The sequence below is a fragment of the Salvia miltiorrhiza genome, unplaced genomic scaffold, assembly GCF_028751815.1.
Source record: "Salvia miltiorrhiza cultivar Shanhuang (shh) unplaced genomic scaffold, IMPLAD_Smil_shh fragScaff_scaffold_23_2, whole genome shotgun sequence".
NCBI classification, from domain to species: domain Eukaryota; kingdom Viridiplantae; phylum Streptophyta; class Magnoliopsida; order Lamiales; family Lamiaceae; genus Salvia; species Salvia miltiorrhiza.
The window spans coordinates 107,761-177,921 of record NW_026651447.1 but is presented as its reverse complement, the minus strand read 5'-3'; the positions used below and the strand labels follow the sequence as shown (position 1 = coordinate 177,921).

Below are 70,161 nucleotides of genomic sequence, written 5' to 3'. Positions count from 1 at the left end.
AACTATCACAACAGCATCATTTTAGAAGCTTCAAACTGATACAGCATGCTGCACCAATAGCAAACAGAACAATGTAATACCATCAAAACACAAGTTCACAAAGAGCAAGTTCAATTTGTGTAAACATTGACATAAGCTTGGTCAACGAATTTATGATTGAGACTCCAATTTGCACTTACATAAAGAGTATACTAAGCATTAAATAAGCAGAGCAAGCCAATACTGAGCACAAAAACAGGGTAAGTAGCAACAATTAAGCTAGAAATGAATTGACAAGTAATTTCACATATCTTATTACCTAACGGTTGAAGTATGACAGATACGTTGTTGATGCTGATCCACCACTTGTAGGAACCTTTGTTGGTGCGGTAGCTGTGGTTGCTGTTCCCATTGTCCCTATAGACGATAACCCTGTCTGCGGATTCTGGTACGCTCCCAACCTGTAGCTCCCCGTAGCTACAGGTTGATTCTGGTAAGCTTCTTGCGAGCCGTAGCTACCCATCACTGTAGGACTTATGCTATTTATCCCATAGTTACCACTCATTCCCCCCATTGATGCACCTAATCTTGAGGCTGCTAAACCTGCTGGATTATACCCTGCTGCTAATAACGGATTACCGGCCAATCCAATCCCCGGATTCTGCGCCATCATAAACCCGCCAGCATTCAAATTTGCCCCCAAAATCCCAGTGTTCATCCCTAAAGTGTTGTAATTAACATCAGTAGCAGCAGGTTTCACATTACTGGCATTACTCTGCCTCGACGAACTGTTGGCAAAATTCTCGACAAACTTCTTGCAATGCAATTGACAATTCTCAACCACCTTAATTGGCTCCTCCATCGCCTTATTGTACCCTTTTGTTGACTTGTAAGTGATAATGGCGAATCCTTTGAATTTATTCGTAACCGGATCCATCCCTAGTGGCCCTTCTTCAATCTCCCCAAAGCTCCCGAAAAAAGCCTTGAGCTTCTCGAAGCTCACGTGGGGCGCCACATTCGCCACGTACATCTTCCTGTTATTCCCTCCCTCGGCCGCCACGGTTCCGGCAGAGCCGCGGAGGGCTGCCAGCTGGCACGAGACAGTCCTGTTCCCGATCCTCTTCTGGGGATCTTTGATAGCCTTCTTCGCGGCGGCACGCGTTTTGAACATCACGAAGGCGTACCCTTTCGCGCGCCCGGTGTTCTTGTCAGTGATTAGCTTGCTCTCTTCGATTTCGCCGAAGGGCTTGAATGCCTGGACAAGCTGCTCGGTGGTGGCGTCCCAGCCGAGCCCGAACACGAATATATTCCGGTGGGCTGGGTCGGAATTCGCCTTCTGCACTATTTTGGGGAGGAGTTTGGGATCCTTCGCCGCTGCCTCTTTTAGAATGTCTATGATTTGGGATTTTCCGAAGGGTTCCAATAATTCACGAAGGGCTTCTCGCTTTGATGCCTCGTCCTCTCCTTCTTCTTCTTCTTCTTCTCCATTTGAAGAAGATTCTTCTTCTTCTCCATCCTCAGATTCGGACTCGGACTCGGATTCCGACGCCGCTTCTGATGATGATTCTTCGGATTCTTCCTCATTGGAGGACTCTTCTTCTTTGACAACGACTTCTGCTTCCTCTTCACGAACTACTTTAGGTTTTCGCTCGTTCGTCTGCTGAGAAGAAGGGGCTTTGCGTTTCTTCGCCATTGGAGCAACTGCCAGAGCTTCAATTGCAGTTAATCTGCTTCAGTGTTTTCAGTGTTAGGGTTTTAAATTTTGAAATTTGCGCAGTTTTTGGGCCAATTGATTGAGCTGAATCGGAACACGATTTTACGACAAAAAATTGAAAGCGCTAATTTCTAATGCGTTTTATTTCTCCTGCTTTGCCTAAAAGAGTTTCCTTTATTTATTTCAGTGTTTTTAATATCATAATTCTTCTAGTTCTTGTGTTATTTATACGCTTTTATTTATGTTGTGTTTCAGACCCTTACTAATTAGTAGTACTATACATAATTAGGGCTGGGAATTTCGGGATCGGGTAATCGGGTACCCGATACCCGACCCGAAAAAATCGGGTATAGGGTACCCGATACCCGAAAAAATCGGGATCGGGTTCGGGATCGGGTATTTAAGGTATGAAAAAATCGGGTATCGGGTATACCCGAAATACCCGAATTGTTTATTAAATATATTTTAAACTATTTTCAATTCCCAAATCCCATTTTCAACACACCCAGACCCAGCCTCCCGAATTGCTCTGTTCCCATTTTCAATTCCCAAATCCCAAATCCCAATCCCAAACCCAGCCTCCCGCCCGGCCGCCCCCCACTCCCGCCCGGCCGCCCCCAGTCTCCGGCGACCCAGCGGCGCCCCTCGCCCGCCCGCCGTTCTCCTCGGCCGTCGCCAGTGGGAAGCTCGCTCCCAGTCCCACCGCGACCCTCGCCCAGTCGCTCCGCCTCCGAGCTCCGACGACAGGTGAGCGGCGCCCCTCGCCGCCCGTTGACTCAACCTAGAACACCTCTAGTTTGACTTGCAATAGAACAAGGACATTCTAGTGATGGTAAGTTGACCCAGTGTCATCTCTCAAGGAAAGTCTTAAAGGGCTTCTAGTAGTATCGTGGAAAAAGTAATAAAAGAAAGCAGTAAAGAGTTTGATTATTAATCTAGAACTGAAACTTAAAACTGAATTAAAACCAAATTGTAAAATTACTAGGCGAATTAAATTATTAACCCTAGGCAGAATTAAAACAACTTAAATAAAATCTAACTTAAGAAATTAAGTACTTGTAAATTAAAAATAAAACTAATCTAGGCATGAAACTAAAGTGCATAATTTAAATTGCATAATTAAAAAGAAAGCATAAACATGAACTAAAAACATAAACATGATTAAACGAAAATAAATTGAATTGAAATACGAAATACCGTAAATGTCTTGAACGTGTAATTGTGTCACGCAATCACAATCCAATAAATAACTAAAAACTTAACTTAATCGAAAACTAACTAAAAACAATGAATTTTCAATACTATGAAAAAGAACTATGAAAGCAATAAATTCTATTTTTCGGATGCCAAGAGATCTCAAAGATGGAGTCTCAAAATATAGCAAAAGATAGATCCTTTTACAATAGAAATGAAACCCTATTTATAGACCTAGCTCTGATGAGAATAAGCATAGCTAGATACACATGCGGCAGCGCTGGCAAGAATAAACATAGCTGGAAAGGAATGATGCTGGCAAGAATATGCGGAGCTGGAAAGAATAAACATAGCTCTGGAAAGTGAACTCCTATGATTATGCTTGGGAAAGGTAGTCAGCGTTGGCGAAATAGTGGAAAGTGGTCAGCGCTGGCAAGATGGTCACCGCTGGCAGTTTTGAGCTGAGTTGAAAATGGCCAGCGCTGACAAGAATGGGTGGAGCTGAAAAATGGTCAGCGCTGGCAAGGGTGGAGCTTAAAATGGTCAGTGCTGGCAGTTATGAGCTGAGTTGAAAATGGCCAGCGCTGACAAGAATGGGTGGAGCTGAAAATGGTCAGCGCTGGAAAGAAAGGGTGGAGCTGAAAATGGTCAGCGCTGGCAAGAATGGGCGGAGCTGGATTCGGCAGCGCTGACTGCAGTAGCGCTGACTTTGGCTGCAGTAGCGCTGACTTTGACTTTGACTGCAGTAGCGCTGACTTTGACTTTGACTGCAGTAACGCTGACTTTGACTTTGACTGCAGTAGCGCTGACTTTGACTTTGACTGCAGTAACGCTGACTTTGACTTTGGCACTTAGCTCTGTTATGTGGATGTCTGCTAAAAACACCATTTTTAGCCCAAAAATCTCCATAATTGCATTCTTCCATCTATAAACCCAAATCTCCTGCAAAGTATCAAACAAACCATAAAACGCACCAATTTCCAGAAGATTTAATTTAAAATATGCACATGCAAACCCCTAAAATTAGAACAATTAAGCATAAATCACCCGTCATCGCCCAGACCAGAGCCAATCGCCAGTGAGCGGCGACCCAGCGGCGCCCCTCGCCGCCCGTCTTCTTCTTCTTCCTCTTCTTCTTCTTCTTCTTTTTTTTTATTTTTAAATACAGATCTGTATGTGTTCGACGAATTTGGTCTGATTTGGTGTATGAATTTGGTCTGATTTGGTGTATGAATTTGGTCATCGAATTTGGTCAGCTTTTCTGTATGAATTTGGTCATCGAAATATCCGATTTGGTGTATGAATTTGGTCTGATTTGGATTTTGGTGTATGAATTTGGTCATCGAATTTCTCAGCTTTTCGACTGAATTTGCTGCTGCTGTTGTAAAAACTATCGGGTATTTCGGGTACCCGAATACCCGAATCGGATACCCGACTCGGGTATTAGGGTACCCGATTTCAGAATCGGGTTCGGGATCGGGTGTGGGTTTTGGTCAATTTTCGGGTTCGGGTACCCGATTTTTTCGGGTAGGGTACCCGAACCCGACCCGATTCCCAGCCCTATACATAATGGCTTGAACTGGATTTGAAAATTAAATTTGATTACCATCACAAGAGAAGATCGTCAAACAATAAAAACTCGTTTGGCACGATTGATTAAAGTGTATAATAATATATTTATGACGCCATAATATTTTATTTAATAAAAAATAATATTTCTTCCGTCTCGCTTCAAATGATCCAGAAAAAGATGTAAAATGGTAGTGGGTCAACCCAAAAAATAGTGTTAAATGTTCAATTTTATTTCTAAATTTAGGTTGGATCATTTGAAATAGGACAAAATAGAAATTGAGTCATCTAAAGTGGGACGAAGGGAGTACAAAATACACAATTCTATATAAATTCAAAAGTTCGATCAAATTTTACATAGTTGTGTAATTATTCATCTCCCCTCTAAGACCGTACTATTAATCTTAATTATAATAGATATTAATTTATTATTGACTAAAATGTCCTAATATAAACTAAATTGACATTATTAAATAGTTTAATTATAAGGACAGTTTAGGAATTAAAATTTTATATATAATCTTAATAATAATACCAAATAAAATATTACTCCATCCATCCACGAAAAAGAGTCGTTTAAGGGTGGACACGTATTTTAATGAAGTTCTTAAAGTTGTTGTAATTAGAATACATATACAATTTGTAGGGATAGTGTTAGTACAATAAAGAAGAATAGAGGTACATTATTAGTCAAAATTTGCAATAAAAGTATAATTTAAATTTTTGTTATTGTTATTATTATTATTTTTCCTTTTTTTGTAGAAAAAAAAGAATAATTAGAACTCTTTTTCATGGGCGGATGGAGCATATTTTACAGATATTTTAATGCATCCTACCAAACATGATATTAATAAGGTATATGGTAAAAAAAATCAATCAAACATATCACACCTTATCACATATCATGTATCCAACGAGCTCTAAATACAATCAATCTACTAACGTGCACCAAACATTAAGCACTTGTTGTATCCATGTTTAGAAATTGACTAATCAGTAAAGTAAGGTAAATAATTCAATGAATAGTTACTGTATCACTAAGATTATTTTTCAAAGAAGAATAATGTAAGAGAGGGTCTTGGTTTTATCCTAAGCCCTCTCAATTAACAATTTAGGGTACCAATTACATAGATAACCCCATATATTTAGCTATCCATACTTATAAGGCCTATCAAACATGCACTAATTTTCATAATCTGTTATTACATACCGTATTACTATATATTGTATTGAATGATATCATGAAATATGATATATATTAGTAGAGTGAAACATACTCCATCTGTCCATGAAAAAACTATCAAATTATAGGCAACACAAATCTATGAATATATCTTCTAATCGATTTAAACATCAACAAAAATAGCAACAATTTTCGAGACACAAAATCTCCTGTACACTCGGGTGTACCGTAAATCAGGGTTGACCCGTACTCAGATCATGATCTGCATGCTAATCCAAATCCGCATCCTGACCCAAATCGTGTAAATGACATTATTCAGTTATACAAATGACATTGCTTATAATTGATAATATTCAATTATATAAATGACATTGTAACATTTTAAAATGTTATAGTGTCATGAATCAAATCATAGTGTCATTTACAATCTTATAGTGCCAATTACAGGAAGTGTCATTTATTTTTTTGAATAGTGTCAAATTGTCAATTATACACAGTGTCATTTACAATGTTATAGTGTCATTTATACGCAGTGTCATTTGTATAACAGAACAGTGTCAATTATATGCATTGTCATTTGTATAACCGAATAGTGTCATTTACACGATTTAAGTGAGGATGTGAATTTGAATCAGGATGCAAGTCAAGATCTGAGTACGGATCAACCCGAATATACGGTATACCCGAATGTACTCAAGACCACCTCTTTTCGAGATGGAAAATTTCAGCTATTTCTGAAATAGGGGTGTAAATTCGGGTTGCGGGTATTGTGTATACCCTCACCCGCCCCGATACCCGCAAAATCAAGGAAGAGGGTCGGGTGCGGGTATTGCTTTCCCAAAAACTGCGGGTATCGGGTACCCTCGGGGTTCCCGCGGATACCCGCATACCCGCATGTAACTTTTAATTAAATAAATAATTTTATAATTATTAATTAAATTTTAGGAAATATGAAAATAACTCTCTAAGCCCTAGTCAATTCACTACTCAAATTTTCTTCGTCACATGTTTTATGGATAATTGATGAAATAGAAAGGATATTTTAAATTTTTTTTCTAAAATGAGAGACAAAATACCTGCAGGTAAAAAGGGTACCCGCACATTGCGAGACAAGAATACCCTCCGACGGGATAAAATACCCTCTAGCGGGACAAAAAATCTCGCAAAATTAAAAAAAAATCAAGAACTTGCGAGAAATGAGGGTACCCGAATATCAGCAGCGGATATCCGCAGCATGTAGGCAGAATGGGTGAGGGTGAGCATTTCGGACGATTTTGTCCCACAAGTACCCGAATTTACACCTCTAAATCTGAAACATATAGCAATTTCTGAGCGGACCAATTTCGCAGTCTCGTTTTCTAATAGAGAAACGTAGAAGCACATAGAAACAACAAATTTTTTTGAAAGATTTTAGCCGCAACAAAAAAAGGATACATTTAAAAAAATATATCAGACAATGCTTTGTAGCCGGCATCCTAATTTTTTAATTAAATAGAATTTTTATTAAAGAGGAAAATAGAAAAAGACGGCGGAACCAAACCCTTGAGACTAAGGGCCGAGCCTCATTAAAACCTCAACAAGAGGAAAATGAGTACTCGTTTAAGAAAAGGTGCCTAAGAAGCTGAGTTGGAAAATTTTCAGAAGCTCCGGCCGAACCATCGCCCCTAAAAAATTCCGGCTCCCAAAAGCACAGAAAATGAACAAAACAACAGAAAAGAAAAGAAGAGGACGGGTACATGGCCGGAAAGACGGCGTCGCCGTGACCCCTCGAAACCTCAGAACAAACAAAACCGAGGGCCAAGATGAACCGCTCCACCCAAGCGCAAGCCAAACCACAACCAAAACTCATCAATAACGTAAACGAACGTGGCTGTGAGAAGCCATGTCAAGACCTACCGCCGTCTTGATAGCCTCAATCGCATGGAGCCACCAACCATTTGGCACCACATCGCTTGCCATAATATCCGCCGGCTTATTGCCCTCCCTGTAAATATGAGTGACCTGCAAGTTGAAATCTCTAAGCAAACCCAAGGTTTTCTTCCAAGCAGCCACGAAGCGCCACGGAACCAAATTATCCCGTCGTCCAAAAAGATTCACAATATAAGTAGAATCTGATTCCACCCATAAAAACCTCCAGTTCCGCTCATGCGCAATTTGAATCGCGAGAATGACCGCAAGAAGCTCTGCTTCAAAGGCAAACCCTTTGCCGCCATCTTGATGAAAACACCCACGGACACAACCATGATTATCCCGAAAAACCCCGCCAGCAGCGATCTTCCCCGGAGCTCCCAAAGCAGAGCCATCAGTGTTGACCTTAATCCACTGTAGAATCGGAGGCCACCAATGCACATTCACAAAAATAGGAGGCGGCGAGACTCTAGAGGCCACCCCAATCCTCCTAATAATCAAATAATCCGACCAACTGTTATTCATACAACCCAACTTGCTGAAGTTAGCTTCAACTTCTTTAAAATCAATCCTAATGTGTTGAAGCAAACGCTGCCTGCTAAAAACCTTCCCTTTGAACACACACTCGTTTCTTTGATGCCAAATTGCCCAAAGAAGATAAATAATACCAGCCTTCTAGTACGTCAGAACTTGGGAGCTAGGCTTATGATTCCACGCTGCAACTAAGAAACTATGGATATCAACATGTTCACCATTAAAATTAAACCAGTTTAGGAATTCCTCCCAAACATGTCTAAGCTCGCTGCATTGCCAGAAAAGATGATCGATAGACTCCCCACTCCTATAGCAAAAACAGCAAAAATTAGGCATAATCAGTCCTTGCTTGATGATGCAATCAAAAGTAGGTAAACGTTTATGAATCAGCCTCCAACAAAGCAACGAACGTCGCACCGGGATGAAATTTTCCCAAATCCAAGAACCCCACTTAACAGAAGGAAACCCATGACATCGTTTTGAGAAAGCTGCGGCAGCAGAGACCGTACCATGCACAGAACTCTTCCAAAACCTATTATCCGAACCTTCCCCGACAGGAAGAAGCAGGATATCACAAACGATTTCTGGGAAGACATTTAAAAAGTTTTGAGTGAAATGCCAAACCCCTTCATAAAAATAATCCGCCACTGAGCAAGTCAGCGTCTGTAAAAGAAAATCCGGGACACCACAGCGCTTCACAAGAGAGTAACCAAGCCAATCATCTTTCCAAAAATTGATCGAAGTTCCTTCACCCACATAACAATAAGCGTCATCAACTAACTCAGTGATTTCCGGCCTCAAGCCCAACCAGATCGAAGACGCCGTCGCCTTGGTGGGACGGCAAAGCGGCGTCAAATATCTACTGCGCATAATCTGATGACTGAAACTTTGCCCACCAATAATGTTCCACGCCATCTTCATCAAGTAGCTCTTGTTCATAATATCAAATGAACGAATTCCAAGACCACCCTCCTCCTTAATAGCACATACCCTCGCCCAACGAACCGGGCAGCTGGGTCTCTTGGAGACATCTCCAGTCCAGATAAAATTCCGACACTTCAAATCCAGCTCCTTAATGAGACTTCTCGGCCAGCGATAAACCATCATAGAATGCGTAATAGAACTCTGAATCACAGACTTCACCAAACAAATTCTACCAGCCATAGAAAGCTGCATGCCCTTCCATCTGGCAAACTTGAGAATAATCCGATCATGAATTGCACGCAAGAAAGAGGCTTTGACCCGCCCAGAGAAAATCGGCACGCCTAGATAATTGAACGGCAGAGATCCCTTCCTGAACTTCAAAATATTAATGATATGACGTTTCAACCTGTTAGGAGTCTTGTCCCCAAAATAAACGTGAGATTTCTCCATAGAACAGATCTGACCGGAAAGAGAGCCATAAAACTCCAAAATATGAGTGATCTTACGAGCATTCGCAGTCGTTGCACGACCAAACACCAAAATATCATCTGCATAAAGAAGCTGAGTAGGGAAAGCAGTACCTCTGGTAATTTTCATTGGAACAAGATTACCAGAATCAACACAATTCTGGAAGAGGACACTGAGCACATCTTCAGCAATTCCAAATAAAATTGGGGACAAAGGATCCCCCTGCCTGACGCCTCTAGAACACTGAAAATAACCACAAAGATTGTTGTTATAAAGAATTGAAAGTCTAGCAGAACGAAGAATAATATCAATCCATCTGATGAAAGTTTCAGAGTAGCCTCCAACTCGCAAAACCTTAAGAAGAAAATCCCAACGTAAGGTATCAAAAGCCTTTCTTATATCAATCTTACAAGCCATGTTAATCCCCCCATGAGAACGCTTGAGGCTGTTCACCCCCTCAGAACCAAGCATAATGCAGTCATGAATGGAACGACCGCTAACAAAACCAAACTGGTGCTTGGAGACCAACTCCGCCGCCACACCGCTCAGCCTCGTAGCCAAAACTTTCGAAATGATTTTGAAAAGGAAATTCGAAAGCACAATAGGCCTCAGATCAGTAACTGAATTCACCGTCTCTTTCTTCGGAATGAGAATCAAGGTATTGGAGTTGCAACCCGTCGGAAGATAGGAAGCCACAAAGAAATTCCTAACAGCCTCCCAGATATCTTGCTTAATGATACTCCAGCAAGCATGATAGAAACGACCACAAAAGCCATCCGGACCCGCAGCACTGTGTGGATCCATGTCAAAAACCGCAGCAGTAATCTCCTCCTGATCAGGAATCCTTGACAGTAAGGCATTCTGAGCCGAAGAAACCGTGTGCTCAATTACAGCCTCAATGTGCACAATATCCACCTCCGCTGTCTGATCTTCAGCAAAGAGACTAGTAAAAAACTGGACAATATGACCACCAATCTCCTCCTGATCATAAACCATCTTATTATTAATCTCAAGATGGGCAATCATATAAGATCTCTTTTTGTAACGAAGCAAGGAGTGAAAAAACGAGTTGTTCCGATCTCCATCATGCAGCCACTTGACTCTACATTTCTGACGAAGCAGACTATTCTTTCTGGATAAAGACACATTAATTTTCGCCTGAGCTAAAACCTCAGCGTCAAAAAGCGCATCCGTATATCCTTCCTGTGAAATCAGTAGCCGGCATCCTAATTGTTAAATAAAAAGAAAACTTATGATTTTCAAAAGAGAAAAAATGACTAAAAATAAAAAAAGATTTAAAAGAAACGAATAGAGAAAGAGAGAGGCTACTCACACGGCAGAGACTAATGCTCGATGGATATGGGGATCTTAAAATTGGGCATGCAAACAAGTGAATAAAGAAAGGAGGTTGCACCACACTTTCAATTTAACCGCAACTTTTATAAATCTTTCTTTTCTGTCTAAATCAAAAAAGGAGCACACTGGGACGTTGAATTGCAGAAGGGAAATGGGAGGAAGAAGACGCTACTGAAATGCAAGTAGCGACACTTGATGGGGAAGAAGAAGATGCGACTAAAATTAAGGGCCTGTTTGATATGGGTTTATAGGTAGGATAAATTAAATTAATACAGATTAGTGTGATGTTTGATATCATGTGCAGTTAATATGGTCAACTCCTACTTAATCTCACTTCTCCATGCTATTTTGTGGGAATAACCCATACTAATAATCCGCCCCTCCTCCCTTGGATAATTTTAATACTGCGAAGTTGGATAAAAATTCTGCTACCCTTCCTCACGCATATCGATGCAAATGCCCAAGTAATGGTGGACACACATGGTATTTTTAAAATTATATGAGGATAGTTTTGATATTAGATAATATAATCCAACATAATCCTATGGATATCAAACACAATATAGGATTAAGTAGCCATGATATCAAACACCCATGAAATAGTATAAATCCACACTAATCCACACTGATTTTTCAAGATAATTTTAATCCTAATCAATCCTAAACTGCAAATCAAACGGACCCTAAGAAGCGGTCGACGCTTGATGTAGAAATTCATTAAACCTTTTTTTTTTCTTAATATGGATTGGTAGATGTAATGGTCAAAAGTTGCATAGTCTATTTAAAATAAATATTTGCAGCCGAAGTGGCTAGTCCAGTCCAAAAATTAAATTAATTAAAATTAACCCACGTGCTAGGCTATCAGGGTCTCAATTAACTTATTTGACCCAATGAGATGAGTAAAACCTGATTCATATCGACAAGTTCAAACTCAGGCCCACCATGGAGTCATATAGATTCGTCAAGTCAATCCCTAGAAAGGGCGACTACTTGATAAACAAGTCAGGGAGCATTGTGTGATATCATCTCCGAGAATTTCGGAGTAGTTAGGGTTTGGACTCAAGTCGGGTGACAACCCTAGCCACCATAGGCCTACATATAAATATAATCCTACTACGTCAGACGATCCATCCATTCATTCATACTCTTAATTATCAACTCCACTTGCACACGTACTCGACATGATTCGCTAGCTCTCTTGTTCGATCAATTCGCCTCCACGCTCTCACGTTCTACTAGTCCGACCAGCCAGATCGACTACCTCAACCCTACTCTATTATTCTCTTAACACAGTAATTGGTTCCGCCCTCTCTAACGCTTTAGCCAAATTAGCCAAAGAAGGAGTTCTTTCTTGGGAATATGAGTGGCGAAGGGTTACTACGTACCTTGAATCACTATTTCCATTTTTTTTCGATTGATTGCCTTTTTTTGTTTTTGACCACAAGTTTTAAATCTTAATGCAGGGCAAGGAAATCTCGTTTTTCAATTATTATATTAGGGTCGGAGCGTAGACGAAGCGAGCAGAGCCCAGGAAACAGGGAAGCCCGTCATAAAGCAGTCGACTAGAAGTCGAAGACTGCTGGCCTGAGAGAAGGCGGCCTCTCTCGGGAAACATGGCAAAATTTCTCTTCTTTCTTTTTGCTTTTTTATTTTGTGGGTAGGTTCAGTAAGAGCAGAGGAGATCAGATACACGGAAACGAAGACCTTCGAGCACAAATATTGGACCGGGAAGAAAAAAGGGGAAAAAAGGAAAGTCTAAGTACGTATGGCACGAAAAGGAACCGCACTTGGCATTCCAGACTTTTTTGCACAAGAGTAGCAATTATCCGCCTATCCCGGGGATAGGAACAGTCAGATGAGACCTGCTATTCATCGGCGAATTACTCCACCGGGATATCAGATGTTGAATAATTGCCCGCTCTTGGTCCGTCTACGAAGGGGTAAGAAAGGAGAGCAAAGCAGACTTGCCCGATTAGTACTATCAGACTCGATGCGAAAAGGCAAGGGGTGGAAGAGTTTTTAGGATTCTTAAACCCGAAAGCATTGATTGAATGGCTTGGTCGAGGACGGCAATTAATTTTACGTTTTACTATTATTTTTACGAATACCGTCAATTATATTTTATCGTTGAACTTACTTGAGCGTCAGAGGCGCTTCCATCGACACCACCACTGATGTTTCTAGAATGGCTCTAACGTGTTTGTGGTTTAGGTTGCAAGTGCCCACCGCTCCGGACATACACGACGTCCTAATTCGTGATTGTTGGACCTATCCTCAACAGTAGACGGGCCTTATTTTTCCGTGAATTGATAATTTTGTATGAAACTTATTTCAGGGGATTTAATTTAATTTTTTAATTAAATAGTTCTTATTTATCATATAAAATAAAATAAAAAATGTGACCCGTTCATTTTCTTTTATTAATTATACAATATAATTTTTTTTTTTTGGCAATGTACAATAGAAAGTTAGAGATAGCCAAATAGGTAATTATTATAGACAAATCGACAATGAAACATCTTAGGGGGTATTATTATAGATATATAGGAGTATTATTAGAGAAAATATTCACTAAAAAATTAACTACTACAACATTAAAATAAAAATAATAACAATAACAATATCATACAAATTACCTTATTACAACATTAAACTAAATCAGATAGGAGTAATAATAATATAAAGAGTACATAACATACTACAATATCAAATTAGAAACAATAACAATAATGCATACTACAACATTAAATTGAAAATAAAATTATCTAATACTTTAGGAGTTTAGGATTCTTTCCATTATTCTTTTTATTTAATATATGGTTAAATTATTTTTAATTAATTCTATATTTTATTCTTATTTTTAAATTATTGAGAATATTTTAAAATTGATTGATATTTTTCATAATATTTTATTTTAAAAAATTACGATAAAAATAATTTTTTATTATTTTAAATTCGATCGTATATTTACTGTCACTCTTTCTCCAGCACCATAAGTTTTAGATATCGTTTTGACATATTCTAAGGTTATGAATGAATGATATTATAATATAAATGATTTAATAGGTGTTAATTATATCAATAATACCGTGTGTTCTGTACTGGTGACTACTCGAAACTTCAAGGTTAATCGTGTTTGACTTAGACTACTAAGATTGGTGATCCACTGGGAAGTTCGTCAAATCGTGTGCAATTAAAGTCAAAATACATTAGAAATACCAAAGTATTTGTGGGATACAAAGATAGATTGATAAAAAAAAAGAATTTTGAAAAAAAATATTATTATTTTTTTCTTTATTTTTAGCGACCGAAAAATTCGGCCGCTAAAAATAAAAAAATATGTCGTTAAATAATTGTTTTTTTCAATTTTCTTTTTACAACCGAAAATTCGATCGTTAAAAATAAAATTTCGGTCGTTTTAACGATCGAAAAAAACGATCGTTGGGACCCGAAACGATGATGCAAACAGCGACCACCGAAAATGGTCGTCAATACGATTAACGACCATTTCAGAGTTTTAACGATCGAAAATCCGATCGTTAGAGCCGTGTTTTCTTGTAGTGTATTTTTAAAAAACACTAAAAGTTATAATTCTGTTTTAACAATTAGTTCAGTTATAATGGTTTTAATGTGCAATATTCGAAAACATATAAGTGTGATTATATTGTCAAAGTATAAAACTCTTTTTTTCTACCGATTGGCGTCGAGCTCTTGAGTGCGGATTCTGGATGGAGTTTGGCATCGGGCGGTCGTTTGCTGGTTGGTTTTCGAAAGGTTGTATCTTCGGCGACGGCATCTCACCGGCCGTTAGGATCACCTTGTCGTCTGGTATGAGCTGTTGGGGGATTTTTACTCCCGACAACAATCTGCTCCTTGTTTCTCGTGGTATGGTTGGAAGAGGTTTTTTGGAGGAGGATGGGCCTTCAGCGACGGCGTATCACCGGCTGCTTGGTTCCTCCGCCTCTGTTGAACGTCGGCTGGAGGAGGGAATCGGCGACGGCGTATTACCGGCCGATTTTCCTTCTATGACAGCTTTCAGTGTGGCCACCTATGTCGTTAGATGGCTGGAGGAGGGAATCGGCGACGGCGTATTACCGGCCGCTTTCCCTTCTATGACAGCTTTTAGTGAGTCCACCGATGTTGATCGTTGGCTGGAGGAGGGTTTCGGCGACGGCATCTTACCGGCTGATTTCCCTTCTATGACAGCCCTCGGTTTTATTTTGTTGGTTGTTGGTTTTCGCTTACATTTGCTTTTTTTCTTGTTTTTTATTTGTGTTGAGAAGCCGGGATTATCTAGGAACGATGGTTCGGCCGGAGTTTCTGAGATTCTTCCAACTCTGCTTCTGGCACTTTTTTCTCTTAGACGAGTACTCTTTTTCCTCATACTGAGGTTTTAATGAGGCTCGGCCCTTAGTCTGCGTTTCTGTGCTTTCAAGGGTTTAGGTTCCCCTGTTTTTTCTTTTTCCTTTTTAATATAATCGTATTTTAATTTTTTTAATTGTCAAAGTATAAAAGGAAATATAACATCTAATACTTTTGTCTACTACAAAATGAACGCGTCTCTTTCTTTTTAGTCAACATGTATATATAGAAGCTACATTTTTTGGGGGGTGTATTGGTTGTGGAATTTGTTGAATTTCTATAAATTTTAAAAGTCTGGGTGTATTCGTTCAAGACTTTTAAAAGTCTGCAGAAATCTGGGTGTATTCGTTCAAGACTTTTAAAAGTCCATATAAATTTGGGTGTATTCGTTCAAGACTTTTTAAAATCCATACAAATCTAGGTGTATTCGTTATTCCATTGACTTAAAATCCGGAATGACTTTCATGGATTTCATCCAAAAAATACACACGACGAAATCCGGCCAAGAACCACGAGAATTGAAATCCATGAAGTTTTAAGCGACCGCGGCCAAGAAGCCAGTGAGAGCTGGAACTCAGCAATCGTTGAGAGTGTCCAGCGAGCGCTGGGTTGCCGCGGTCGCTGGGCCCAGGCAGCCCAGCTCACCCACGCTTTTTAAATACAGCTCTTCGGTTTTTTTTTCCTCATTCCACAAAAGCATACTCCAAAAATATACCACAGAAGCAGACTTCAAAAAGAAGACAAGTTTATGGTTCTATATTAGCTTTTAGCCAGGTATTTTTTCATAAATTTTATATCTAGATCTTCATATTATTTTAATTATGCAATTTTTCTATAGCATGAATTTTGTACCTTTATAAATTGTTAGCAACTGTATGCTGTGTTTCTATTGCATGTGAGTTGATTTCAGTTTTTTGTTGATGTTTTTTATTTTTATACTCCCGCTCATACATCCTAGCTTTAATCCATTTCATATCACCACTCATAACCACAGTAGTCATGAACTCATAACATAGAGGATCATACCAGAAAATTCAATATCTCTAGCATACTCTTTCATCCCTAGATTATTCAAATACAAAGCAACTTGCCGCTCAAGTTTCAAATCAATAACCAAGTCCCAATCCAAGTAATGCTGACAAGTAATGTAGTTCATGTTAAATTTCTTAAATATTTCTCCCTCTAGTTCGGTTTGCAAGTCAAAGGGACATTCGTACCTTTTCCTCAAAGTTGGCTCCTCTTCGCCTCTACGGACGTTGGCGTTCTTGGTTCGGACCATTATGTCGTTGAAGGTGACCGGAGAGGGTGGTGGTATGGAAGGACCGAAGTGGTGGTGATTTTTTCAATTTTGCCTGGGAGGCTTGGGAGCTGTCTGTATAGCGGCGAAAATAGAGAATGTGAGAATTAGGGCACCAGCACCCGCTGAGTATGTATATATAGGCCATATTCCCAGCGCTCGATGGAACCCAGCGGTCGCTGGGTTTCCAGCGCTCGCTGGAACTCAGCGGTCGCTAGGTTTCCAGCGGTTGCTGGGACTCCGCGGGCGCTGGGTCTATTCTAGCGGGCGCTGGTTCTCCGCGGGCGTTGGTTTCATGGAATTCAATTCCAAAATTATCCTGTAAAGTCTTCGAAAATCAGTGAAAATCGGGGTGAAATCCAACCACGAATTCTTTGAAAGTCATCTGGAATCTATGTGAATTCCATGAACTTTTTAAAGTCTGTGGAAATCCACAACGAATACACCCCCTTACACTACAAGAAAATGCGGCTCTAACGACCGAAATTTTGATCGTTAAAACTCAAAAATCGGTCGTTAATATTTTTAACGACCGATTTAACGACCGTTTTTTTCGGTCGTTGTTTGCATCGTCGCCCGAGTTTTAACGACCGTTTTATTTTATATATATATATATATATATATATATATATATCTTTGTATCCCACAAGTATTTTTAGTGTATTTTTAATGTATTTTGACCTTAATTGCATACCATTTGACGAACTTCCCAGTAGGTCACCCATTTTACTTGTGCTCTAAGTCAAGCACGCTTAACCTTGAAGTTCCTTTCGAGTAGTCACCAGTACAGAACACTCGTATTATTGATATATATAGTACCTATTAATTCATTTAAACTATAATTCAAAATAAAATATCATTAATCATTTATAACCTTATAATATGTCGAGATAATAACTAAGATTTGTGGTGCCGGCGAAACATTGAAGGTAAATATACGATCGAATTTAAAATAATAAAAAATTAATATTATCGTAATTAAAAAAAAGAAAAGAAAATATGAGTATGAAAAATAACAATTAAATATACAACAAAATCAATATTAAATCAAATAATCAATATTAATAAAATTAATATTTGAAAAATAATTTTATTATTTTAAAATAATAAAATTATTAATATTTTGAAAATAATGAATCTATTAATTTAGAAAATCTAATAAGTCTAATAATTTATTATAATATAAATCTAATAAATCTAATAATTTATTATTATTTGCAAATAATATCACATTTTTATTAATAATCAATATTATCTATTTTTATAGAATAATATTATGAAAATAACAATCATTTTTAAAATATTCTCTATAATTTAAAAATAATAATTAAATAGAAAATTAATAAAAAATAATTAAATATATATATATAATCAAAAAATAAAAATAAAAATAAATAAAAATAAAAACGAAATTTAAAAATTTTAAAAATTGAAAAATTAATATTAGCGACCGATTATTCGGTCGTTAATAAATAAATAAAATAAATAAATAAATATAAATAAAAAATAAATAAAATTAATTTTAACGATCGAAAAATTTGGTCTTTAAAAAAAATAATTAAAAAAATATTTTTTTATTTAAAAAATATTTAAAAAATTAAAAAATTAATATTAACGACCGAATAATTCGGTCGTTAAAAAAATATTTAAAAACAAATAAAAGAATATATTAACGACCGAATTTTCGGTCGTTAAAATTAAAAAAATAATTAAAATATAAAAAAATAATTTTTACGACCGAAATTTCGGTCGTTAAGAAAAATAAAATATTAAAATATTAAAAAAATAATTAACGACCGAATTTTCGGTCGTTAAAAAATAAAAAATATAATCGGTCGTGAAACGGTCGTTAAGGCCGCAAAATTAACGACCGAAAATTTCGGTCGTTAATTGCGTGTTTTCTTGTAGTGTTAGTCTTGAAATTTAATACATCATGGTTTTGGATTCTTTAGTATATTTTAATTTTGATTTTATATATAATATATTTATATATAGGGGAGGGCTAGAATAAAAACACTCTTAAGTGTATAAAATATAAATGATTTTCAGCCCTTAGATCATCAAGATCTACGGTTGATTCGTAATCCTGTTGGATGAATTCGTGGTCCTGGGTTCGAATCTCAAAGGTAGCAAAAAATTATTTTTCACAATTCGTAACCATGTTTGATGAATTCGTAACCCTGTTGGATAAAATTCGTAAATTAAAAAACGTTTATATTTATATTTGAAGAAGTGTTTTTACCGTAGCCCTCCCCTATATATATATATATATATATATATATATATATATATATATATATAGGGCCGCTCCAATGAGACCCCATAATTTTAGTGAGATCTAGGGCACGATCTGGTGCGTTTATTTCATCAATCATATGGCTGATATTGTATCTGGAGGGTGATTTTTTTTCCGCAGGGTTCGAATCCTGGAGGGAGCAGAATATTTTAAATTTTGTTAGTCATCAGTATATACTGTCTTGTTCATCAGTATATATGTCTTATTCATTACCAATTTTTTAAATTTTGTTTTTTGTCAGTATATACATCTTGTTCGTTAAATATACGTCTTGTTCATTAGTATTATATGTCTTATTCATTGTACTCATGTTACACGAAAAATAGGGGGTCTCACGCCCCTATATATATATATATATATATATATATATATATATATATATATATATATTGTATATTGTATATTCATATTTTGTCTACTTAAAAGTTCTATATATTTAATATTTATATTTATTTATTTAAAAAATTATCTAATTTTAATATTCATCGTGCATCGCATCGTTGGACGTACTATTTTTAATAAAATGTGACTGAAGTTATTAGTATAGTAAAAATCTCACTTTAAATATGAGTGAAATTATATGAACTCTACTAATATAAATAAAAGTGGCAAATTTTTCCTAAATTGACATAAAAATAAATTGTGGCAAATGTTTTACGGACGAACATACATGCATGTTGCCATCAAAGCCAAGAAAATGTTGTATTATCTCGGTGCTATTTTTGATATATATTATATCTTGGTACTTGATGCAAGATAAAATAGTAAATCCATGCATGTAGGATGTAGCTATCCACTTTAGAGATATATAATCAAATTCAATATTAGGAATACAATGAAACTTGTCCCCAACAAAAAAGCAACTCATGCTGGATCAGAGCTAACCCTAGCCCACACACATTTTGGCATCACATTCCTCATTCATGTGTGCTCATAACCACAAGAAAACGTTTCTAATAATTGTGAAAAGAAACCCACCAAACTTTGTGAAATATTATATATACCATCATATATACCTCATTTGACCCCAGCAAGGTTCAGATTCACACATCCATCTGTATGTAAAAAGAATTATGTAATTAAAATTTATTAAAAAAAATGCATGAGATGCAACTCAAAAATGAGATACAAGGTTCAAATTAAAAAACACAAGATCGACAACATTATCAAAATATATAAAAACAAAGAGATCGATACAAATCCATTCCAAAATTGAAACAAGAAGTGCTAATTAAGAATCAAATTTGAAATCTAAAATCAAAACCTTTCTTTCATTATCTTTACTGAATCCATGCCACTTACCAACAAGTTCTTAAACGCCATCTTTTTTCTACATAAAATATGGCCACATGCATATTATTTCAAATATTCCAAACAACACAAATACATAGAGCTTTTCATATATATATATCTCTCCAAGTTTTTTTCTTTCTTGCAAGCCCTATATGTTGTCCAAAGTGATAAATTTGCAAACATGACCAACGCGCGCAGTTAATTGAGCCCAAATTAATTATAGCAACTAACCCATATTCTAAGCGCAAACATGCATGAAAAAGAACACATGCTCAATAATTTCACATTCAATCAAATAAAATGAGAACCAGACATGAAATGATCAGGTGATGTGTATTATCACAGATATGAAAAATCGATAATTATTTTATAAAAGGGAAATATACCCATATATACACCTAGTGATAAGCTACTTGAGTTTAATTTGAATCGAACAATATAAGCTGCGGACATGCATGGTTGTATAATGGAGAAGCCCACATGGATTGAAGGGATTATTATTTAGAGACAAAACCAAGAGAATGGAATGGTCATTTTGAATGATTTGCAACTTTTGCTAGTGTCAATAGAAAGGTGATAAGATCATGACCATGAAATTTTTGCAATCATGTTAGAAATCATTATCTTTTAATAGACTACACTATGTTCTGCTGTCCAAGAAACAGACAGAAAGGGCTTGTAACCCTAAGTCAATATTTTAGGGTAATGGGGCCTAGCCTTGAAAATTTTCATGAAATCTCAAGCTCAAAATCATATAGATAATTACGCAATATTGTACTTTTCCCATTATTACCAATAAAATATTGTAAAATAAGATGCTGTGGGCTAGCAGCTATATGGAATACCAAATATAATATGAACTTTGATCAGAACTACCAAGATTGCATCTTATCTTTGCAATATATGATTAATGAATAAAATCAGACTGTTTGTTATTTCTTTTCCAAGAAATCACGCTTAGATTGTCAGCAATTACCCAATTGTTAATTGCTACTAATTGGTGGAAATAGAATCTCATCTTATGGTATTTACATAAGACACGTTTACACATCAAAATCAAATGTAGTGTGAGATAAAAAAAAAATAGGGCAGGTTGAATTTTTCTTGAAAAATGCAAGAATGTAAGAAAAAATTTAATGAACCGTAAGATTTGAGATCAAGAATCACACTAGGCATGTCTGGTGAAATAGAACAAGAAAATGATGACATGGCATTATATTGACCACTCAACTAACATTCATGCATAAGCTAGTACTATTATACTTATATCTTTGCTAGTTATATCTGGTTTCGCAAAACTGTTTCCCAGGAGGTCCCCAGTTTTTCATCAAATTGTACATTGAGTCATTTTGTCTAGGACCCTCTAAATATACCAACATGATTTTAATGTCAGTAGATGGCCCTTTTCTATTAATGTTTGTTTGCAATTAAGTATATTTATTGCACTAACTGTTTTCTTATCAAAAAATATATGTTCTGATCTCAGCTGAAATTAATGAGATTGTTTTTATTAAAATTATATGAAAAAATAAGACAATGATTTGAACATGAGATCTAAGAAATACGACTTAGACGAGCTAAGGGGGCGGATGCCTATATCTACTTATACACATGATTGAGCTTATAGTATTTGAGTTGAGACACACATATTTTCTCATAGTCCCTTCTCACCCTCAGTGTGTGAGATGGATCCAGCATCAATGGTCAAAAGTTTCAAGTACAGCTCCACACAGCAGCAGCAGCCCATGTTTGGTGTCTTGGAAGCTCCTCTTCATTACAGATCCTCTTCTTCCCCACACAACAACGCCACCTCTTTCCAAGATGCATCTTTCTCCTCGTACCTCAAATCCAACGATCACAAATCCCAACAAAAGATCCTTGCCGCCGTCGACGACACGGAGATAAGCATCTTCGACGCGCAGAAGTATTTCAGCGAGAATTCAGACCCCAAAGAGATGATCAAGAAGCAGCCCATGCCGCATGATACGCTCTCGTCGGTTCCCAGGCTCTCGTCGGTCTCCTCCACGGATGGATACGGCGGCCGGAATTTCAGGACCCGCTCGTTCCACGCTACGCCCACGGCGTCGTCGGAGGCCAGCTGGAACAGCCAGACCGGCCTGCTCCAGAATCCTCCTGGCGCCGTCGGAGTTTCCCTCAGGAACTTCGCCTCCGACGGCGGGAAGAGGAGGAGCTCCGCCGCCGCCAGGAAGTGGAGCTTCGGCCGGAAATGCTGCTGCACTGGTAAGAAATCCGTAGAGGTGAAGGACGCCGCCACCTCCGACTCCGAACACGGCGCCGCGAAAAGAGACGCTTACAATTACAAGTCGAAACAATCGTCTAGGAGTTGTTCGATCGCCAGCGAGATCCTGGAAATCAACCAGCAGAAGAGCTTCCCGTCGCCCGATCCGGCGCCACGGCAGCAGCGGATCTCCGCCTCCGGCCGCGCCTTCGTGGACGGCTTCTCCTTCCCGGTGCTGAACAATGCGGGCAAGCCCGCGCTGAAAGCGATCATCACGAAGCCCATCATGAATCCTCTGGAAGAACCGGCTCGCGATTCGCTGGAGGTTTTCCAGCCGGTCCGCGAGGCGGTCCGGTTCAACCCGGGGAGTCCGCCGGCGCGCGTGGACGACGACGCCGTGAGCGACGCCAGCTCGGACCTCTTCGAGATCGAGAGCTTCTCGACGCAGACGACATCCTACCCGATGTACCGGCGGAGGGACTCGCTGGACGAGGCCCCGGCGTTCAACGCGAGGAGGTTTCAGTGCGCGAGGAGGAGCGTGGACGAGCCGCCGACGCCGAGCGTGGCCGGGACAGAATGCTACGCGCCGAGCGAGGTGAGCATCGACTGGAGCGTGACGACGGCGGAGGGGTTCGACAGGGCGAGCGTGTCGAACTTCTCGGTGTCGGCGTCGGAGATCGGGAGGGCGGCGTTCCTGCGGGAGCGGATGCAGGAGGAGGGCGGCGGGAGGAAGAAGGGGAACGGACTGCTGCTGATGAGCTGCAGGCAGGAAAAGGCGGTGAGCGTGGGGCCGCAGCCGGTGAAGTGCGAGGGGGCGGCGCATGTGGGGGGTAGGCCGCCGAGGGCGGGGAAGCCGCCGCTGGCGAGCGACCACTCGGCGCGCTTGTCGGTGGCGTTTGCGGCATGAGAATTTGGGGATGTTTGCTCCTTGCCGGGGAGGATCATGCCTATGTTCGCTGTCTAGTCTTTTCATGCACTGTTTTCTTCTTTACAATTTGTCTCTTATTACATTTTTCATCTTTCATCTTTCTGTGTGTGAGACGTTTATGGAATTTTCCTAAAACGTAATACTTGTGTGTGTGTGTGGGTGTTATCTGTGAACATAATTTGCTTTTCAGTTTCTATAATAAGAATTCTCTTCATTTTACATGAGCAGTTTTAACAGTATTGCTAAGTAGATAAGATAAGATGCATGCTTTTAAGTGTATGTCCTTGTCTAACTAAACTATCTTAATTAAGTTAGCGTCCTTGTTTGTGAGAGGGTCAACATAGGATCTTTTGATTTTTTGGACGGGGGTCAACATAAGAATAAGATATAGTACTCCCTCCGTCTCGGTTAAAATGGTGCACTTCTTTTGGACACGGGATTTAAGGAGAATAAGATTGTAGTGTAAAGGTGTGTAAATGTGTGTGGGGCCATATTGTTTATAGTGTAAAATTATTACAAAAAAAGGAAATGCACCACTTTCGGTGGGACGGAGGGAGTATAAAAAAGTGTGCATAATAGTTTAATTTCTGCTACTTTATTCTAGGATTAATTACGTCAAAAACCATCAACTATACCTCCATTTTCAACTTTTCCATGAACTTTTTTTTTATCAAAAAATTCTCTGAATTTAAAGGGTTGAAGAATTTTTCCATGTTATTTTGCTCCGGTGAAGCTTCGAGCTGACATGGCAATTACGAGTTGACATGGCGCCGTAATTGGGGCTGCCCTCTGACTCCCGCCTCTGCCGTTGCCTGCCGCCCTTCTCCCCCACCATCACCAAATCCGCCATCCATTGCCGCCCCCTTCGCTGCCTTCCCCCACCACCACTTCAGATCCGCTGCCTTCATCTTCCCCTTCGCGCCACCGACCTAGGGTTTGCGCCGCATAGGGTCTTCATCCCCCTCGCACCACCGCCTTCATCCGGCCGCCCTTCTCTAGGCTTTGCGCCGCCTAGGGAACTCCACCAGAAATTCTTCTTCTCCCACAGACCTTGTGCCCTAGCTTCTCCATCAAAGACGTCGCCGCCGCCTTGGCCTTTGAACTCCGGCGCCATCGCCACCTCCCACACCCAAATCGAAGCCCTAGGATCGTGAAGGCGGCGGCGTGCGACCTGGTGGCGAAAATAAGAGGCCGCACTGTGCGACCTGGCATTCAGAATCGCGGCAGCGGCGGCATTGCAGCAGACCCAGGACTGGAACTCTGATTCCGGCGACGTTTTGAAAGTCATGGAAAAATTGTTCAACCCTTTAAATTCATGATTTTTGGCGTAATTAGCCCTTTATTCTACAAAAAATCTAGATATATAAGGTGGAAAAATTAATTAAGATGTGAAGAGATGTGACATATAATTTGTTTTTAATTAATTTTTTGATGTAGTTTTTACTCGGTGGAAAAAAATAAATAAATTATGTTTCCAAAAGATGTGACATATAGTTCATCTATAACAAACCTAGACACAAAGGTGATGGTGAAAAGTGACCGAGAATAAGTGATTGGCAAAGTAAAACTCAATAGCAAATTAGAAATCAAATGAGCAGAGTAACAATATTTTTTTGAATCAGATTGCATAACTCTACAATGGAGTTTAACTGATATTTATTGAATTTTACAAGATAAGGGGTAAAATGATCTTTTTTTCTTTAAGTTGAAGGATATTCTCGTCCTTTCTTATCCTTCACACACAAAGTATGGTTCGATTACGTGACTGATACAGTTGTTGAAGATCCTCCTTTAATAACTCCTCCATGGCGTGTCCAATAATTGTAAATAATAAGCTACCACGTATCTTAACTGCAAGAAACTGTTTTTTCGCTTAATGCATAAATGTTAGATTTGCGTGACTCTTCTTCTTCGATCAAATCTGCATCTCTTTCAACTTTTCTCCTTCTTACCTTTATAATCAGATTTGATTCTGGAAACGTGAAACACATCATCCTCGTCAATTTCAAATAGTTAAACTAGGTACATGTACTTCTTTAAACTAACGTATAAAAATGAATGAAAAATTAATATAAAGAAAGAGGCATTCTAGGAGTGAGGGAATGCAATCTTAGCTGTTAGATTGTCATATTTAACAAGAATACACGATCTGATGGAATGTAGACTCTCATTTTATATAATGTTATATTTAGACCCACAACTACAACTTATAGTTTCAAGTATTTATTAGTTGCCCAAAAGTTCACTCTACCTATCGTCCATCAATCTGAAATTATTAGTTAGAATCATGCGTGGAGCTAGGGGTGGGCAGGGGACTCACTCACCCTCCTGGAATTTTGAAAATATATATAGAGGTATTTTCATAATTTTATAAATAATAGAAAGGAAACTTATAAGAAAATACCAACTTTTAATTTTTAAAAGTGATATGTTTTTTAGCCCCTCTTTAAAACTAACTCTTTTATATATCAAAATGAATTAAAATACTAAAATACCCTTTACGGTCCCCGCCACTTTAATTTTCGCGCAACATTACACGTTCCTACGATGGTGGATATGATCGTGTCCACGATCGTGGGCATGTGTCATGTTACGCGGAAATTAAAGTGGTGGAGACCGTAAAGGGTATTTTAGTCTTTTAATTCATTTTGGTATACAAAAGAGTTAGTTTTAAAGTGGGGCTAAAAAATATATCACTTTTAAAAATTGGTATTTAAAATCTTGAACCTCTTTTATAAATATATTATTAAAAATAAAAAAACTATAATTTTATTTTTATCGTTATCTAGTTGAGTTATTTTACAATGTGATTAATAAATAAATTTTAAAGTTGAATCAATGTTTTGATGAATGAACACATAATTAATTTATACATATCATGTTTGGAACCTAAAGATTTATTTTTTGAATTTGATATTGAAAGTTATTTTACCTTGTAAAATTTTATGTCTTAATATTTTTTTAATTTGCTTTGTATGAATTCAATTTAAAATATACTTTTTGTAATTTAAATGACATTATAATTATGTTATGATTATTATTTATTTTTAATCAATTATTAATTTTATTGAAAAAAAATTAAACCAACTAATTCGAAAGTCCAACTCCACCACGAGTTAGAATAGTAATAGTATTTAGGAGACACATAGTATAGTATCAATCAAATGGAGCAATTTGATGTTAGAGACAACTCTTAAGCCGACTTCATAATCTTGTCCCAGCTCCCATAATCAACAACCACAAACTCTTTGGATCATTTGTTACCACATAATATTCTGCTACATATTTCACTACCTTCTCTCAAAGCAATGAATGTTGGTTTAGGCATACACGTCGGCAATGGGCAATAAATACAAATTAATGATCGTATGCATTTTTGACAAATCACATCTTGATTTATATGCCACACTACAAGTTTGTTGAGGGGTCACCACTGCTTAATATTTATTTTTTTGGCAGATTGTACGGAATTTCTTTTATTTGTATGATTGATATGGGATAATAGAATATACATATACAAGCCGAAACTGTTGAATATTAGTACAAAATTATTATAGTCCCCAAGGGGACACCAAGCGGTGCGATCTCCTGTGTGTGAACAGTGAGGTCCCGGGTTCAAACCCCACTGCTCCCCCCTCCCCAACTCCCCCAAATCAAAAAAAATTAGTACAAAATTATTATTTTGACCAATTAAATCATAATTTAATTATAGTTAATGATATGAACTTTCAGCTATTCTTAATTCGTGGTCTTAATTTTAATTATATATGTTGAACTTAATTTGATAAGTTATTTAATTATACTCCAAAAAACCAATATCTAATGTATTCTACATTAACAAAAAATTTAAACAGTAGATAATCCATCATCATCTGAGAAACGATGTGATCAAAATTACGTTGGCAAAAATTGAATAAGAAAAATAAATGAAAATAGATGGTTGGATAAAAATGAGAAATTAGTAGGATATTTTAGTTGAGAAAATGAAGGGTCTAGCAGAAAGCAGGATCCCTTGCAAAAATGGCTGCTCTCATATCTTGTCTCCCAGGGCCAGCATCAACAACTCATCCAGCGTCACTCAAAAAATCATTGAAAACCAAAACTTTCTTCACCACTTGTTCTCCACCGTTTTCCAATCGAGGAATCGTAAAGGTAAGGAATTCGTACCGGATGAGCAGCCGCGGCATCACCCACGACGACGAAGAAATCTGCAGCTTCGACGAGGCAGTCTCGCTTTTCAACACAAGGGATTACTACAAATGCCACGACGTTCTCGAAGCTTTGTGGAATAATTCCCAAGACCCCACACGCACTCTCCTCCACGGCATCCTGCAATGCGCCGTCGGCTTCCACCACCTCTTCAACCATGTATTTCATTTATTCCAGATAATAATGCTATATATATCATATCTTTGTTTACCGAATGATGATGTGAATCAGTTGATTCAGAATCACAAGGGAGCAATGATGGAGCTGGGCGAAGGTCTCTGCAAGTTGAGAAAAATGAACTTCCAAAACGGGCCATTTCATCAATTTGAGAGAGACATTTCCGCAGTTCTGGAATTCATTTACCAAACGCAGCTAGAACAAGCTGCCTGTCAGTATCTCTCTCTCTCTCTCTCTTTTCTTCCAATTTTTGTAATTTCGTTCATCCATTTTAAAAATCCTAGCAGGCACCGAACAAGTCTGTGTTGCAATGGATCAATCAGAGAGGTCGTACCAGCTTCTCGGGGGCTATGCCGCCGGAGAGCGTCTCTACCACCTAGAAATCGACCGGAGTTGGAACGCCTACATCGTTTTCTTACCGGAAAAGTATCGCCAAACAGCAGCAGCACCGCCGAGTATAAAGATACCACTGCTTGAGGCTTCCGAACAGCATGTGATGGAATTGGACCTACCATATTAGGCTAAGTCTCCCTTTTGCAAGTTGATCATTCATTACAAAAAAACGTTGATTCTTAAACGAGCTGAATTTTACTTTTCCATCACAAATTGACAACGGGACATATGAAAATTCTACTGAGAGACTAGTACTACGAGTTTATAATCGTTTCATATAACAAGGAAAAAAAAGAATGCTAGTGCTGCTCAGTTTATGCAGTCGGAGAAGCTGTCTCTTCCCTTATGGTGCCGGCCTCCACGGTTGTTCATGTCCAGTTACGCAAAGATGTTCCTGAAAAATTAATCAAGGCTTAGTCTCGTCTAAATTCTGTGCTATAAAGAGTGAACCAAATCTAGATAGGTATGGAAATATGTATCAATCTGTAAATTATGTATATTTTACTCTGCATTGTTATAGAATGTCACAATTTGAGATGACTAAATCATACATGTAAGAGCAGTGCAAATGTGTGTTCGCAACTCCAGCCTAAAACCTAGGCAGATATGTGATTGGGATAGGGGGGAAATTCAATGAAACATAGTACATGTGAGAAGGCATAGAGGTGAAGAGGTTGCTGTAGATTTACCTGAGGTGCTGTTTATTCATGATCTCAGACTCATTCAAGATACATACTTCTCCACTTCATTCCTTGGTCGGTAACGGAAGTAGACAAACTGAATGAGTATCTGAACAACTCATTAAGAATAATCACAAGATTTATCAAAGAATTAAGATTGTATGCATATGAAAAATAAAATGAAAATACTCTCTTTTCAAATAATTTATAGAGGTTGTTAACTTGGTCGACCAGGAGACGGACGGGAAAGGATACAAAAGCATCAAGAATCACGCATCCTCCAGCGTCCACCAACCAAGGAAGATTAGGTTTTATTTTCAACCAGTTTAAGCTGTTAACCAGGATGCTGCAAATAAAATAAGATAAAGCAGATTAAAAAAAAAAAAAAAACCATTTTATAAGAAAACCAGTTTTGTGAAAATAATTAAATTGAGGGACATTGGGAACTTCCTCACCTTGCCACATAAGTAGTATTGCCAATAACAGCAAAGACAAACATCAACGGGTTAAGCCCCTGATACAACACAGCGGTAATATATTTCAGATTCCAAATGCTCAACTATGCATCACTGTGAATGTTGTGATATGAGAAACAGAGTATAAAGCGAAAAAAATTTATGATTGCCTTTGATTGAAAGCAATAAGAGCATAAATATGTGTACCTCTGTATGCCCCCTTTTAATCTGCAAAAGAAAAAGTGCAAAAACCCAAGTTAGGCCTTACCTTATATCGATAATTCATTTAAGAGATTGTTTACATAAATAGCAAACTGACTTTTACACTACACTGCATATAACTATCATTTGACTCGAAAAAAAGATAATAATACATTGACTAATTATGTAACAAAAATGCAGATTCTATAAATTACATTAAGGTAAATCTGAGGTAGACGTCCACCCAAGTAAATAGCTGCCATTCCCCAGCCAAGGATTGATCCAATCGCACTGTAACCTGCAGCTATATTATCGTGTGCTGAACTTCCTGTAGCCTGCAGTTTCAATGATTATAAAATATAAAGTCCAAGATTGTAAATGGCTTTCTCTTGCTCAATAGATACTTGTCTTTACATAAGAACATTAAGAATTCACAATCCAATTATATGCTTCAACTTCAAGATGTATGAAAGTTTATGAAAAGTAAATATGCTTAAGAGCAAAAAAAAGTAGAAGAATGCACCAAATGCAAACTAGCAAGGCAAGTTATTAGAGGCATAGCTAAAACAGAAATCCATCACAATCATATCAGAACCCTTGCCTCTAAAAGTTGTCGTCCAACTTGCAGCACAATGCCTCCTGTTGGATTTCTACGAGCTGAATTGTTTTCAAGTCTTTCCGCTTGTAGGTGGTTGTGACTTCCCACTAAGAATGTCATCAAGGAAACCTGAAGTAAAGCAATGTGAAAAACCAGGTCAAAGGAAAGCGTTAAATTGGCAATCCTGGTAATCTAGCTTTTCATGGACGCTACAAGAAGCTCACCACACACAGCATGGCTTTGATTTTTGGAGTACCAGATTTTGGTGACCTGCCTTCACCTAGCAATGGTTCTCTGAACCAGCGTTGCTCGATGTCCAAAAGTGGACTTCTCGGACCAAGGAAAGACCCTGCAGGAGGTGTACGACTTACTGAAAGAGATCTTGCTGACCTGATATCCCATTCAGAGAGTCAGGGCAGGAAAAAAACCGAAATTATTTCATACAAAATCCTTATTAAATATTCAAATAGAGGGATTGCTGACATGAAATATAGCTCATCATAACTACTTGGAGAGCTTGAGACAACATGGATAGTGGAACTTGGAGGAACTCCGCATCTCTGTCCATAACTGCCTTTTTCAGTATCAGAATCATTATTACGCTCTCTTCTTTCCGCAGCTTCAGCTTGCACAGCCTTGTTAGACATATTACCAGGAAAATAACCATAAGACTTGATGAATCCACTAAAGGAACACCATAGTCAGAAGACTGATCCATGACGTATATAAAAATGTCGAAGATGAGAGAATATAGGGTACTTCAAAAGTGGGATATTTGTGAAATTATCATTGCATGCCTTCACTTTCAAATATGTAACTTTTGAATCTAGCAATCTCAATTGAGTTCTAATTTCTATAAAACCGATGAATACTATCTAAAATATGACATCCTAATAAAGTAGTATGTATGAACTGAAACATAGGATACATTCATATATCTTTTCTTGCAAGGACAAACCTCTTGCCTCCTTTTGTTGGACTTCAGTCGAGGATAAATGTGGTCATAGTAAACAGCTTGTAAGGAAAGAATAACCGTAGTTACTGCATATAACTGCAATCAATCACAAGAAATATTGTTAATTCAATCTGATCAGTTATTAATGACTGGCAGAATTGGATGCAAGAATGAAGCCTGAAGGAAAGTCATACCACTGCTGTATAATATTGTGTTGGAAGCTGCAAATGAAAAGCATGAGTTAAACATTCCACTACCAAACACAAGTTCTATTTTAGATTGAGGTCTCAAATCTAAAATAAAGTTCAGCATTGTGTACAATAGTACATGATAAACTCATAAACAATATATTTTTCTCAAAAAGATCAATTCTTCAACAATTTTGCATAGTCATTTCTTTGGCTAGATAAGGAGGAAATAAAACTTTTCACAATTAAGTACATGCAATGTTTGTTAGCAATCAGAAACTTGTGAAGTGATCAAACAATCAGCCAGAAGTCAAAGCATATGAAGTCATAACAGACTACAGGAAGATTAAAGCATATAAAAAATAGAAGTACATCAAGCCTGATAATTTGATAGAACTAGAACAGTAGCTGCAACAACTTACAGTCTCTGGTTCTAGCATGCAGCCAAAAAGGTTGAAAAAATCTCTGCCAAGGCAATTATGAATCAAATGATTAGTAAAAAAAAAGGTTTATAAAATTTTAGAGAAAGGGCTTATTTATCAATGTATATAAAGCCTGACACTAGAAACAACAATCAGCAAATCTTGTTTCTCTCAGACATGTGTTAATTTATTGCACAGACTCTTCTCATTGAGATAGCAATGGTGGACACAGTAAGAGGTGAAGGGGGGCCCCCCAAGCCAAAAAAAAAAAACTAATTTTGTTCTTATAATATTGGTTTTGTGCAATTATTTTGCAAAAGCCCCTATCATCAAACCAAATCATTAAAAAATTGTTTTCTAACAATCTCGAATTCATTTTTTTTTTTAAATACAGTCCCTATCAAGGAGTTTTTCTACGTCCGCCCCTGCTAAGAGATTGTACACTACACAAAGAAATTTAAAGCTTATGCTGCACTTAAATGAAATCTATTTAGCTGACTCTGGTCTCAAAATTTTGTAGTAACACTTATCGCCAACATTCATAAGCACGATAATTTAATTTTACACAATTCTCCCAACCTAAACCAATCCCACTGTCTTTGAAACCTACTAACACACAAACCAACAACCAAAAAGAAGGAAAGGGAATGCAGAATTAGAGATTTACCCAACAATCCATGTCATAAGAAACAGAATAGAGAGTCCCTCAGCAGATTTCTTTCTGTAGTTGGTGATGATCTGTGGTATCTCAGCCACACACCAGCTCACGACACTAACAACCCCCAGACCCACTGAGAACCCGTGCCGCGTGCTGCAGAGGCACGACCCGATATACCGCCGAGCCCATTGGAGGCAATGCTGATCAACAGGGCACATCACTGGTTCCCCCTTCATCAGCCCCACTGCACACATGGAAAACAGAGATACCTTAATCTAGATCTTCATGCTCAACATGCATTAGCCTCTCGTAATTAAATGCATAAAATCAAACATATAGCAAAAATAGAAGCATACATGAGATGTCCAGGTGCGTGAAATTCAAATTGACGGAGTGCAAAAAGGGGAAAAACACAAACAAAAACAAAAAAAAAGGAATGTTTGGATTCGATCTGTGTATTGAGTGACAATAATTTAAACAGAGAATGTAGGTTAACGTGGTGGATTTGTAGCAGGAAACTTACGGCGGTGACGATCTGTATGAATATTAGGTTTAATTGTGAAAGGACATGAAGATTTCCAACGTGAATCCTCAATGGATACGTCAAGGTGGCATAACTACAGTGGGCTGCACCGCTTTTCCAGATTTTCGTTTTCCGCCCACTACTTTGTTTAATTCTCACTTAAGCCCCTCTTCTTTTTTTCCTTTTTTTCTTTCTTTTCTGCTCGTCTCCTTTCATTCTCTCCAATATAGAAAGATGGAACACGAATTATATATAGAATTAGAATATTCGAAGATATTCGGTGTCATTTATAGGAAGTGATTATTCGGTTAGACACACTTACCCTATTTTGTTCACAAAACTTGATGTCACCAATTCATAAATATCGAACTAGTATACGCTCATTCATGCGATGCACGACGAACATCGAAATTTAACGATAAATTTAAATAAATAATAAAAAATTAAAATATAATCAAATAAAAAATACTTTTAATAAAATATAATAATTCACATCAATTGCTCAATAAAATCCTGAATTTAAAAATGTAAATTTTCAATTTATAAAAAGTGTAATGATTATAGTTATTATCTAAATTTAAAAATTGTTCGATAATGAAAATTTGCATTATGCATATATTATTCATCATAATAAATAGTAATTTTATATACAAACATAACAGAACCGATCACCTACCCACCGTGGGCAAGCATAACGTGTCCACCATTGATGTGACAATTTTAATTAGGAAAGATAACTAATAAATCTTACTCTAATTAAAATTATCTTACTATAATTATAATTGCCACATCATGGTGGGCACATTATGCATGCCCACGGTGGGTAGGTGATCGGTTCTGACAAATATAAATAAAAAGTTATAGATTTTTAATAAAGAGAAAGTAAATAAAATATTTACATTTTTCATAACTTATTCATTTTAAATTCATTTTTGATGATTTTTATACTATACTGCATATTGATTATTTTTTCATGATCAAATTTGATGACATTTAAAAAATAATTATTCAATATAAAAAAGTAAAAAGAAAAAAATAGTTAAAATTTTGGTTGAAGAAGAGAGAGAAAAAAAGAGGGAAAAACTCCTCTTTTATAGATGTATATAGATGTATTAAAAAAGAGATCAACCATATCTCAGAAAAAAAAAAGGAGATCAACCTCAAAATAATACTAGTAGCTACTGGCTCTCAAATAATAATAATAATACTATGGAGGAGTTTAATTTGAAATGAATGTAATTATAAATTAATTAACATCAACGACTATTTATGTGTACCAATATCTTATACATAACGCTGTTAAAAAGTGACGATGCCCAACATAAACCACATGAAAAAAAAAAAAAAATCAGACAGGATCAACCCATACAAACTTGTAGCACAAAAGTGACTACAACCAGAGGTCAAGATAGACAACATCAGAAGAAAAACGAACCAAAAACCAAACCAAAACAAACTAACTATCAACATGAGAATTGAGAACTGAATCTAAGTTAGGGGTATGCCTAACCCCTCACCCCCTTGAGATTTCTACCAAAAAAAAAGCGATATTTATGTGTAGTTTTCGATAGTTCTACATAAAAGCATTATTATTATTATTATTATTATTATTATTAGTATTATTATTATTATTATTGTTACTATTATTTTCACCACGTGCAATACATAAAAAATATTTTTATATTTCAATATTTATATAAAATTGATACCAACTTAATTATTATATTTATAAATATAATAAAAATAATAATTTTAATTCAATATATTTGAGCTAAATATTGAAAAAAAATAAAGAATAATTCATAATAATAAAAATACAAAAAAAGTTAAAAAAAATTGAAATATAGATTTATTCTCAAAAGGATGAGAAATGATAAGAGAATTTATTTTAAATTTTCATGTTTAAATAAATATAACACTTACATTTTAAATCAAAATATTTACATAATATATATCAAATTAAGGCTCTTATCATGATCTTTAATTTAATATTCATATTAAATATTTTATAATTAGTTGAATTTCATTTTTTTAAAAATAAAATAAAATAAACTAACAAGATAAAAAAAATAATAAAATAAAATTATAATTTTCAAATAAACTTTTAATTTTATTATAACTATAAAATTGTAACTCAGATTAATTTTTAAAATAAAATTAATAATAAATTTTATTTTCTCCTATGATGACTCGAATACAAAGTTTGCTTGCTCATTTTATTTAGGGTGATTCTATTTATAGCCCTCATTTTACTCCTTATAGTCTCATTTTTCAAATATTAATAATAATTAATTAAAAATTTATTTTTTTATCCTATGCTGTATAGTCTCTAAATTATATTAAATTTTATTTTATTTCATCACTTCAATTTCTTTTTTACTAATACTGCGTATTAATTCGTTGCCCCCATTTGTCCCCATCCCAGAGCCCCTCCGCCGCCAGCAATGACACCGGTGATCAGCGATTGCTTACAAAAAAGTATATTTCTATTTGCAGAACAGAAAGACAAGTATGCCATATTTTCTCATAGAGTAATGCTAAACAGCCACATTGTGGCCATCCACAATTTACCTAAATAAAAAATAATTTATTTTATTTTATTTTTAAATAAAAATAAGATTTAGTTAGTTTATCATATTCTCTACTTTGTAATTATTTGGTAATTTTTTTATTTTTATTAAAAAGTAAATTAAAAATAAAAAATGTAAAAAAAAGTACAATGTAGAGAATATAGTAAAATAACTAAATCCTATTTTTATTTTAAAAAATAAATTAAATAAATCAAGATTTTTCTTATTATACTAGTGTGTGGGTGGCCACAACGTGGTTGCATAGATTTATCGTTTCTCGTATTTACGCATAAAAGTTAAACACTCCAACTAATTTAAAAACTTTGCAATAATATATTGTCTATGACGCGATGCAAAAAAACACCAAATTGAAAACTGATTATGGTAATTATTGCAAAACTTTTATAAATAAAAAATAAAAAGGAAAAAAGTGAAACTTTAGATTGCAGTCAATGATTGCGGTTTCGAACAATTAATTGCTGGTTTCAAATCTTCATGATACAATAAACTTTTTTTTTGAGGGAATGATACAATAAACTTGATGCACCTTTTCATTCATAGGCACTCACAATCGCGGCTTTGAACAATTAATTTCTGGTTTCAAATTTTCGTAAAAGTAATATACTAAATAGTCACATTATGGCCGCCCACAATTCATTTGAATAGAAAAAAAATTAATTTATTTAACTTATTTTTTAAAATAAAAATAAGATTTAATTATTTTATTGTATTTTCTACATTGTAGTTATTTTTTAAAAAATCTTTTGTAACTTTTTATTTTTATTAAAAAATAAATTAAAAATAAAAGTTCCAAAAAAAATTACAAAAAATAACTATAATGTAGAGAATACAATAAAATAACTAAATTTTATTTTTATTTTAAAAGATAAATTAAACAAATTGAAATTTTCCCTATTAAACTAAATTGTGGGTGACCACAATGTGGCTGCATAGATTTATTGTTTTCGTAAGGCAATAAACTTGATGTGCCTTTTCATTCATAGGCGCTCATCGCTAGTCGGCAGCGCCTTACTTGTCTTTTTGTTCTACAAATAAAAACACATTTTTTTGTAAGCAATCATTGGTCGGCGACGTCATTGCTGACGGCGGAGGGGCTTTAGGGCGTGGACAAATGGGGGCTACGAATTAATACGGAATATTAGTAAAAAGAAATTGAAGTGATAAATTAATTTAAAATTTAATATAATCTAAAGGCTAATATAATCTAAAGGCTATATAACAGAAGTAAAATAATAAATTTTTAATTAATTATTAATAATATTTTAAAAATTGAACTGTAATGAGTAAAATGAGAGCTATGAATAGAATCACCTTTTTGTTTATGATGGCTAGGTTGGGAATCTTAGCGACTTTAATTCTATTATTACTACTCTTTGTGTTTTATTTATTTATTTATTATCAATGAATATTATTTGGTGCAAAAAAAATATAATAACATGTTATTCTATGCATTTTTGGTCTTAAAAAATATAATCCGATATTTGTTTTAATTTTTTGTCATTTAGATTATATATGTAATTTAAAATTTCATAATTTATTCCCATGTTTCATCAAGGTGTATTTAATTGAACATTTAAGCTCTTTAATTAATGAAATACTGCATTTAGGCGTTAGAATTTCAGTCCTCTCTGTAAAACTTCAATTAGTAAATAACGAAATCGATAAATTATTAGATTTTTCTTAGGGGCATAAATTATTAGATTATTTACGCAGTTTTAAATGTAAAGAAATTTAGGAGGTTGTATTCGTTGTGGAGTTTAATAGATTTCTATGGATTTTAAAAGTCTGGGTGTATTCGTTCCAGACTTTTAAAAGTCTGCAAAAATCTGGGTGTATTCGTTCAAAACTTTTAAAAGTCCATATAAATTTGGGTGTATTCCTTTCAGACTTTTTAAAATCCATACAAATCTAGGTGTATTCGTTATTCCATTGACTTCAAATCCGGAATGACTTTCATGGATTTCATCCAAAAAATACACACGACGAAATCCGGCCAAGAACCACGAGAATTGAAATCCATAAAGTTTTAAGCGAGCGCTGAGTTCCAGCGCCCGCGGCCAAGAAGCCAGCGAGCGCTGGAACTCAGCCAGCGTTGAGAGAGTCTAGCATATGCTGGATTTGAGCGAGCGCTGGATTATCTCCCCAATCTCATTGAGTATTGCTCATATAGTGGCCTCAAACTCATATAGTTGAAGGGATTTTGGTGGGTGAGTGAGAAATGATGTCGAACTTTTTTTTTTTTTTGAGATAATAAAATGATGTCGAACTTTCTCAGATCTAATTTATACTTTTCCGCTTTTCGTATTACTTGAATCGGCATTATATGAATTATACAATTATTTGGATTGGGCACTAATTTCTCTAGTGGAGGTCAACTATGATTAACATCATTTCCTTGATGCTTGATCCTGAGTGCTGCTCTTGCAGACAAAACAGATTGTAGTTTTGAGTAGTAATAGTTTGAGTCGACAGTTGAAGAGTTTTTTAATTTCTGTCCTGGTTAAATTTTTCTGATGTCTTTGGGCGTGAATACATCTCCGTAATCTCATTCATTTATCATTGACATGAAAATATTGTGTATGAAGTGTCAAAACTTTAATTCCTCTGTCAGAGTATATGGACTTTGAATGAGTAAATTATGCTTTTTTTTTTTTTTGCTGTCTGATAGATTTTCAGAACTGCTTTTCACGTTCTCACTGTGAAGCTTGGTTTCCAGCGCTCGCTGGATTCCCAGCGGTCGCTAGGTTTCCAGCGGTGCTGGGACTCAGCGGGCGTTGGCATCATGGATTTCAATTCCAGAATTATCCCCTAAATTCTTCGAAAATCAGTGAAAATCGGGGTGAAATCCAACCACGAATTCTTTGAAAGTCGTCTGGAATCTATGTGAATTCCATAGAATTTAAATTCCACGAACTTTTTAAAGTCTGTGGAAATTCACAACGAATACACCCCCTTAATTTCGGAAATTTGGATTATGTATGAACTTTGCTTAAAAATATAACGCTTAGAGAAAGTCGTCATGCGATCTTTAATTTTGGGCTTAAATAAAATAAATGTAAGCAATCTCACGGCTTCTATTTCAGACGACAAACATTTATTATAATTTCCTTCCTCAAATTAGAAAATTGTCGACAATTTCTATTTTCTCTGCAGTTCTCAGGTGCGCACTCGTTCTCAACTTCCAGTGATTCTCATTATCTGATTCAACAATGTGTACGCATTTTACCTTTTTTTAGTATATGTCTCTTTCCGGATAACGGATTCCCAAATTTCAGTTCCGCTCTTGGCAAATTTCAAAATTTGATCTTGAATTCTCACTGGAAACTTCATTTCTGGAAAGTTGCACTTAGTTTGGTATTCGAATTTCGGTTTAGGTGGATGCTGTATGCTTTCTGGAAATTAAAGCCATATCCTTTTATTTCTGCTTTTACTTTTTTTTTTACCCTTGTGATAATATTGCGACTTTCTTATTAGATGAAAGTTTTGCAGCTGTTCGTGATCCCGCTTGGCCGCTCCTACATTTTTTTATTAGCTTATTTACGGATGATACTCCTTTAGAATTCGTAAGAGAAGCTTTTGTAAATATCTGACTGAGGTACGATTTTATCAGAATTTGACTAAATATTGTTCCATTTATTTGGACAGGGATTTAATTTGGGTTTTCATTCCCTAAAAAAACAAAAGCCAAAAAAAAGTTTTTGCATTGCAATTGGGACATAATAATATCTGTATGTTCGAGTTTAATTGGAACTTTTAGGTTAAAATGATTTTAGGGTAAAAGATTTTTAAGAAATTGTGTCGGAATTTTATTTTGACTTTGGGGTTGACAGTAGGTCGGTTGCTTTGATTTGTGAATGGGTTTTTCATTTGCGTCCATATGCCTAAATTTGTATGCTGTGTTCATAATAGGGGTGATAATGGTGCTAATTCTGTGCATTTTGGGTGGTCTTGTGAGTTGTGGAAGAAACTGTATGCATAATTTGTGGAAGATGTCTGTTTTGAAAAATTTGGTTGTGAGCAGTGAGTTAAACGCAGTTTTGTTATGATGAGAAAAAACAGAATGCAATTCTTACGCAGAACATTTACAGAATATTAGTTTTATTTGACTCTCTTCTGAATGCTTGATGCAGATTGCTGCTCAAGCTCTTGAACAGGACAGAGGTGTGAGTTCTCTTGTCTTCAAGTAATATGGTGGGCCAGAACACATATGTTCCACCACGTTACATTCCCCTCGGGCAGTCAGATGCTGAAGCAGATGCAGTAGCTCCTCCTACAGATGTTGATCCTAGACCACAGCACAACAATAACGTTCCAGGGCAGTGGTCTTCGGGAATCTGTGCTTGTTTCGATGATATGCAGAGCTGTATGCTACTTTCTGCCTTGTGATCTTGATTTATCAGAAGCAAAAAAGTGAATGAAAGGTGCTTTTTGATAGTGCTGGAATGTTGGATCATGCCTTGCAAATTATAAATTAGTATGATATGCATGCGGTGAAAGGATCATTTATAGGAGATTGTGTAGAAGAAAATGTTTTCATGAGTGATTTACTATTTTCAATGTCTAGACCAGATATTGAGCGTTGCAGCGCATTGAGCTAACTCAGTGTGCTCGCTCATTAAAGAAATCATTGTTTCCTTGTGTGACGTAATTTGCTCATGATTTAGTGCTACACGGGACTGGTCTGTCTAAGATTTCTGTTCATGAAAGAAAAAAGATCTGCATATGATCTGAATGGTTAATGATGCATTCACTCTGAGTGGTTCACTGAGAATTGTTTGTCTGAAATCTGTTTTGGTCAACTAACTGCTGTAAAAATATTATTTATCTGACAGGTTGTGTTGGTCTTCTTTGCCCGTGCTATCTTTTCGGGAGAAATGCAGAGTCTTTGGGTTCTGGAACTCTGATAGGATCCTGTACGATGCATTTTGTATTATGGGCTCTTGTGAATACCATATGCTGTGTGATGACTGAAGGCGTTATGTTGGGTGCCCCGGGTTGCTTTGTTGCCTGTTATGCATGTGGATACAGGAGGACTTTAAGGGAAAGCTACAATTTGGAGGTATATCTTCATTCTGTTCATCTATTCATGCTCGTTTGGCGTTCATATTCACTCACTTAGACCACAAAGCTTGGCCATTGATAGTGATGAAAGAGATTGTTTCAATGGGATCGAGGGAATCATTCGCCCTTGAGCTTCTTGTTTATGTTTTCCCTCCATTGGTTCTAAATGCCCTTCATTTGACTATGTTGCATAGACATCTGGCATTAAGAGGTGATATTATGCTGTATCACCAGTAATAATCAATTTTTGTTCAATAATTAAAGCAGAGATTATATGTAGGGTCTTGTGTGCCTTGTTATGGGTTCTAGTTTTATACTCGTAGATTTGCTGTATTGCTTCTGTTCTCCACTTTTTTGTATAACAGAAATTCTGGTTTTTTATGTCCAAGTAAATACATGTGAGCATATTTTTGGGATGCAGGAAGCACCATGTGGTGACTTTGTGACACATTTCTTCTGTCATTTATGTGCCATGTGTCAAGAATACAGAGAGATCCGCGAAAGATCCCAAGACCTGAACTCCAACACGGTGGAAGTGGCGGCGCCTCCTGTACAAAAAATGGAACCAGCTTCAGCAAAATGAGGCCTTCTCCTCCCACATACACCTTGTATTGTTTCTATTCGTTGTATGAATGCTTCTGTCTTCTCTTCATAATTCTACCTCTATTTATGATATGTTAATTTAGAGTTTTCAGCCTCTTTTCCCCTTCTCTCCTTACATGATCAGGAAGGCTGCAGATGAAGCTGCAGTTGCTTTCATTTTTGCAGAGAGTATAAATTCCGGTGTCCTATTATTGTATGTAGGATCATCAAAGGGCATATTCCACAACTTGATGCTTATCCAAGAATTCCTTCTTCGATCTGCAACAAATATCTAAAACATTGCCATTATATTTTAATTTCGTATTCTATTTCATTATGACCAAGATTGTGTTTCCCGAATATAATGAATTTCAGAATGTCATGGGAGAAGATGAGAGAAAATACATTTAATTGCCACACGACATTTCTCCTTCAAATATAGTATTTTCTTATTATCTAGTGATACGGATAGATGACTAATGCTCCAATAGAAAACCGAGAATAACCCTAATATAAATTAAACGTGCAATAGATGTATGGATAAGAAGATCTTCAAAGAATATTGTAGCCGTAAAGCTTGTGTGCGAAGCTGCGAGGAAACGAGGGCTATGCATACGTATATTTGTTGGATTCCATTCCATGAAAATGGTGATGCCAAGTTGTTTGGTATATTTGCAGCAAGGGATTTATATTCCTTTCGATTTGTATATATTGTTGATATTCCTCTTTAATTATCAAGTGTACAAATAGATTGATATACGGTAGTAGCAAAATGTTTGGTGGGTGTTTCAAGCTGAATGCTCCTCTATCAAATGCTATGTCCGTAAGTATCCATATACGTACATCATTTACATTTTTTCTTTATTTAAATTTATATGTATAGGTCGTGGAGCTTCGGGTTCACATGGACTGCGAAGGTTGTGAGAAAAGGATAAGAAAAGCAATCTCGAAGCTGCATGGCAAGACTCTAGCTAGCTACAAGTTAAATTAATTTGTTGTTACGTTATATATATGGAGCTAGCTATATATTATGGGAAGTGATGATGATGATGTAGGTGTGGATAGCTTGGATATAGACATGGAGAAGCAGAAAGTGACAGTAAGTGGATATGTGGATAAGAGAAAGGTTTTGAAAGTGGTGAGGAGAATTGGGAGAAAAGCTGAGTTTTGGGCATTTCCTTATGACTCAGAATATCAGCCCTATGCTGCTACCTATTTGGATGAATCCACCTTCACCTCTTCATACAACTACTTGATGCATGGCTACAATGAAGCCAGCCATGGCTACTTCCCCCAACTTCCCTACTCCACTATCGATCATCACATTACCTATCGTTTTAGCGATGACAACGTGCATGCCTGCTCCATTATGTGACCGTGACACCTTATACTTCAATTCCCTATCATAAATAAATATACATGTCTTCACTATTTCGCTAATGTATAGGTGTGAGCTACACGATAGCTACCTATGGTTCATTCACAATAATGACTACGTTTTTGTACAATTTTATGCATAATGATTTTCTAAACTACCCCAAGTAACGACGGAAGAAAATCTTTATTTTAGAGAATATATTAATTTAGTATGTATTCTATTATATTAATTGTTGATATTAGAAAAGTGGTAACTGGTGTTTTTTATACATGTCGATTAGAATTCAATTATTACATCCATTTAGTCGATTATATTGAATTAATGAATGTAAAATTTAGAATCGTGACAGTTTTCCAAACAGGTGATGAAGAATCCGGTAACATTCATTTTCCCGGGAACCATTTTCCAATAAATCATAGTATTCCCAATTAGGCTGGGCTAAGGTAGTCTCAATTCATTCTCATGCCCATTCAATTTATTCAGTAAATCCAAAGTCAGGTGAGTATAGACTCAAATAAAGGCAGGCCCTACTGTTTTTTTAACACGGGTGAGGATCCATATCCATGGGCTAAGCCCACCCAGGCCCAGGCAATTTTCGACTCCAATAATATTAATGGGCATTACCTAAAAGCATAGACCAGATTACTGGGAAATTTGTGAAGACGATAACAAATAAAAAATAAAATGCAATCAACCAAATAAACTAGGTTCCTACAAGTGAAGCATAAAAGAAAGATTAGGTGAGGCTGAGACACATTTAAGTGCAATTTTGTTCATCAAGTAGCAATGCCTGATCTTGGACTTGGAAATCATCCAACAAATCAAATTGTTCCAACACAACACTCGAATACAGTATCTGCTTAGTTAAATCTTGAAACTCATGAAATCTTGAAAAAACAAAAGAAAAAATACACCCTCTAATGCATCTGTTTTAGAAACAAAAGACACATTTGAATGCATCCGTTGTAGTTAATTAAATTCCAATTGTATTTCACTATTTTGGTTGGGTGTTTTTAGAGGTTGGAAATGATTCAATTGTTTGAATCCATTACTTGTTGTTTGGTTTCGATAATGAGTTAATCATTACCCTTACTTGAGGGTAACCCAATCACCCAATTTGTTACCCCTCAAAATAGAGGAGAAACAAAAGAAAGGGTATCCCTAACTAATTGTTCATTTCCATTGTTAAACCAAACACTCAATAAAAGTAATGATTATTGTTACCATTTCACTCCTTTATTTGATTTCATTCCTCTACTTGAACCAAACGACCACTTAATTGTTATTGATAAACTACAATTGAATCTAACTAGGACGATTGTGATGATCCCACTAAAGGAGCTGAATGGTATCTCCTTGAGCAACACGGTGCCCTCATGATCAGAATATGTGTGAGTGTGTGTGAGAGAGATCCATTGTTGCAACTGATGCAACTGAAGGGAGAGGGAGAGAGAGAGATGCATCGTTGCAACTGCCTCCTTATGCTATATAGATAGCAAAATGTTTGAAGAAAATAAGTACTACATTTTTGTGCAATCACTTTTATGCATAATGATTTTCTGAACTAGTCCAAGGAAGGATTGAAGAAAATAAATTAATTTTAGAGAGTTTATTAATTTATAGATATATCTTGTATCTTATTACACTGTAGACACTAAAAAAGTGATTAGGAGAGTTACAATTTAATTATTACATCCCTTCGTCGATTATATAGAATTAATCAGTACATAATTCTGATGGTTTTCCATACAAAAGATAAGAAATCTACAAAGATTATTTTTTCTTTTTTTCTAAAATTACTTTTTCATGAATTCTATTCCCAGTTACTTTTATTAATTTTCTTGTCAATAAACGAGCCTAAGAATTCACTTAATTTGATTTCCTAAGACCCCTTGAAAAAAAATAAAAATAAAACGAAGCTTTGTAATTTGTGAAGGATATAATTTGGAGCCTCAGATGGGGTGGGCTAAGGTAGTCACAATTCAAGCTCATACCCATTCAATTTAGTAAGTTAGTCCAAAATAGGGAATGATCCACTGAAGTTTTAGAAAAAACACAGCAATCAGCATGTTGTGCACAAAATGTAGTCAACTGTGCGTCAAACGCAGGTGTATGGAACAATTTGTTTATTTTATTCTTCTTTCTTTTTGTTTAACATTTAGTATTTTTTTAAAAGGGTTAATAAATATTCATCAATTTCCAATTTTACAAACCAACTTCACCAAATTTACTGTTTATATAATTAGCCAAATAATTAACGTGACATAATCGTTATCGTGTAGCAATCAATTGGTGGAAATGACGTAAATGATTCGGCTAATTATATCAGCAATAAGTTTGGGCGACATCCTAATTATTAGCAAAATTAAATTAAATAAATAGTTCAATAATTACCACGTCAAACTTTGAAGTTTGTATGAAAAATCATAGTTAATTTAATGAAAATTTATAATTTATAGGCAGTTAACCTTGCTTTTTAATACTAAAAAATACTTCAAAATCCAATTGTTAAATTAGAAACTCTATTTATAAATTCTAATTATGATATCATTATTTATATATAGAATAAAATAATTAGATTGAGAATCAAAGATTTTTTTTAGGAAATAATAAAAAAAAAACATAAAAACATAAAAAAGATGTACATATTGGCTATGTTTTGTACGCAGCAGGCCCTAGTCTTTTTTATACACGGTTGAGGATCCATTCCCGTGAACATATCCATGGGCTAAGCCCACGCAGGTCTAGGCAAAATTACTGAGGAATAAATAAAATATAATTAAAAGAAAAGGTTCATTTCAATCAATTAATTCCGTCTTTAATTGCTTTTATTTTGCCTTTTTATTTTTAAAATATCCTTAACTATCAGGAGGTGTTTACTTTAAAGAATTAGTTTCGATAGATAAAATAATTAAGCTAATCCTTTTATTTATTTTGATAAATTGAAATTTTGAAATATCCCAAGCCAAGACCCTTAATTATTTATATCATTTAAACTAGTTTTGTTTGTTTCGTATCTCATTGAAAGGTTGAGATTGAAGAAATTCTATAATTAATAATAAAAATATTCAATCGATCATGCAAAGTAAACGCCTCTTTAAAGATCAAAATCATAATAGTTAGATTATCATATTGTCACTCCATCAATGAGATCTAATCATAATTATTACTCCCTCCGTCCCAAGAATCTTGACACGTTTGATTTCGGTACGGGAATTAAGGAGTTGTAGATTAGTGTTTTAAGTATATAGGTGATAAAATATAAAAGTGATAAAATAGAAGTGGAAGGTGATAAAGTTGGAGAGAGAAGGTAATAAAGTGATAAAGTAAGAAAGAGTAGGTGATAATTGTTAGTACTATTTTAAAAAATGTGTCAACATTTGTAGGACGACCCAAAAAGAAATACGTGTCAAGATTCGTGGGACGGAGAGAGTATATCATTACTTCATCTATAAGATCAAATCATCAATTAAGGCAAATCATGTAATATATCATATCGTCACTCAAACCTGTGGATAAGTACTTTTTTTTCTTTTGTTAATGATACTTTTTAGTTTACCTCCGAATGGGGGGAAAAAATAGTAGAAGAATAATGATTACTGGGGATTGCTTGCTGGGCTTCTTTCTTAAATTTCAAACATTGCTGCGCCATTGTTATACTTTCACCACCGAAATTTGTTGCAAAATTCAAAATTACGGACCACATTTCTGTTTTATGTCAATTAGCTTTAAAGTTATTGAACATGTGACAAAACAATTACGGCCAATTTTGTGTGCATATATATTAATTTATTTGACTTCCCAAAATTTCCGTCAGAAAATGTCACATTATTGACATTTAGAGTTTAGTCAAGGAAAACATATTGATGAATTCCGTAGAAAGAATTCAATGAGTGCATGAATCTTCACTAAACTTTCCCTCCCCTTCCAAGATGGTTAAATGCTTAATTACGATATTTGTTCCTAATTATCATAACGATGTTTGATGAATTATTCACTAACCTTTAATGTGGTCAAGTATGTTTAGTAATTAGTATACATTACATTTATTGTGCAATTGAACACGAAAAAAAGGTACAGAATAAATTTTCTAAAAGATACTTCCGTATTAATTTATTTCACTTCTCAAATAATCAGAAAAACCAGATTGCCTTTAATTTATATATATATATATATATGACTGAAATAGAAATTTTATTAAAAAGAAAAAGAAAAAAAGAGAGACTAGATACAAAGGAAGCAAGCAAAAGCACCCGCAAGAAACCCCGGGTAACCAAAAAACAAACCAAGACTAAGAGAACATTTTAAGAGGGTCGTCCTCGTCTAAATCGTCCTCTTCATCGGCCAACATATCGCCCCATTTTTTCTTCATTTTTGAAGAGGCCACAACCGACATAGCATGGGCTGCATCGGTAGAGTTAGAGGAGTTGATCACAAAGTTTTGCAGTATATGTCCTCGAGACTGAGCATACTTCACTTTATTCAGGAACTCCACAGGCGAAGAAGTGTCAAGACCTGGGCCATGCATATCGTCACGGCGTGCTGAGTTTTGGAAATCCGAAGACATGCCATTGATTATGATACGACGGAGCCTGTGCTTGATAGAAGAATCAGAAACTCTCCCCTTCTTGGTGATAGCCCCTTTCGGACGCCCTCGTGTACGAGAAATGGGTCCTGTCGTCCCAGTCAAAGTTAGCACAGCGTTGTTGTCAGTCACAACAGCAAGCGGCTGAACAATCAGAGGTGCAGAACTCCTCTCGTATTCCTGCTCAACTACCTCAATTTGGCTCTTTTCGTCCTCTGACCCAGGGTGTTCCATATCCTTTCTACCCTGACTGTCCTGAGGGATGCAAGCATCTGAAGCTCGGTCTCCATCAGAAGGCGGCTTGTCCATGTTATCATCACCAACAAGTCTCTGTTCATCTTGCAACTCTAGAGAAACCAACACAGCAAAGGGATTGGATGAGGTAGGAGAGTCTGAAGAAGAGTTCAGTTTCTGTCCAACCTCAGGAATTTCCTTTCCAGCCCATGCTGGAGTTTCCCGATTTCCGGTGTAGGGACGAGGATGAACCCTGTGGTCATCTACCTTGGACTGACGACGTTCCTCGGTCGTGGTCTTTTTATTTCTTCTGCATTCGTTAGAATTATGTCCCACAACATTGCAGACGGAGCAGTAATAAGACAAATTCTCATATCCAAACTTGACAGTAAAATCAATATCGCCACACTTAATATCTAAAGCTTCAGGAATATCAGCCGAAACATCTAACTCAACAAGAATTCTAGCAAAGTGACCCACATGAGCCTGTGCAGACTGACCATCAATCAAGATAGGCGTACCCACTTCTCGTGCGACCCCGGAAAGAACCTCTGGGTGCCAATATTCATGTGGCAAGTTAAAGATTCTAATCCATACCTGAACCAGGGTAGAATTCGCTTTGTAGGGATCAAAATTCGGCACCGAAGCCTGGAGATGGAGTATACCTGAGCGTAAACGCCAAGTCGTTTTAGCGAAAGCCGCTGCCCTATCCTCGTCGGTGGTGAAATTAAAAGTGAAGTAACCTTTTCCGAGCGGATGAATCGACCAACCAGCAGCCGGTTTCCAAAGCTGCTGAAGTTCCTCCCAAAGATCCGCTGCAAACCGAGGTGACTCACCTTTGCGGAGGATCAGCCGGCCGTGAATCGCATGGGCGAAACGCTGGACTTGTCTTTGGTGGAAAGAAGGCTCTAAAACAAGGCAACGTTTGAGATCCACCAACTCTGGTCGGAGGATTGTATAGTCATGAGCGGGGACGTCCCTAGGCTTGGAAACTTGCTCTGTCGGACTGCCATCCCTAGCTTTCAGTTTATCTGCAAAAGAGGCTTTCGGCGGCACCTTCGGAGCAGACAGCGGACTGACCACTTTCGGATGGGCAGTCCCGATCGAGCGAGGCGGGATCAGGCCCTTAGGACCATCGGCCTGAGAAGAGACGCCGACAGTATGGGAAGTCATCACCGCAGCGATTTCCGGGAACGAAACATCAGCAGTAACTCTAGCAGCCTCCGCCGAACGATCTGTGACAGTGATGCTCGGAGGCATCGTGATCCCAGACTCGGGGAAGAGAAGCGCCGTCATTACTGTGGAGGAGTTCATTGTCGTCTGATCAGCAGTGGTGAAAACCCTAGTAGAACTGTGTAGTGGCGATGAAGATCGACTGACAGGAGCAAAGTTATTAGACACAATGGGGTAATTTGGGAGGGGAGGCTGGAGCGATGCCATTTCTCACAAATAGTTCAGATCGGCAGCGGAGATTGCAGCGCCGACGTCGAGAGAGCAACGTGCGTTTAGCGACGCCCTCTGCCTTGCCGGAGCAGCTCGCTGTGGAGTAGGCCGCGCGACGTCGATGGCATCGCTGCTCTCAAGCGGCGGCGGGGCTGATGGGACTGAGCACAGCAGCAGCGAACGGTGGCATCATTTAACTGCTATGCCGGCGATTCGGCTGCCGGCGATTCGGCTGCGTGCAGCTATGGAGATGGAGACAACAGCAGCAGACGGGAGGCTGAGTCGCCGTCCAGCGCCGCCCTGCTCCGCGACGTCGCTGCCCTCCGCACCCAGACAGTCCAGACTCCAGTCAGCGACCAGCCGCTGCGCCGCTTCGCCGCCCGCAAATCACGCCGCTCGTCCGCCGCTGTCTGTGCGCCGTGAGAGACAGATTCCGCCGTGAGAAGATCGGGCGAGAGAGAGCTCGCGAGCAAGACAGTGCCGGAGCAGATCGGGCGAGAGAGAGCTCGCGAGGACGGAGCAGATCGGAGCTAGAGCTCGCGATGACGGAGCAGATCGGAGCAGATCGGAGAGAGAGCTCACGAGGACGGAGCGGAGCTCGTGAGGACAGCAGCAGATCGGAGCTCACGAGGACAGCAGCAGATCGGGCGAGGACCGGGCAGATCGGAGCTCACCCAAAAAATTTATCCGAGATCAAGCAGATCGGAGCTCACCCCCATATATATATATATATAGATTCGAACCCAAGATCTACATTCATCCAACAAGATGATGCATCCACCGTAGATCTTGATGATCGAATGGCTGAAAATGGTTCTCCGTTCTTTTTTTATTTATGGTTCTTTCCTGAACCTCTCCCTATATATATATATATATATATATATATATATAGGATTAGTTTTTATGAAGAAGCAAAAAAAGTAGAGAATAAATAAGCATTGAACATGTCGTGAATATATCAGTAGAAAAATAGAGAAGCAGTTGAACATGTCATGAACTTTTGGGGGTTGGGGGGTTCGATGACTGTTCATGTTCAACACAAATTCTCGTTGAACATGGCGCGAATCAATCTCAGTCGTTATATTAAATAAGATCAATGGCTGAGATTAAAAATACAATATGATCCGATTTCATTTACGGTTAAATTTCTAAATATTATTAAAACTTCTATTTCTTATGCCAAATATATTTTCTTATCAATAATATTAAAATATAGTCGAATATTCTCTGCATAACTAATTTTAGTCTGTGATGTTGGATGATGAAATATATTGAAATGAAGATCCTAAGTTCCTCGTTATATCAGATTTAATTATTTTGGTGAAATGGAGCCTGATGCCAATTCCAAGTCGTGTCAAAGGTCTTTGGAACTTGGATTGGAACTTATGAGAAGTAAAATATTTTAAAAGGAAAAGAAAGCATATATAGGTATAGGGTGTGTTCACACACGAACACAATTGAAATAATACAATGTCCTATTATGAATAATTTTTTTTTTCTAAATGTCAGGGTATACGATAATTTCTAGTTTTTTTTTTTACTTGAGGGAGTTGGAGAAGGGAAGCAGTGGGGTTTAAACCCGAGACCTCACTGTTTACACACAGGAGATCGCACCGCTTGGTATTCCATTGGGGACACGATCATTTCTAGTTAATCTTCTAAACAAGACTAACGTATATGACATATATTTTACACCCTTATCTTTAATGTTTATTTTTTAAAGACCAAAAATAAAGAAAAAGAAACAAAATAGAGAAAAAAATTTAATTTATTTTTCTCTTAATGCACATGCAATGAGGAATTCATTTTCCCATATTGAGAAATTAACACACACATGATTTTAACCGACAAAGATATTCTTTCGACAAATAATTATATCGTGACATGCAATTGTGTCAAAATTTTCAATGAGTCCCTTTCAACTTTCAATTAAAATAATCTTTGGTATTATACATAATAATTTTTAATACACATAGATGCAAGAAAAAAGTAGTCGGTGTATTGACAAGTACTTTTATTCCACATCTAGGGAATTTAATCAATAGTTATTTTATTCCCAACTTGGAATAACTAACATGATAATGACAACAGTTTAGGCATAGTGAAACCTAGTTTATGTCATGAAATAGTATATAAGGTTACGGCGATGGAATAATTAGGCAGCATTATTGAAATTCGAGGATTATTGTAATGTCGTTAAACAATAGGACAAGGGTATTAGTTCCGTAACGACCAAAAATTAGTAAGATATTTAATTAAGTATTTACTAATTAATGTTAAGTTGTGTGGATAATCACAGTGCTTCGAGTTAAGCCTCGTGTTTGGATTTAGGGAAATGTACATCACCTTTTGTTAAGATTTCAAAACCTAATTTTGTACACATTTGAGACTGAAAAGCTTAGTTTTGATTAAATTATTGGTCGGTTTCAGTTCTTGGAAATGCAATTAGGGATCTGATGAGAACAAGAAGAACAAAGACTGACATATTTTGTTTTGTTTAATACGAGATTTACAACAAAGAATCAAATTAAAATTCTTAAAAAGATTCAAGAAACATTCATGACTAATACCTAACATTTAATTTTTTTTTTTCTCATTCCCCCTCTTGAAATAATCGATATTTTATCAACAATATTATCATCCTTTTAGATTATGTTCGGTAATGATCTTCATTTTTAATTATTTCTAATAAAGTAGGCACGCTGAAAATTTTGAAGAATTAAAATGAAGAAAGGTTAAAATTTTGTGAAATAGTAGTATAATTTTGTGTTGATTCCATTTCTCTCTTGCTTCGTTCTTTTTTTACAGCAAAGACTGCAATAATGTCTTTTTCCTAAATCTGAAAAGTCACATCTTAGTACTCTTGATTAGAGGATATAATACCCCTAAAAAATACAGGATATAATAGAAATATTAGTCTCGATCTTATTAAACTTTATATTCTTGTAATAAAATTCATAATACAATAACCAAAGTTAACCACTAGTCTATGCAAGTGGTTCGTTTGCATATATATATATATATATATATATATATATATATATATATATATATATATATAGGGTGTGGTTCTAAAGAGAATTACATTATTTGTGAGAACGTGAGAACCATCAAATCTAATGTATCCACCGTAAAAAATAATGCATTCGCTGTTAAAATTAATACACTCAAAAAAATAAAAAACGTTGCTCCCTTCAGGATTCGAACCCAGGATCTGCATTCATCCAACAAGATGATGCATCCATCGTAGATCTTGATAATCGAATGACTGAAAATGGTTATCCGTTCATTTAGTGGTTCTTTCTTGAAGAATGATAAATATTTAGAGAATGTAGAATGCTTGAAAAAATAGCAAACAAGTCTATAATTTCGATGAACAAATCAATATACCGTATGAACAAGTATTTTGGTCTGGGTTCGAATCCTGACGAGGGCAAGATTTTCATTATATTTACTAAATACGTCTGTTCATTAGTTATGTTGATATGTTCGTAAAATTTATAGATTTATTGATTATTCTCCAATAATTTTCTATGGAACCTAACCCTATATATATGGTTATTCGAATTAATAATAAATAATCATATCCGAATATATTCTGGTCTAAGTTTTGTTTGAAATCAAATAGTTTCGTTTTCTGATATTTATTTAACTTATTACGCCCAACATAGTCATATAGAGATCAAGTTAATTCTTAACTATTCATCTTCAAGAGAATATTGTAAAATTTAATTTAATTATAATGTTTGTTTTTAGATAAAGACACGCTAATCGTATTATGAAACTAAGTACTATATTACAATTAATTAATCAAGCTATTCACAAATCAACAATTAAATTAAATAACTAAATAAATAAAAGGGGTATTGACTTATAAATACTCGAACTTTTTTCATTTTCTAATTGTGCAGCCCAAATTTTGAATAAGCCTATAAATACCTGAATTTTATATTCTTCTCTGATTTTGCACCCGACGAATTTTTATCCTCAAATCGTTGTTGACATAACAATTGAATTGAAAGAAAAGTTTGAAGTGCATTGACTCAACCCAAGACACCTAAGGAATTGACTCGCAATCGTACGAGGTCGTCCTCGTGTGATAAGCTAACTCAAATAATCTCTTAAGGAAGGCTAAACATGACTTTGATCATACTACGCACAGAAAACAAGAAATAAACCTAAACACTCTAATCAAAAGTTTGGGTCTGACACACTCTCTCCGATTAACTAATACGTAATTAAAATAAAGCAGATAAATTTATCTAGGCGATAGATAAGAACCAAGCAAAGAAAGCATATAGAACTAGGGTTCTACGCTAACAATCTAAAAAGCAATGATTAAATCCACAATCATAAAGCAATAATTACCTAGGCGAGACAAAAAAAAACAGGCATCCAAATTCACAGAGAGCACTAATCGAACAATACGCTAACTACGTTAACTAGGCGATGAGACTATCAAAAGCATCAATTCAACATCAAACTTTAAGCAGCAAAAGTAACAATCAAGAAGCATACGAGACAATTAACTAATTGAAGAATTCATACAATAGTTCAACTTGAACGACAATCCGATGCGATCCAATGAAATCCCAATGTTTCTAAATGCGTTTCTACCTATCTAAACACAAGGGGAAAAGAGTAAAATGCAGGTGGAGGTTGTGGAAAATCGAGTCTCCTTCAAAACCCTAGAAAAAGGGTTTAAATACTCAATCCCATAACTGCCAGATTTTCACGCGGGCGGCAGCGCCGTCTATGCCCTTCGCAGCATGGGCACGGCGGGCGACACAGCGGCACTGAGGCGGCGGTGGCTGTTGCTTTCTTCCAAAATGCATCCAAAACATTGGGCCGGGGGCGACTCCGCCCCCCCGGACCCCAGGCAAGGGGGTATTGCCCCCCCCTCCCCCGACCCCCGGTACAACTCTATGAAGCGGGAGATCCAAAGACATATCAACAAAAACTTCGCAAAACGCCAAAAACACCACGACGCCCTACACAAGAATAAGAACGCAAACAAAGCCATTGAGCAAGTATAAAATATACAAATATGCACAGAGCATGCTCAACAGTGCGTCCCAACACCCTCAATTATCAACCAAAAATGAGTGCATAATAAAGCAGATAATTTTATTGTTAATGTGGGATCTTGAACATGTAATTGTATGATTTGGGATGTCAATCCGGCTGTCATGTCGTCAACGATTTAAGGGTAAAAATTCGTCGAGTGCAAAATCTGAAAGAATACAAAGTTTAGGTATTTATAGGCAGATTTTAAAGTTGAAGTGCAAAACCAAAAAACGAGAAAAGTTCGAGTATTTACAGGCCAATACCCCTAAATAAAAATATAACTCGCACTCGTAGAATTTGAACAAATTAATACTCTCTTTTGTTCCACTAAAAGTGGCCAGTATTTTATTTTGAGTCGTTCCATTATAAGTGGCTTGTTTCCATAAATGAAAAGGTTTAATCATTAAAAAAGTATAGGTCCTATCATTTTTAATTAATTTATAATTTTCTTTAATTTTTGTGTTAAAATTTTTTGAGTCACTTACAATGGAACGGAAGGAATAATATATTACAATAGTAAAACTTTGCTTACTCTTAAACGGCATTAATAATTTCAAGCCTTTTGCCTTTCAGCATTGGATGCGTCTCCTTTGTAGAGATGGTGTAGTTAATTTATTTGTTAATTTGACAAAGAAACAATTTTCTCAGTAAGTGGAAATCAAATTGCAAGGACCTCTATTCTATTTGCATTTTTGTCTTATGTTAGTTCAGTGTGAAGTGTACTTATATTTGTAATCTAGAGACGTTAGTGCGTCGGTTTATAATGCTTATATTTTCGCCGTTGTTGAGGAGGTTCGGTCCAAGTTGAAAAGTTTTTTTTTTCTTTTTTTTTTGAATTATATATATAGGGAGAAATATTACGTTAGATATTTTATGTGAGCATCGCTCATATTTAGCCATTATTTAGAGTTGTCTTTTTTTATTTTAGACATTTATTTTTATATAATTTTTATAAATTATTATTGAGATCATTAATTTTATAAATTACATAAGAATCAAAGTCTGATTTGTTATTTTTATTAATAATTTAAAGTTAAAGGGAATATGAACAAATCGAATTTTGATTCTTATGTAATTTATAAAATTAATGATCTCAATAATAATTTATGAAGTATTAGAACAAAAATAAATGCTTTAAACAAAAAAGACAACATTAACGAGGGTTAAATGTAAGCGGTGTTCATATAAAGTACATAGCATAATATTTCTCACCAATTCTCTCTCTCTCTCTCTCTCTCTCTATATATATATATATATATATATATATATATATATATATATATATATTATAATTAAATAAATCACTACACCCGCATACAACCGATATTGAACTCAAGACCTCTCACAAATGAGAGTCTTTTAGTGCCTCAACTTTGCCACTTAAACTAGATCTCGTTGGCCAAATTGAAAAGTTGATACATCAATTTTTATTTTTATTTTAAATATTAAAAACTGTAAGTTGTAACTTAGTAAATTCAAATTCGAGATCAGTCCAATAAACACACATTGAGACACTTAATTCTCTATGTTGTAAAAGATCATTAATTAAATCTATTAAAATAATTAAATACTCACAATATCAAAATTTTAATAATTACATCCTGAAGTTCGATTCTTGATAACTAATATACTACAAGCACATCATTTTTAGTTAAATTAAAATTAAAAATGGATCACATTCAAATGATGTGGATTTTAAATACAATTTTTTACATTAAAATAATATTATTTTGATGCGAATAAATTTGTTAAGACAATTCAAAGACTTTGTTTTTTGAAAAGTTTTGGGTTCAATCACGTCTGTGTACGGATAGTGATCTCGCTTGCGTGCGAATAATTTTTCATCTTTGTGTGGTGTAGAAGTCTCGTCTGCATATGGATTGCTTATTTGATTATGTAATAGAAACCATTTGTAATTCTAAAAAAAAAAACATCAGTCAGTTTCATTAATAATAGTTTAATTTAATTTTTTCATTAATTTTATTAATAATGATTCACTTTCTTTTTCGTCAATCCTATTAACAATGACTAAATCCAAAAAATGAAACCACTTTTTTTCACAAAAAAAAATGAATTCCATTACTTTCTATAATGGGAAGGAGGGAGTATTTAATTCATATTTTTTTCTAAATCATAAAATAATGAGTGATGTTAAACAGCCACATTGTGACCATCCATAAATTACACAAATTACTTAAATAGAAAAAAAATAAATTTTTTTAAATAAAAATAAGATTTAGTTATTTTATCGTATTATCTACATTGTAGTTATTTTTTTGTAACTATTTTATTTTTATGAAAATTAAAATAAAAATAAAAAATACAATTTTTTTTTTAAAAATAAGTATAATGTAGAAGATACAATAAAATAATTAAATCTTATTTTTATTTAAAAAATAAATTAAATACATCAAAATATTTTCTATTAAACTAGTTTGTGGGGGCTTAAATTTAATGTAAAATAATTATGAGAACTATAATTTAGATATTAAAATGTATTTTTTGCTAAGTTCTAAAATCATAAATTATGGATGTCGTAAAACGTGTGTTTTGGCACGCAAAAGGCAGCCACGTGTATGAGTGAGAGAGAGAGAGAGCCCAAAACGGTTTGCAGAGATGGACGAAAACAAAACAAAGTGGCATTACCAATGAACGCCTTCTACTGTTTGCTTTGCTGCACCACTCTCAACTCTCACCTAACCAAAACAAAGCCACCACTTTCCTTCCTGCCCAAAAAACAAATCACATCTCTTTCCCGTTTCGCAAAATGCAACATCAATTAATTACTCCAAATCCTTCTAAACTGTCTATATGTATTTACACCATCAATTTTATTTTAATTTAAAGCATGAAATTTTAGACGATTTAAATTGTAAGTGTGGAAAAATGAAGCGCAATTGAAATGGTCCAAAAGATTTAAAGAGAGAGGATTATTGATATTCTGAAAAATATTAATTAGAAGAAGAGTCAAACAAGAAATGAGTTGTTCATTCAGTTACGCAAAGAGATACGCAAATGTCTTCCTCGTGACCATCTCTTCTCATTTTGATATCATCTTCCATAACAGTTTTCTTTTCTGCGTCATAATTTTGCCTTTTCTCCTACTACATTTATTTCCTCTCAACAAACCCATTTATGTACATACGTGTGTGTAAGCGTGTGCGATTTATAGCTTTATTTTAATTTATTAAATTTGATTGTATATATTAATTGATCGATGTTGGTGTGTTTGCAACATTATTACGTGTTTAGAATATAAAATGTGTGCTTGGACCCGTATACATATCTCGATTTGTTCATTCATTGTTATTCATCAATATATGTTGATATGCACAGATTCATTTATAGTGAAGTTCAATCTATATATACTATACGATTTAATTTTTAACAATTAAGTAGGCACATGAAACTATTATTGAAAAGTTACATGAGTCTCATTATAACTTATTATTGTCCAGTAACAAAATATACCCCAACAATTGAAAACTTATATGAATTTCAGTATAATTTATTGTCCAACAATATACTCCCTCTATTTTTAAATAAGTGTCATATTATTCAACAATATACTCCCTCTATCAAACAAAAAAAAGGGGTTATGTCGAACACTTTCAGTCCAAATGACTTGTAATTGACTAATCAGATAATTCGATATATAGGTTTGATCTGAAAAAATACGAGCCCAATATATTTAGCCTGGAAATCGAGTAAGTTGACCTTTATGATCAAATTTTTATTCATTACTTGATTTTTAAATGTTAATACATATAATATTTTTTTTTCAAATGCTTGTGAAATATGCATTGGTCTTCATTTTCCAACATTCAATGTTAAATAGTTTGACATTAAGAAAAAGATAACCATTGAAAATTTATTTATTAATTAATACTTATTTAAGTTGATTTTCAGTGATGAAATGACATTAAAATATATTTTATATGTTAGTGATGGAATTTGAACTTTAAATTTTAATATTAATATAATAAAGTCTACACCGTTTAAATGTATAAAAATTTCTTGCTCGAATAACCTTAACCAAATAGCTTGAGAACCTAATAATTTTGGCCCGATAATTAAACATTCCACCAACACATGATTTGAATTGATCACATCTTAGTGTGGCTTACATTTTATATATATATAGGTTAAAAAAAAGCCTGTAAGATACGGCTTAAAGAATATAAAACTTTGATTGAAGTAAAATATCAGATTGCGCACACATTTCGTTGAAAATAATTGACTAAACCAAGAGAGAGCATGATTAAAAAAAAAAAAGAACCAAAAAGTAATTAATTACTAATATTCAAGTACCAGATTCTAAAAATGACTGCGACAAGCGATTTCTAGTAATTTCCACTAATGCCATAAACTACCACTAGACTAAGGGATCGGCCGAAATCAAAGAATCCTATGTAGTTTACACAACTAATAAAATAGATAAAAATGTGACAACCTAATTTTAAACTACAGAAAGCATAATCCAACATCAGTAAGATTACAAATATACTAATTTTAGATATGAGTTCGTATTGATATATAGATCTCAACTCATCAATCTAACACAAGCTTTTAAGTCAAATTTATTGAAACAAATGATCTATTATATTGAAAGACATTTAATTGGTGCTTCAATTTTACCATTTGAGCTAAACTTGTTTGCTTAAATACCACCAATTTTTATTAAAGTTGGAACTTTTTTGTCACGGTCCGAAATAATTTATATATTGTGATAGTAAAATAAATAAGTGTGTCTTGTTTTCATAATTATTGATATATATATATATATATATATATAATTACCTATGATAGGAAAATAAATAAATAAGTGTGTCTTGTATTCATAATTATTGATATGTTCACACCTTTTCAATTTTGTAAAAATATTTGCTTTCTCAACTGATCATCACTCTCTCTATATAGAGAGGGATAAAATGTAAACACACTCCTAATGTATACAAGTCACAATCTTTGGTATGCCACAATGTGATTTAATTTTGAGGTTAGGATTGCAACTATTGTCGTTTGTCAGGGGTCCGCTAAATGGGCGCAGGATATTAAAGTCATTGGTATGACACCGTGCAATTTGAGGTTATGAATATTATGATCATATGTGTTATTCTCTCTGCCCACAAAAAGTATGACACTTTTGTCATTCTGGGTGTCCACCAAAAGTATGACACTTTTCTTTTTCTGAACATGAACTGATCACATCTTTTTCCTTATCTTTTATCATTGGAAATATCGTTTATTTAAAAAAAAGAAAACACTCTCAATTCAATTCCAATAACTCATTTCAAAAAATAATGGGACCCTTTATCCACCACATAAAAATCACCACCAATTTTATTAAAACATGTGCCCACCAAAAGTGCTATACTTTTGATGGACAGAGGGAGTATTATTTTATTAATTTGGATAATTGTTGCATGAAGTCTTATATTGAGTATACTTTGTATGCTCATCTCATATTTAACATTGTCAGGTTTTTAAGATTGTAGGCGTGTGGAAGATCGAATGATGAAATAAATTATTTTATGAAAATGATATTTTTGCATTACTATGTCATTAGTAGTACAATATTTTAAATAAAAATTTCTTTATAATTTTTTCATTAAATATTTATTTATAAACATAATTTTTCGCACGAATATTTACTTAAATTTTAATTAGGATGTTACATTTCTCTAGTGCATCTGTGCGGGGTACCCTATATATCTAGCATTCTAAAATTAGATATCACAGATTCACAATTATTTGACGTTCACCAATTTATTTATCTCAGCTAACTAATCTAAATTAAATACTCCATCCGTCCTACCTTCATAGTTCGTTATTCCTTTTTTAGATGTCCCATAATATAGTCCACTTTCTAAATTAAATTAGCATTAAATTTCTCTTTTTACTAAATTAATTTTATTTAAATATAGTCAAACATAGAATAAATAAGGGCAAAATTAAATAATTACATATATTTTGTATTTTTTAAGTATTATTTAAAATTAAATATTATTTATTATATTTTTTTAGTATGTGTGAAAAAGAAAAGTGAAATATGGAGGTGGAACGGATGGAGTAACTTCAGATTTGAAAGTACCGAGTTAGGTAAACAAACGGCGGGATTATAACTTTTCTAAAAACAATAGAGAAAAACTGAACCTTTACATTCATTTAAATTTATTCTTTTGAAAAATTAATAAACCAAAGGCGAGGGATGCATTGAATATGATAAACAGTAATTAAAGACATCACACAATAGTAGGGGATTAAAGACATCTGTGATATTTAGGACAAAAGTAATTAGGGAAAGGAGGGGCCTAATTGTGTGCTCAAAAAGCTAAAACAATAATGCAGCAGTTTTAAACAAACAACGGATGCCTTCTCTTTTTGAATCGTTTGAATAAAATTTTCCTCGTTTCAAAAGAAAAAATCTTTTCTAAAAAGAGTTTGAGAAAAGAGACAAACAGATTCTGTTTTTCCTTCTCAAAAACCGTGATCGAGATAGAGAAAAAGAAAACTAATTGTATAATACTATAATATTTAGAAAATTAAAAAAAAAAAAAAGTAAAAAAAGAGCAGTTACACACCCCGAGTCCAACAGTGTGTTGAATGGGGTTTCCCACCATCACCACCCACACGAGCGGTTCTCGATTTGCATGCACACACGCACCACACACACACACGCACATATAGATACAATCACTATATATATACGGAGAGAGATAGAGGAGAGAGGGAGGGGTACAAGATTTGGATGGTTGCGGAGGCTTCGAGTTTTTATGTGTGTCTAGTTTGCTACTGGTCTCAAAGAGAAAACATTTCTGTGTGAGTTTTCATGTTTCTTTCTTCATCTTCAACCTCACTGTGGTTTGTTTTCTGCGTTTGTTTGTTTTTCTCTTCTCTCTCTCTCCCATCGTTTTGTCGTACCATTTCTCATTTTCTCGCAGCCCCAGGAAACATTTCTCTCTCTATCTCAATTTCTCCCATCTCCGCATTCTTAACTTCTCCTCCTTTCACATCCAAGTACCAATTTTTCTAGGGTTTTCAGTCTCACACACACAAAAAATGAATCTACAGAACCTGATAAACAGTTGCGGCAGTACAAGAAAAGCACCAAGCGCGATGCAGGATTTGACGTTTCTACCCCCGCACCTCCCTAGTGCTCCATCAATGGAGCAGAAGATCAACCTCAGAAATCCATGGCAAATCGACGAAGCGAAGAAGCTGAAAAGCGAAGGTCACGAATTCGAAGAAATCGCGAGAAAATCGAAGCTTTGCGCGAGAGGCCATTGGAGGCCACACGAGGACGCTAGGCTGAAAGAGCTGGTCGCTCAATTCGGTCCCCAAAACTGGAATCTCATCGCTGAGAAACTCGAGGGTAGATCAGGTAACAAAAACACTAGTTGCAAAACTGCATAACCAGTTCTGAAACAAGGAAATTTTGAGTTGATGATATTTGGGCGTAGGGAAAAGTTGCAGATTGAGATGGTTCAACCAGTTGGATCCTCGAATCAACCGAAGGGCTTTCAGCGAGGAGGAAGAGGAGAGGCTGCTGGCAGCGCACACAATGTATGGGAACAAATGGGCGATGATTGCGAGATTGTTTCCTGGCAGAACAGACAACGCAGTGAAGAACCATTGGCATGTGATCATGGCCAGGAAACACAGGGAACACAACAGTGTTTACAGAAGGAGGAAGCCCTCTTTCCCAAATCTGCAAATCCCTAATGCATGCAGTGATCAGTCCACTGTTGACGAATCAGCTGCCTCCACCTGCACCGATCTCTCCCTCACCCCTTCCTCTGCAAAACACCCTCATTTCCTCACAAGGTTCAGCCCTGTCCACCACATGCTCAATCTTCAAAATGGTATGTTTAGGTTTAAAATTTCTTTGTTCTTACTTTTAGTTTTTGTTGTTAAAAAGTTTTCATCTTTGTTTGATCTGGGGGTGCAGGGGTGAATCAGATATGTGCGAATGTGGATCATCAATCGGATTCCAACTCTGAAGTTTCTGCATCTGAATCAGTAGCCAACAATAGGGCCAATCTCTATGGTTGTGGGGAAGATGAGAAAGGGAAATTTGAGAAGGGAAACATGGCATTCATTGATTTCCTTGGAGTGGGGGCCACTTGAAGAGAGGGAGACAGAGAGAGTGGCTGTTTTTCTTTTTCTTTTTTCGTTTTTTGGGGGGCTAAATTTATTATTTCTTTTTTTGGAGGGCTAGTTAGGATCCTAGTTTTTATTGCAGACAGAGTGCGTTGAAAATTAGCAGGGGAGAAAAGGAGCAAAAACTAATGAAACAAGAGTGGTCATGTCATGGGAGTCTACTTAGACCTGGAAAACTGCTAAAAAATGTGGAGAAATTATTGCACCTCTGTTTAGTTGCAAGGCAAAATAGAGAAAGCAACAAAAAAAAAAAAAATGAAGTGGGATTTGCAGCAGGTAAAAAAAGATGAGGTCCGTTCAGTCTCTGTACGTATTGTAAATCCCATAAATGGTAAAAAAAGGGAAGAATTTTTACTGCAGTAAAGTCATTGTATGAGCCACTGTTTTTCTGATCTGCAAAACTTCTTGTTTGTGAGGCTAAATACAAAATGTGTTGTTAGAGCTGCAAGCAAAAGGGGTCTCTTGATTTGCAGTTGTACCATTTTTTGTGTGTGTTTTACTGAGGCTGAGTTGGTCAGTGAATCAGCCCATATTTCATGACTTTTCAATTTTGTGTCTGCTGGCGTTTGGTATGCTTTATTGACTGCGACTATGGGAATATATGGCTTTAATCCATCTTTTCTGGGTGGTTTGTTGAATATTTTTGTCCTTTCTTTGTATATATCTTGGTGGGGTGGTGGGGGTGGGGTAAACCACCTGAACCATTAATTAATGATTGGTTGTTTTCATTTGTTTTTGGGGGTGAAGTTGGAAGATTGATGCTTTTACAAATTATTGTTGATATCAATACAACTAATTATTTGTAATAGTAAAATGAGTTTCACCTTGAATTGGGACATTTGAATTGAGGGAGAAAATTTTGAAACAATCTTAATAGCAGTTAAGAAGTATGAATGTTAATTGAGTTGGGTCATAAATTCGTTGTTGAAATTGAAACCTCTCTTCTAGATATGTTTGATGCTCTCTCTGTCTCTGTTATAGTACTATTACTTAGTAACTGAAGGTCCACCTCCGTCAACATTTATTTAAAAGCATTGGCAACGCCTTACACGATAGCACCTACTCGTGTAAGGTGTTGCTCGTGTAAGGCGTTAAAATGCAGCCTTACACGAGGGCTACACGATAGATCGTGTATGCCCGATAGCGTTATTTTTTCGGCGCGTGTTTTACACGCGCCCTCCCTATTTTAAAAAATATATATATTGAAGTTCGATTTTTGAAATTTGAAGACAGCTTTGATTGTCTCGGTTTGCGTGCCTTTTTTTGACCGTTTGAATTTATTTATTTATCTAGAGTAGGATTTTAATTTATGTATTTTTAATTATGTTTTTAATTTTTTAATATAATTTTTAGGTTTTTTATTTAATGGAATTTTAATTATTAATAAAATGTGTTATTTAAATTTGCGCAATTAAATTTAAGTGAAAATCATAAAAATCAAAACTAAAAAAATCATGGATGCTCTAAGACCATGTTTATCGGCCAAAAAAAGAGGGACCTGGTCGACCTCTTGGGAAAAAAAAAAAAAAACAATTCAAAGTAAAAATGGAGAGGTGGTCGACCATGGAAAAAATCGGACCTCCCTTGGTCTCTCTCTCTCTTCAAATTTAATGCATTGATTCATGACACTTGTCATTATATTATTGGTTGAGTGGATTTTATTTAGATAATTGATAAAAATCATTATATCTTTTATATAAAATATTTAAAAAATAAAAAAATTATACCAAAATTTATATTTTTTCATTCTCTATAAATAGATACCACTCTTGGTATATTTCAATACACCTTCAAATTCTCTCATTTATCCTCTCCACATATAACTTCTATTATTTGTTTCTCTATTTTTCAATGGATGGAGACAATAATTCTTTCTTCAACTCTCAAAATTTCAATCCCTCCCAAGACTATTATCCAAATCTTACTGATATTCCAAGCTCCAATGAATTCCCAGAGTTTGATTATGCTATGAATTCAGAATTCTCGCATAATCCAACTGATTCTCCTATTTCTGAATATCACCAAACCTCTGAAAATTTTTCTGCAAACCCTTCCAACAATGCGCAAAGTTGGACTGATATAGAAGATATATCACTAATGTCTGCTTGGTGCTTGGTGAAAATAATTATAAAATTATGTTGTGGTTGAGTGGTTGGATGGTTGGGGTGGTCATTGATAAATGAATAAAAATAGAGGTGGTTGGGTTGGATGAATATTAGTGATGTGGAAGAGAGAGAAAATAATTAAATATTAAAGATGGTTGGATGGTTGGGTGGTTGGATGGTTGCTGATAAAGATGGTCTAAAGCTTAATACCCCATTTTTCCTTTCATACATTTATCGTCATAAATTAACTTTATTTTCAAATCTGTATAAGGTTCATTTATTTCGATATAATATTATCACTTTGGTATTGAATAATCTACATCTATCTAAGAGCATCCACACCCAAGAGTCAAGGGCTCTTAAGTGGTTTCCACTCTTATAAAGATCCTCCTTCAGATTTGGGCTTTACAAATTGGAATCTCTAATTTTATTTTTATTTTCTCAATTTAAATGCATTTATAGATTACAATAAATACAATAATAAATTTTAAAAACAAAATAATTATAAACTTTTAAATTCAACTATTACAATACCAAAAGAAAATTTCAATAAATAGTACCCGTCCCAAGCACCCCCCCAATCACACAACGTTGTGCGGCTCCCGCTCGCTCCGCAAACCGTGTTGCTGATGTTCTAATAATCAAATATGAATAATAACATGGGGACTCATTTAATTAAAATCTATGCGTAATTAATACTTGGATATAAATAATAACATGGAGATTAATTTAACTTCCACAACATAGAGACAGTAATTAAACTATGAATATAAATCAATTGAGCTAATTTATGAACTACTTTATTGGCCGATCTATACATATATCTAGACTTTTTTCGGTTGCAAAAGTGATTCTATGGTTAATTACGTAAATATTGATTTTAGCATCCAAATAATATTTTTTATGGTTAATTTCCTAAAAGCTCACAAAATTTAGTTTTTTTGTTACAACCCCACTACTCAACTTGTAGGACCCCCATCTCTACACGGACGGTTGTTTTTAATCCAAAATTGCTGACATGAAAGTTAGATGAGATTGAGGCTTATTACAAGACACCTATAAACCTAAGCATCTCGTTGGATTCTTAAACTAATACGAGGATTATGAGACATAATTTGACGTCGTTAATGTGTGTGTTGTCTGCCAATTACGCGAGTTAGCAATTTGCTTAGGCTAAACAGTAATTTGACTGGGTTGTAACTGGCCCACATTTTTAACTCAGAAATTTGGTTTTCTTATTTTATTGGGCTTCTACTATTGGGTCGGCCCAATACCGAACCTGACTTCAAGACCCATTTCTGTAAATATACACGTGGAACTAGTATTGTGCTCAATTGATGTACAAGAATGCCTTTCTTTTGTTTATTATATAAAAGACCTGTTAATTCAATTATCATATGGAAAAAAGTCAAATCATAATATAAAAAATAAAATTTGTTCTAAATTTTGGAATATCCATCTATACAATTATTACAATATTAAGAGTAGAATCATGAAAAAGGAAGAATTTGTCACAACATTTAGTTTCAGATGTGTACGTAGATCTTTTGTTTGTATATTATGGGGGCTATGTTTATGTATAAAAAACAAGATGTCAATTAATTGCAAATGAAATTTCACTATTAACTAAGTTATAACTGATGTGTTCCTATAAAGTTGAACTTATGCGATCCTTTTATTTTAACCAGATAAAAAAAAAATAAAAGACACATAGTGTCAGTTGCTTTAGATTGGTTATGATTGTCGGTGTAAAAAGCCAAATTAGACTTTGGGAATCTTTCGTTTGAATTCCGAACACGGTAGAACCTCATTTTATTAATTCTTTTAATTTAGACCGAAATAAATGCAATATATATATAATAGGTGGGATCAATATCCATAATGTTTAAATTTTTGTTTAGTCATGAATTGATATACACAACTCATATAAATGACGATATTGCACCAGCAAATATATAAATAACGTGTCAGATCGAATAGGTAAAGTAGTACTTTTGATTGAGATTTGAGATCAGTATATTCCATTATGTTTTTAATTAGTTATATTTAATTAGAGAGTTACTGGCAACAGCACGTTTTTTTTTTTTTTGAATTAACTGGCAACAGTACGTTAGATTATGTATATATATGCATTTATTTGGCATTTTTACAATGAGCGGGAAAAGAAGATCCTCTGATTGATTTATAATGTTCAGTAAACAACTGTTTTATTTTTAATTATATAAAAAATAGAAAAGGATAAAAAGTTTATACGCGGTGGTGTATTAATTAATTAATTTAATAGTGAAACAAGAATGTAACATTATGATAAAGACGATGAGCTACTCTTAAAAAAATAAAAGGAGGTGTTGAGCACCAAGAACAGCTCCTTTCACAGTATATCTCAATATATTAACTGCAATTCTTTTTTCTTTATTTTTTCTAGGGTTAGATGTTATATATAAAAAGGATTTATATATAATCTTTATCTACTTTGTGTCGTTAATATACATTTAGTTCGAATTTACCAATTTTAAACTTTCAATTGACAAACTAATTCTTATTTGAAATTAATGTAAATTTGGTTCACTAACGCTTGTGGCGATCCTAACCAACTTTAAGCAATACAAATACTGCACACCGCATTCATTTTCTGTATGCCAATTCTGGTTTGACAGTATTTTATTGTATTTTTGTCCAACAATTATTAATATTTTATTATATTAATGTAACAGGATAAACTGAATTAGCTAGTTATCTAAAATTGTTCTTTGACTTACAAGAATATATATGGAGGATGGACTTCAAAATAAACGGTTTCAACTCACTGCGCGCAGCAATCCATTTTTATGATTTGAAATCTACAACTCAAATTTAAACTATTTTTAAGTGAAAACAATTACTATAAATTTTAAAATCCATATTTTACACCATTAATGATTTGAAATATTTCACTTGACTCCTCAAATTTAATCGATATGCTCGCTACGCAAATAGAAACTAAACGTCATACCATTTGAGGCAACTGATAGAATCACGTTATTATATTCTTTAGTTAAGTATTAAAGAGATCTGAACTTTCAACAAGATAAAATAAAATAAAAAAATACATGTGTGCGTTAAATTTTAATTAGTCGTCTACGATGGTTCGGCATAGAACTCCACTCTCAAAATGAAAAACTAGAATAGTGTACCGTAATCAATAATTTCTCTTTATAATTAAAAATTATGTCATTCTTTCCATGATAAAGTACCATTATTGTGTAGATAGCGTTTATTAATTAGCCTATTCCAAAGTTTTCATATCACAGCATAATTGTTCTTGAAATTGAGAATTGATCCATTTTATTAGCAGAATTTGTAGTACATCTGGATTTGAATAATCAAGCGCAAAAGTAAGTAATTTCTACAAAAACAAGTGTAGATAACCCCAAAAATAAACAAAGACAAAAATTCTGGATCATATTACAAAAACGAGACAATGAAGATACTATTATTATGCTAAAAAAAAGGAGAGAATATTGCTCAATTTTTACTTTCCGCGAAGATCGAAGCTCTGAAACTCAAGAATGTCTTGGAACCTGAAATAAATTTGACAGAAAATTTTAATGAACTTTTCACACTTTTCATCAGAATTAGCATTATTTACAAGTGACAAATCAGTTCAAATAAGAAAACTTCTATTGGGCAGAAAATGAGATAATTAAAAACAAAGCCAGATGGATTAAGGATCGGAATTGCTAAACGTTTTAATTACCAACAGCACATCATAAAATATACTCCATATTCAAGTACGAAAACATACATTTGCAAGTTATTTTAAGATGTGTAAGTAATTATTTAAAAGAGAAAAATGGAAAGTGATTTCTGATTTGGGTGACGGTGATGATGGAATTCAGTGCACATTCACATGAGAAAAACTGTAAGTTATGGCTGACGAAACCTTCTGGACTCAATTCTCGATGCATTAAAAAAATATTTGGAATGAATTGAGGGTTTTATACAATGAATGCACAGAAAAAAAAAGAAAAAAAAAAAGGGGAAAATACCAGAAAATAGCTTTCACCATGCTGCAGCAGAAATCCATGCTCATTCGCCTCAACTGCTACTCCCGACGAATGAATCAACAAATAATCCCCTCCAAACATCGCTTTCATGTCCACCGGCCCCCTCCCCACCTCCGTCGCTACTCCATTTATGAATACCGTTATCACCCCTACACACGCACATATTGAAACATACATTTCCCAAACAAGAAAAAAAATTGATTTTTAGGGTTTGAGGATTACTAACCGGATTGGTAATGCAAATTGGGGCTGTCTTGCAACCCGAAACCCGAGCCGTGCTGGAGCTCCTGTAGCCCGCCTTGCTGCCCCGGAAACGAGAACAAACCGCCAGCATTCGCAGAGTCAAGCCCGATGGACGACGAGGAGCCCGGCCCGTTGCTGATCGGGTAGCTACACAGCGCCGCCGGATTATAATACGCGCCGGCTATGGAATTCCCGTTGTGAATTGCGCGAGGCTGCGGCTGGACGTCCCCGGCGGCGCCGAGGCTGGCCTGGATTTGGCGCTGGCGGCGGCGCGAGCGCGAGCGTCGGTTCTGGAACCAGTAGAAGACGTTGGCGTCGCCGACGGAGCCGAACTTCTCGAGCAGCTTCCTGATTCGGACGGTTTCGTCCTTGGGCGGGTTCACCATCCCGCTGTTGAAGATGGACTCCAGGATCAGAATCTGCTCCGGCTTCGGCGTCCACCTCGACCGCACAGGCTCGGCTCGCTGATCGCCGTCGCCCGAGCCGCGCGGCCCGGTTTCTGCTTCGTGATCTTCCATCCTCGCGTTAATACTAGCTCGGAGTTTTAATTAATGGATAAAAATTAATTAAAAAAATATTAATCCGAGGGGGAACGGAGTATGGATTAGTCACTAGTCTACATCAATGGTTACATGGAGTATTTAAAGGGCGAGTAAAGGAACGAATGTCAGATGCATGAAATGACGATTTTGCCCTCCCACCGCGGCTTTTTTTATGACGACATTTTTCAGCTTTGGTTAATTAAACATATATATGTAGTGTTATTAACTAAACACAGAATTTAGAACCTCGGATTTTCCGTTTTGGTTTGAGATGAAGCCGATAATTTAGGCACTTTAACTAAGAAGTTGTTAAAACTGTCTCATATTCAGTACGAGGTTCATACTATCCGTGTACTTGTCTTTCTTTGTCTCATCAAATCTCTTAACTATCCATCCAATTTTAAGTTTATTTAAATACCATATTATAAGAATTAAAGAGCAAACTGTATAATACGAAATCAAAATGGCATAGAATTTCTTTGCTGCTTCTTGATTCCAATGCTTTGTCCCATAATTTCATTCCTTCGATGACTATATATATATTCATGAATTCACTTTCTAACTAATATTCCTAATAAAATCATTAGAATATAATGAATTTTAGCTAAAATCTATTACTAAAAATTAAAGTTTAATTTAAAATTTTATATTATAATTTAAAACAATCACTCATACCCTAAAGATGGGTGGCTTATTTAGTTTGAGTAATAAGCATGATTGATAAAATAATCTAATTTAATTAAGTGTTTGATTTGTAGTGATGGATAACTCGAACTGCACTCTAATCATTTCATTTAGTGATTATTTATCACCCAAAGAAAAATGGCTTATTTAATCATCATTCAGTCCTATCAATCTTATCCACCAAATCAAACGCCATTAATTATTATAATGAATCCTAATTCATATTTGTAGAATTAAAATAGATAAAAAAAAAGAAAAAAAAAGAGAGAGATGATGAAAATTGAATTATTCGCCTCACTGTTTCACCGCTTGAATGTATATCTCAAAAAACATATATATAAGAATATATAGTACTGAATATTTGTGGTTGAGATTTAAGTTCCAGCATACCTTACTATATATATTTTCATATTACATTGTCAAATAATATTAATTTATTGAATGGTCAATGAAGTGACAAAATTGAGGCACTCAAAAACTCTTCTTTGTGAGAGGTCTTGGATTCAATCTCCCTTGCGGACGGATAATTTTTGTACTTTTGTGTGGGTAGTGGTCCCGCCTGCGTGCGGGTAGATAGTTTATAATTTTTCCATTTTTGTGTGGATAGTGGTGCCGCCTGCGTACTGAGTAGATAGTTTATAATTTTTCCATTTTTGTATGAATAGTGGTGCCGCCTGCGTATTGATAAGTAATTTTTTCATTTTTACATGGTGTAAAAGTTCTGTCTTTGTGTG

At 35.5% G+C, this 70,161-nt stretch overlaps 8 protein-coding genes across 21 annotated transcripts in view; 5 read left to right on the top strand and 3 right to left on the bottom strand.

The window, feature by feature from the left end:
* Positions 1–1,845, bottom strand: part of LOC131002833 (UBP1-associated protein 2A-like) — a 3,115-nt gene extending 1,270 nt beyond the window's left edge. Inside the window, exon 1 of the mRNA XM_057929294.1 lies at positions 299–1,845. Coding sequence (XP_057785277.1) covers positions 299–1,672 — 1,374 coding nt within the window. The 5' untranslated portion in view covers positions 1,673–1,845. The remainder of the gene's footprint in view (positions 1–298) is intronic.
* A 19,727-nt stretch (positions 1,846–21,572) lies between these two features.
* LOC131002860 (protein PHYTOCHROME KINASE SUBSTRATE 4-like) lies at positions 21,573–23,463 on the top strand. Its single transcript, XM_057929343.1, has one exon. The coding sequence runs from the start codon at positions 21,763–21,765 to the stop codon at positions 23,221–23,223; it is 1,461 nt and encodes a 486-aa protein (XP_057785326.1). The 5' UTR covers positions 21,573–21,762; the 3' UTR covers positions 23,224–23,463.
* A 3,650-nt stretch (positions 23,464–27,113) lies between these two features.
* On the top strand, positions 27,114–28,568 carry LOC131002859 (uncharacterized). 3 transcript variants are annotated; one of them, XM_057929341.1, is made up of 3 exons: positions 27,114–27,612; positions 27,694–27,841; positions 27,918–28,568. In XM_057929341.1, exons 1-3 carry the CDS (start codon positions 27,265–27,267, stop codon positions 28,148–28,150), a joined length of 729 nt encoding a protein of 242 aa, XP_057785324.1. In that variant the 5' UTR covers positions 27,114–27,264; the 3' UTR covers positions 28,151–28,568. The 3 variants fall into 3 exon arrangements, with proteins under 3 accessions (XP_057785324.1, XP_057785322.1, XP_057785323.1); XM_057929340.1 differs by having other exon boundaries at positions 27,159–27,612; positions 27,685–27,841; XM_057929339.1 differs by having other exon boundaries at positions 27,153–27,612; positions 27,694–28,568.
* On the bottom strand, positions 28,196–32,825 carry LOC131002857 (seven transmembrane protein 1-like). 2 transcript variants are annotated; one of them, XM_057929337.1, is made up of 14 exons: positions 32,704–32,825; positions 32,190–32,424; positions 31,523–31,565; positions 31,107–31,133; positions 30,916–31,008; positions 30,441–30,592; positions 30,182–30,347; positions 29,961–30,086; positions 29,575–29,694; positions 29,366–29,386; positions 29,159–29,217; positions 28,959–29,049; positions 28,713–28,812; positions 28,196–28,417 (listed from the first exon to the last, which is right to left on the bottom strand). In XM_057929337.1, the coding sequence occupies exons 2-13, from the start codon at positions 32,414–32,416 to the stop codon at positions 28,747–28,749; spliced, it is 1,191 nt and encodes a 396-aa protein (XP_057785320.1). In that variant the 5' UTR covers positions 32,417–32,424; positions 32,704–32,825; the 3' UTR covers positions 28,196–28,417; positions 28,713–28,746. The 2 variants fall into 2 exon arrangements, with proteins under 2 accessions (XP_057785320.1, XP_057785321.1); XM_057929338.1 differs by lacking the exon at positions 32,704–32,825 and adding an exon at positions 32,537–32,690.
* Positions 32,826–38,319: 5,494 nt separating this feature from the next.
* LOC131002867 (protein PLANT CADMIUM RESISTANCE 10-like) lies at positions 38,320–41,049 on the top strand. 10 transcript variants are annotated; one of them, XM_057929351.1, is made up of 5 exons: positions 38,320–38,454; positions 38,784–38,889; positions 39,425–39,657; positions 40,127–40,353; positions 40,777–41,049. In XM_057929351.1, exons 3-5 carry the CDS (start codon positions 39,483–39,485, stop codon positions 40,936–40,938), a joined length of 564 nt encoding a protein of 187 aa, XP_057785334.1. In that variant the 5' UTR covers positions 38,320–38,454; positions 38,784–38,889; positions 39,425–39,482; the 3' UTR covers positions 40,939–41,049. The 10 variants fall into 10 exon arrangements, with proteins under 10 accessions (XP_057785334.1, XP_057785335.1, XP_057785342.1 ...); XM_057929352.1 differs by having other exon boundaries at positions 38,362–38,454; positions 38,769–38,889; XM_057929358.1 differs by having other exon boundaries at positions 38,412–38,454; positions 38,669–38,889.
* A 619-nt stretch (positions 41,050–41,668) lies between these two features.
* On the top strand, positions 41,669–42,478 carry LOC131002862 (heavy metal-associated isoprenylated plant protein 45-like). The gene is made up of 3 exons (XM_057929345.1): positions 41,669–41,760; positions 41,821–41,896; positions 41,993–42,478. The coding sequence occupies exons 1-3, from the start codon at positions 41,710–41,712 to the stop codon at positions 42,310–42,312; spliced, it is 447 nt and encodes a 148-aa protein (XP_057785328.1). The 5' UTR covers positions 41,669–41,709; the 3' UTR covers positions 42,313–42,478.
* Positions 42,479–60,240: 17,762 nt separating this feature from the next.
* Positions 60,241–62,255, top strand: LOC131002864 (transcription factor CSA-like). 2 transcript variants are annotated; one of them, XM_057929348.1, is made up of 4 exons: positions 60,241–60,466; positions 60,719–61,028; positions 61,108–61,509; positions 61,596–62,255. In XM_057929348.1, exons 2-4 carry the CDS (start codon positions 60,764–60,766, stop codon positions 61,772–61,774), a joined length of 846 nt encoding a protein of 281 aa, XP_057785331.1. In that variant the 5' UTR covers positions 60,241–60,466; positions 60,719–60,763; the 3' UTR covers positions 61,775–62,255. The 2 variants fall into 2 exon arrangements, with proteins under 2 accessions (XP_057785331.1, XP_057785330.1); XM_057929347.1 differs by having other exon boundaries at positions 60,264–61,028.
* A 4,952-nt stretch (positions 62,256–67,207) lies between these two features.
* On the bottom strand, positions 67,208–68,826 carry LOC131002849 (WUSCHEL-related homeobox 11-like). The gene is made up of 3 exons (XM_057929328.1): positions 68,185–68,826; positions 67,941–68,107; positions 67,208–67,472 (listed from the first exon to the last, which is right to left on the bottom strand). The coding sequence occupies exons 1-3, from the start codon at positions 68,717–68,719 to the stop codon at positions 67,455–67,457; spliced, it is 720 nt and encodes a 239-aa protein (XP_057785311.1). The 5' UTR covers positions 68,720–68,826; the 3' UTR covers positions 67,208–67,454.
* Positions 68,827–70,161: the final 1,335 nt, after the last annotated feature.

What these genes read in the sequence shown, in the direction of transcription:
- LOC131002860 (XM_057929343.1), top strand. Translation starts at nt 21,763, where the DNA reads ATGGATCCAGCATCAATGGTCAAAAGTTTCAAGTACAGCTCCACACAG.
- LOC131002859 (XM_057929339.1), top strand. Translation starts at nt 27,265, where the DNA reads ATGGCTGCTCTCATATCTTGTCTCCCAGGGCCAGCATCAACAACTCAT. An exon ending in TCCACCACCTCTTCAACCAT is followed by an intron (nt 27,613 to 27,693) that starts GTATTTCATTTA and finishes CAGTTGATTCAG; the next exon opens with AATCACAAGGGAGCAATGAT.
- LOC131002857 (XM_057929337.1), bottom strand. Translation starts at nt 32,416, where the DNA reads ATGAAGGGGGAACCAGTGATGTGCCCTGTTGATCAGCATTGCCTCCAA. An exon ending in TATGATGAGCTATATTTCAT is followed by an intron (nt 30,348 to 30,440) that starts GTCAGCAATCCC and finishes ATGGGATATCAG; the next exon opens with GTCAGCAAGATCTCTTTCAG. An exon ending in TCAAAGCCATGCTGTGTGTG is followed by an intron (nt 30,087 to 30,181) that starts GTGAGCTTCTTG and finishes GCTTTACTTCAG; the next exon opens with GTTTCCTTGATGACATTCTT.
- LOC131002867 (XM_057929351.1), top strand. Translation starts at nt 39,483, where the DNA reads ATGGTGGGCCAGAACACATATGTTCCACCACGTTACATTCCCCTCGGG. An exon ending in TTTCGATGATATGCAGAGCT is followed by an intron (nt 39,658 to 40,126) that starts GTATGCTACTTT and finishes TTTATCTGACAG; the next exon opens with GTTGTGTTGGTCTTCTTTGC. An exon ending in GGGAAAGCTACAATTTGGAG is followed by an intron (nt 40,354 to 40,776) that starts GTATATCTTCAT and finishes TTTGGGATGCAG; the next exon opens with GAAGCACCATGTGGTGACTT.
- LOC131002862 (XM_057929345.1), top strand. Translation starts at nt 41,710, where the DNA reads ATGTTTGGTGGGTGTTTCAAGCTGAATGCTCCTCTATCAAATGCTATG. An exon ending in CTCTATCAAATGCTATGTCC is followed by an intron (nt 41,761 to 41,820) that starts GTAAGTATCCAT and finishes TTATATGTATAG; the next exon opens with GTCGTGGAGCTTCGGGTTCA. An exon ending in AGCAATCTCGAAGCTGCATG is followed by an intron (nt 41,897 to 41,992) that starts GCAAGACTCTAG and finishes ATGATGATGTAG; the next exon opens with GTGTGGATAGCTTGGATATA.
- LOC131002864 (XM_057929347.1), top strand. Translation starts at nt 60,707, where the DNA reads ATGAATCTACAGAACCTGATAAACAGTTGCGGCAGTACAAGAAAAGCA. An exon ending in GAAACTCGAGGGTAGATCAG is followed by an intron (nt 61,029 to 61,107) that starts GTAACAAAAACA and finishes ATTTGGGCGTAG; the next exon opens with GGAAAAGTTGCAGATTGAGA. An exon ending in CATGCTCAATCTTCAAAATG is followed by an intron (nt 61,510 to 61,595) that starts GTATGTTTAGGT and finishes CTGGGGGTGCAG; the next exon opens with GGGTGAATCAGATATGTGCG.
- LOC131002849 (XM_057929328.1), bottom strand. Translation starts at nt 68,719, where the DNA reads ATGGAAGATCACGAAGCAGAAACCGGGCCGCGCGGCTCGGGCGACGGC. An exon ending in CAATTTGCATTACCAATCCG is followed by an intron (nt 68,108 to 68,184) that starts GTTAGTAATCCT and finishes GTGCGTGTGTAG; the next exon opens with GGGTGATAACGGTATTCATA.